At 41.0% G+C, this 69,987-nt stretch overlaps 2 protein-coding genes, 1 long non-coding RNA gene and 1 pseudogene across 3 annotated transcripts; 2 read left to right on the forward strand and 2 right to left on the reverse strand.

Annotated features, from left to right (window-relative positions):
- Positions 1-19,725: 19,725 nt before the first annotated feature.
- On the reverse strand, positions 19,726-27,171 carry LOC131817710 (vomeronasal type-1 receptor 4-like; annotated as a pseudogene).
- A 7,647-nt stretch (positions 27,172-34,818) lies between these two features.
- LOC131817392 (vomeronasal type-1 receptor 4-like) lies at positions 34,819-35,760 on the reverse strand. Its single transcript, XM_059150675.1, has one exon. The coding sequence runs from the start codon at positions 35,758-35,760 to the stop codon at positions 34,819-34,821; it is 942 nt and encodes a 313-aa protein (XP_059006658.1).
- Positions 35,761-55,643: 19,883 nt separating this feature from the next.
- Positions 55,644-56,597, forward strand: LOC131817391 (vomeronasal type-1 receptor 4-like). The gene has a single exon (XM_059150674.1). It carries the CDS (start codon positions 55,644-55,646, stop codon positions 56,595-56,597), a length of 954 nt encoding a protein of 317 aa, XP_059006657.1.
- Positions 56,598-63,821: 7,224 nt separating this feature from the next.
- LOC131817411 (uncharacterized) lies at positions 63,822-64,921 on the forward strand. Its single transcript, XR_009348504.1, has 2 exons — positions 63,822-63,912; positions 64,820-64,921. It is a non-coding gene; the product is annotated as an uncharacterized LOC131817411 (long non-coding RNA).
- The last annotated feature ends 5,066 nt before the right edge of the window (positions 64,922-69,987 follow it).

Here is a 69,987-nt window from a genome sequence, read left to right on the forward strand (position 1 = left end):
CAACTCCTTGCCTTCCAGATTGTATCTCTCAGATAGAAAGATACAGAAAACCCACCAACTTCTTCCTGCTGCCCAACTGGAGGGCTCAGGGTGATGGTCAGAGCAGGCAGTACAGGTGGAGGAGGGGCAGCTGGGCCCTGAGATGGGTTTTTATGACTCTGGGAGCTCCCCTCCCTTCACAACTGCAATTATCATTTCACTTGAAGCAGCATTGGCACTGACAGGCTTGGGAGCTGAGGTTATTTTTAAAAACCTTTCTCCCAGGTGCCAAGTGTGAAGAACAACTACAAGTTTCTAGCTAGCAACTCTCATGATACTGCTGGCATGTGGGAAAAGGACACAGAGCCTGGGGGAAATAAGAAGCATGGGTAGAAAACGGGCACTAGGCCAGAGAACGCTGGAAAGGAGAGTGGGTATGAGGGAGCCAAAGAGCCCAGGGGAAAGGGGCAGAGTGACAGCGTGGAGAGACAGAAGTAAAGGTTTCCAAGTTATGAACACATGGTCTCTCAGGAGGAAGGAAGGAAACAGCATCTCAGCTGGAACTCATTACTGGTCTGAGAAAGACCTTTTCTCTTTGCTCCCCAATTTCCAGGCTTCTTTCTCATTATCTGGAAAAAACACATTTGTAATGATGCCCTTTTCTATGGCATCAACTTACTCCATCTATAATGGGTTGCAATGAGTCTCATCAAAATTAATATGCTGAAGTCTTAACTCCCAGTACCTCAGAATATGCCCTTCTTAGGAATTAGGGTCACTGCAGATGGATTCTGTTAACATGAGGTCAGGTGGAATAGATTGGCCACTAGTGCATCATGACTGGTGTCCTTACACAAAGGGGAAATCTGGAGGAAGACAAATTTGATTGGCCACAAGCAAAGGACAGAGAGCTGGGAGAGAGGCCTGGAGAGATATACTGACAATGAGGGACATTCTGCAAAACAAAGACAGCATTCCTCAATACTGTCACTATCACTGAGGACAAAGACAAAGCAAGAGTGGTACCTGATCTTGATTAAAGACTAAAGAACAAAGCCAATAAAATAAATCCCTGACATGACTGGATCCAAGATTTCTGAGAACAAACAAAAATGACATCATTGTATCACTGCAGGAAATCTGTATATGGACAGTCAGGGAAATGAAGGCATGATACTAGTATTGCTCATACATGTATGATAATTTTCTTGTGTTGGGAGAATGACCTTGGGGCCCCTGGCTGGCTCTGGTGGTGGCAGGTTCGATGCTTGATCTTGGGGTTGTGACTTCCAGCCCCATGTTACTTCACAGTTTACTTTTTTCCCCATTTATTTATCTGTGTACAGTTAGCCAACAAATAGTACATCATTAGTTTTTGACATAGTGTTCAAGGATTCATCAGTTGTGTGTAACACTGAAGTGCTCATCACAAAACATGCCCTCCTTCACATCCAACTCCTGGTTACCTCATCCCTCTCCTCTCTCCCTTCTGTAACCCTCAGTTTCTTTCCCAGAGGCCGGAGTCTTTAATGGTTTGTCACCCTGTCCTAGTTTACTTTTAAACAAATCTCACAAAAAAAAAAAAAAAGAAAGAAAGAAAAAAGAAAGGAGAATACCTTTGACATAAGAAGGTAAATATCCAGAGATTATGGTGAAAGTGTCCAGATGTTGGAAAAGTATTGTCACATGTAACAGTAAAAGCATATAAACAGATAAAAAGGAATTTGTGATAAAACAGCAATGCTTGGTGAATCTGGATAAAGAGGATGCTTGGCTGTAGGTTTATATTTTTTTCCTTTACATTATCTGTTAATTTTTTCAACATGCAAAGTGACCATTGAATGACAGGCAGAGACTGGTGGGTACGCAGAAGCTGGGATATGACATAGTACAGACATTCGCAAGGACAAGTTCAGAAGTGTAGAGCCATGGTAAGAACAAGCATTAATTGTGGTAAACTGATCCCATATCCAGAACCACCGAGACAATCGACATTGGCAATAAGCACCTTGACCAATTCTCTACACCCCTGAGGCATGAGACATCCAATATTCAACTCTATCTTTATTTTTTTTAATTTCTTTTCAGCGTAACACTATTTATTGTTTTTGCACCACACCCAGTGCTCCATGCAATCCGTGCCCTCTCCAATACCCACCACCTGGTTCTCCCAACCTCCCACCCTCTGCCCCTCAAAACCCTCAGATTGTTTTTCAGAGTCCATAGTCTCTCACGGTTCACCTCCCCTTCCAATTTCCCTCAACTCCCTTCTCCTCTCCATCTCCCCTTGTCCTCCATGCTATTTGTTATGCTCCACAAATAAGTGAAACCATATGATAATTGACTCTCTCTGCTTGACTTATTTCACTCAGCATAATCTCTTCCAGTCCCGTCCATGTTGCTACAAAAGTTGAGTATTCATCCTTTCTGATGGAGGCATAATACTCCATAGTGCATATGGACCACATCTTCCTTATCCATTCATCTGTTGAAGGGCATCTTGGTTCTTTCCACAGTTTGGCGACTGTGGCCATTGCTGCTATAAACATTGGGGTACAGATGGCCCTTCTTTTCACTACATCTGTATCTTTGGGGTAAATACCCAGGAGTGCAATTGCAGGGTCATAGGGAAGCTCTATTTTTAATTTCTTGAAGAATCTCCACACTGTTCTCCACAGAGGCTGCACCAACTTGCATTCCCACCAACAGTGGAAGAGGGTTCCCCTTTCTCCACATCCTCTCCAACACACGTTGTTTCCTGTCTTGCTAATTTTGGCCATTCTAAGTAGTGTAAGGTGGTATCTCAATGTGGTTTTAATTTGAATCTCCCTGATGGCTAGTGATGATGAACATTTTTTCATGTGTCTGATTGCCATTTGTATGTCTTCATTGGAGAAGTGTCTGTTCATATCTTCTGCCCATTTTTTAATATAATTGTCTGTTTGTGTGTGTTGCGTTTGAGGAGATCTTTATAGATCCTGCATACCAACCTTTTGTCTGTACTGTCATTTGCAAATATCTTCTCCCATTTCATGGGTTGCCTCTTTGTTTTGTTGACTGTTTCCTTTGCTGTGCAGAGGCTGTTGATCTTGATGAAGTCCCAAAAGTTCATCTTTGCTTTTGTTTCCTTTGCCTTTGGAGACATATCGTGAAAGAAGTTGCTGTGGCTGATATTGAAAAGGTTACTGCCTATGTTCTCCTCTAGGATTCTGATGGATTCCTGTCTCACATTGAGGTCTTTTATCTATTTTGAGTTTATCTTTGTGTATGGTATAAGAGAATGGTCAAGTTCCATTCTTCTACATATAGCTGTCCAGTTTTCCCAGCATCATTTATCTTTAAAAATTTGGAAATACCATTATTTTTTCCTAATACTACAGGAATATTGAATGTTATTGCCCCCCAATATAGAGAAACTTAAAGCTCTTATGATCTTACCCAGAAAACCAATATTAAGATTACTGTTTTCGGGTGCCTGGGTGGCTCAGTGGGTTAAGCCTCTGCCTTCGGCTCAGGTCATGATCTCAAGGTCCTGGGATCGAGTCCCACATCGGGCTCTCTGCTCAGCGGGGAGCCTGCTTCCTCCTCTCTCTCTCTCTCTCTCTCTGCCTGCCTCTCTGCCTACTTGGGATCTCTCTGTCAAATAAATAAATAAAATATTTTTAAAAAAAAGATTACTGTTTTCATTCAGCTCCTTAAATGTATAAACAAGGAGTGTTTAGATAAACATCACTCAGTAATCAGTTGTGTTTCAGGAAATAAAGTATGTGTATTTCTACTGGCACAATGATCTCTCCTAGACCACTGATTGAGGAAAGCCACTTGAAAGAAAAGGAAGTTTACCATGGCAATATTTTTGTAAAAATTGTACCAAACCATATATATGAGAGGTGTGTATATGTATTTCATTTTATGCCATTTCAGATATAATATCAGATACAGTCTGACCATGTATAAAAAGGGAGAATACACAGAAATTGGAAGAAAATTATTACAGGTGGAGATCAAATGGCATCATGTGTGGGATAATATATGGGAATTTTACTTCTTTTGTTGTTTATCATTAACTGTGTTTCTACATATACAGCCAAGTCTCAGACATATTGCAGAACTATTCCAGACCACCTCGGTAAAGCACATCTTACAATAAAGCAAGTCAAATGAATTTTTTTGGTTTCCCAGTGCACAGGACATTTATAGTCACACCATGCTACAGTCTGTTAAGTGTGTTCTAGCATTGTGTCTATGAAAACAATGTGCATAAAAACAAAAAATACTTTATTGCACATAAATGCTAACCATTATGTGAGCTTTTAGTTAGTCACAACCTTTTACTAGTGGAGGGTCTTGGCTCTGTAAGGATGGCTGTTGACTGGTCCAAGTGGTCATTGCTGAAGAATGGGTTGGATGTGGCAGTTTCCAAAATAAGATAGTAGGTATCCCTGAAGCTCGCACCTCCTTGATGGCCAGCAATAGCACACTGAATCTCCCTCTTCTTTCCAGTCTCTTCCTCTTCTGTTGCATCTAATTGACTTCTTCTGCTTTCAAGGTCTTAGGATTTCACCTGTCCACTCAGACAAAAGAGGATAACCTCCCTATTTTATTCTCTATGTAAACTTAATTGCGTGGCAAAGTCCCTTTTGCACTGTAAGGCAATACATCCAAGAGATAATAACATGAAACTGCTACCACTGTAGAACAAAAATTAAAATATTCTTAATTATGATCATATTCACAATGCTGGTTTCACACAAGGAACCAACATTACCTACAACTTTAAAATTCTGTATTATGTTTCATTCTTATATAAAGCATGTATTACATTTCAGAAATATTTCACAAGAGAACAACAATTTCATCAAATCACTTTTGGACAGTAAAAGTTCTTGAAGATCAAAGTATTGGGAAGGGTCAGGTCTGTAGCCTATTGCCAATACTGGGTGCCTGGTACCAAAGACCAGACTATCCTGCCAGTTCCAACCCAGGCACACCCTCCACCTGATATTCACATAGGAGTGGGATAGGGATGGGGTGCTGATCACTCAACCTTCTACCAGGGTACCTATTGTATGTTAAAAAAATTTCTGGGGGCAATTTACACAAATAAGAGTTTGCTTCATGGACTCAAAGCAAAAATTATCCATGAGTAATGTGGGAATGCAAGATAAATGACAACATTAAAGAGTGGAAACGACATCATTTAACCCCAATAAGCCCCATACCTCCATCCTCTGAGTCTCCATACTGGTCCCCTCTGTACCTCTATTGCCATTGAGACCATCATCCTATGAATCCTTAGGTCTTTTCCATCACTAAGACCCTGCCCCATCACCTTCCAACTCCTTAATTTGCATTTGACCCTCCCACTTCCACCAGACCCTTCTACTGCCATACCCTACCTACTTCCCTCACCCAACTGGGATTGCTTCCATCTGTCAACTCTGGCCCCATGCATTATGGAGACTGCAGCCAAACACTCATGGCACCCACTACCTCTCCCTTCCCTTGGACTGATATCTGCCCTATTCCACAGACCTCTGTCCAATTCCATACATTCCTCTCTCTTCCATCAAAGTCCCAGCCTTCACTTCCTTGTATCCCCCATTCACCAACCTACATCTGCTGTTTTCCTCTGGGATCCTTAGTCTACTCAAACCCACAAAGCTCTCCCACTGATTTCATCACCCAAAGTCATCTTTCTCCACCATCCCATGATCCCCTTGTAAGCCTCTTACTCCTTTTGCCACTTCTGGCTCTATCCTGGGTATTAACATTACTGGTGGCCAGGACTGATTCTTTTCAGCTGGCTGCCTAGGCCAATGTTCCCTTCCTCCCTCCTCACTCCATGTGTGTCCTCCCAAAGCTGTACACTTGTCAAAAGAGAATGACCTTCCTTGATATGGGAGCATTTTTCTTTGCTCTAGAGTATGCAAGTAGCTCTGTTCCCCTCCTGGGACCTCAAGACAAGCTCTCATGGCCCATTTGTAGGAAAATGCAAGGGGGTCAAGGTTCTTGAACACCAGAAATGTCCAACTGAGGTGCTGCTTGTGCAATCTGCATTTCCTATGAAACGAAATGAAACAAAAAATAAAATAATATAAAATAAAGCGAAATAAAATAAAATCAAGAAAAGAATCTTTCATCTTGTAAAAGATATATAGCTCACACCACAGTGATCCTTAACCTACTGTGGACATGGACTCTCCTATGCTTCTTTATTTTTCTTTTTTAATTTTTTATTTCTTTTCAACATAACAGTATTCATCTTCCTTATCCATTCGTCCGTTGAAGGACATCTTGGTTCTTTCCACAGTTTGGCGACTGTGGCCATTGCTGCTATAAACATTGGGGTGCAGATGGCCCTTCTTTTCACTACATCTGTATCTTTGGGGTAAATACCCAGGAGTGCAATGGCAGGGTCATAGGGAAGCCCTATTTTTAATTTCTTGAGGAATCTCCACACTGTTCTCCAAAGAGGCTGCACCAAATTGCATTCCCACCAACAGTGGAAGAGGGTTCCCCTTTCTCCACATCCTCTCCAACACATGTTGTTTCTTGTCTTGCTAATTTTGGCCATTCTCACTGATGTAAGGTGATATCTCAATGTAGTTTTAATTTGAATCTCCCTGACGGCTAGTGATGGCAAACATTTTTTCATGTGTCTGATAGCCATTTGTATGTCTTCATTGGAGAAGTGTCTGTTCATATCTTCTGCCCATTTTTTTTATATGATTGTCTGTTTTGTGTGTGTTGAGTTTGAGGAATTCTTTATAGATCCTGGATATCAATCTTTTTTTCTGTACTGTCATTTGCAAATATCTTCTCCCATTCCATGGGTTGCCTCTTTGTTTTGTTGACTATTTCCTTTGCTGTGCAGAAGATTTTGATCTTGATGAAATCTCCCATGCTTCTTAACAGCCCTGTCCCTCACTCACATGGCCACACTCTCTCCTCTCCATTTTACCTTTTGTTTCCATGACCTCTTTATCCCTTCTCTCCAGAGAGTCTGGGATGTGGCATACCCTCAATTTCCAAGCCCATGCTGTACTCTTGTGCCATGAAGCCCCATGGTGTGCTTAAAACATTCTACACACTATAACCCAGGTGTATTTTACCCAATGACTCTCTTATACCTACACTGCTTGTTCTCTGCACCCCCACCTCCTTTGCCTCCTTTCCCTGTGGTCTCACCCAACTCGGGCCCTGCACACCCAAAGTTTCTCACCAGATCCACTCTTCAAGAGGCAATGCTCAGAGCATGTCTTCAATGTTACACACTTAATATTTGCATTGTGGGCTCTGGTAGGTGAGAAAGAGTCTAAAGGTCAATTAGGATCCTCCTATCTTGCCTCATAAGTTTGGAGATATGTATGAAACCTCCATTGACAAACTCGTTAGTGAGAGACATATCCACCTGGTGACTGTGTGAGTGACCGTGGGAAAGTCAATGGGATGGCACCATCCGTGGGGGAATGTGCACCATGAGTGTGCCAGAATGGGGATGTCTGCACGTGGTGAGCATGCATCTGAGTTTGAGCATGACTTACATCCTTATGTGGCTTTGAATGTCTGAGTTTCACATAGGTCTAAGTAACCAAATGTGTGCATTTGTGTGGTTAGAGAATGGGTTGACAGCCATATGGGCTCTCTTGCTTGATGAGGCAACTATCGTGGGGGCAGAGAAGAATTCACCTCTTCCAAACATCACTCAGTAGGTCAAGATGGAAAATAAGCAATTTAGTACCAAACTATAAAAAAGTACATAGTGACTTGAGAAGACAGATTAGCTGTTTTCATAGTAGTACCTCTATCCCACACTGCTTCCTCCAATGGTAAAAGTACTCCAAATTATACTACCCCAGATCATGATGTCAACATGTTACCATAGGTAGATTCACAGACAAACATACACATTTTTCTGTGAGTCAGTCTGGGGCAGAGTCCGGGAGCTGACCATTGTAGAGAAGAATTAGACTCCCCCAGAGGGAGATCTGGACTTTGCCCTCTGATATTGGGAGGAGACCTCCAGACACCTGAATCCAATATCTTTGTTTGCTTGGAGGCTTGCCCACCAGACTATCTAGCCATGTAGTTGACAATGGACCTTGGGGCCCAAGTTCTCCTGTCAGTATCTGGATGGCTGAAGACCAAATTTATCAACTCACCCTGGGGACAGTATGAAGACTGTTGATCATCTGCAAGGTAAGTCATATAACTCTAGTAAAAATTCTGGGTACTGAGGCTTGGATGAGCCTCTGTCACTGGTAATACTCCATGATTGTTATCCCATATCAACTCCAGAAAGTAACCCTTTATATGACTTTGCAGAAAGAGCACACAAGAAGATCCACAGTGACTACTTTTCCTGGACTCTGCCCCGTACATCTTGTCCCTGTCAGTTGGTCATCTGTTCATTTTCCTGTAATAATCTACAATAAGGACACAGCTCTCAGTGAGCTCTGTGACCCTAGCTCTGTGACTCTAGTTTCTGTGATTCTGTGACATAGATCTATAGAGATCTATGGATACTGAGTATCATTTTGGGGACCTACAAACTTGCAATTGGTGTCATCAGTGAGTGTGGTCTTCTGTGGACTGTCATCCCTCAAAGTTCTCAGCTGGAATAAAACTCTCACAGTGGGAAGGGTTGGTATACATAGACCAAATGGTGAATTTTGCTGGTGGAAAATCCAAGGAAGTCATTTTAGCTCTTAAAATTTCTGTATCTTCTTTTATTTTAATTTCCAATTTTCTTATTTTACTTTTATGTTTCAATTTGACTTAGTTTTTTCAGTGGTGGCATCTGACCACCACAGATTTTGTTAGGCTGCATCTAGCCTGGGTCATGGTTGACAGTTTGGACTCTGTTCATTCACTCAACCATCCCTCAACAGAATGACTAGGAGGAGGAACTCCCAACAAAGAAAAAAATCAGAGACAATATCCTCTGCCACAGATGTAATGGATATGAGGATAAGCAAGATGTCAGAGATAGAGCCCAGGATAGCAATCATGAAGTCAATAGCCAGGTGTGATAAAGGCATTAGCGCAACGGAGAATCTCTAAGGGCAGAAGTGAGATCGAATCAGGCTGAACTTAAAAATGCTATCCATGAGATTCAACCTAAACTGGATACTCCAACAGAGAAGCAGAAGAGAGACTCAGTAGCCTAAACCATAAGCTGATAGAAAGGATGGAAGATGAGGAAAATAGGGATATGCAGCTAATGTCCCATGATAATAGATAGAGAAAGATCAACGATGCCATGAACTATTCCAATGTCAGAATTATTGGGACCCCCTAATGGGGTTTTTTGAGATAGAGGACAAAAGGTATATTTTAGCAAATCATAGATGAGAACTTCCCTAATCTGGGGAAGGAAACAAGCATTTGAGCACAAGAGGCACAGAGGACCTCTAGTGAAGTCAATAAAAATAGATAGTCACCCTAACATGTCATAGTGAAGCTTGCAAATCTTAGAGACTTAATGCTATACGGAGTGCAGCTGGGGGGAAGAGTTTTTTTTTATTTTTATTTTATTTTTTATAAACATATAATATGTTTTTATCCCGGGGTACAGGTCTGTGAATCGCCAGGTTTACACACTTCACAGCACTCACCATAGAACATACCCTCTCCAATGTCCATAACCCCAGCCCCTTCTCCCAACCCCCCTCCCCCCAGCAACCCTCAGTTTGTTTTGTGAGATTAAGAGTCACTTATGGGGGTGCCTGGGTGGCTCAGTGGGTTAAGCCGCTGCCTTCAGCTCAGATCATGATCTCAGGGTCCTGGGATGGAGCCCCGCATCCGGGCTTTCTGCTCAGCAGGGAGCCTGCTTCCTCCTCTCTCTGCCTGCCTCTCTGTCTACTTGTGATCTCTGTCTGTCAAATAAATAAATAAAATCTTTTTTTTTTTAAAGAGTCACTTATGGTTTGTCTCCCTCCCAATCCCATCTTTTTTTTTTTTTTAAGATTTTACCTATTTATTTATTTGACAGAGAGAGAGATCACAATCAGGCAGAGCAGCAGGCAGAGAGAGAAGGGGAATCAGGCTCCCTGCTGAGCAGAGAACTCAATGCGGGGCTCGATCCCAGGACCCTGAGATCACGACCTGAGCCGAAAGCAGAGGCCCAACCTGCTGAGCCACCCAGGCGCCTCTCCCAATGCCATCTTGTTTCATTTATTCTTCTCCTACCCCCTTAACCCCCCATGTTGCGTCTCCACTTCCTCATATCAGGGAGATCATATGATAGTTGTCTTTCTCCGATTGACTTATTTCCCTAAGCATGATACCCTCTAGTTCCATCCACATCATCGCAAATGGCAAGATTTCATTTTTTATGGCTGCATAGTATTCCATTGTGTATATATACCACATCTTCTTTATCCATCTGTTGATGGACATCTAGGTTCTTTCCATAGTTTGGCTATTGTAGACATTGTTGCTATAAACATTTGGGTGCACGTGCCCCTTCGGATCACTACGTTTGTATCTTTAGGGTAAATACCCAGTAATGCAACTGCTGGGTCATAGGGTAGTTCTATTTTCAACATTTTGAGGAACCTCCATACCGTTTTCCAGAGTGGTTGCGCCAGCTTGCATTCCCACCAACAGCGTAGGAGGGTTCCCCTTTCTCCGCATGCTCACCAGCATCTGTCATTTCCTGACTTGTTAATTTTAGCCATTCTGACTGGTGTGAGGTGATATCTCATTGTGGCTTTGATTTGTATTTCCCTGATGCCGAGTGATATGGAGCACTTTTTCATGTGTATTTTGGCCATCTGGATGTCTTCTTTGCAGAAATGTCTGTTCATGTCCTCTGCCCATTTCTTGATTGGATTATTTGTTCTTTGGGTGTTGAGTTTGCTAAGTTCTTTATAGATTCTGGACACTAGTCCTTTATCTGAGATGACGTTTGCAAATATCTTCTCCCATTCTGTCAGTTGTCTTTGGGTTTTGTTAACTGTTTCCTTTGCTGTGCAAAAGCTTTTGATCTTGATGAAATCCCAGTAGTTCATTTTTGCCCTTGCTTCCCTTGCCTTTGGCGATGTTCCTAGGAAGATGTTGCTGTGGCTGAGGTCGAAGAGGTTGCTGCCTGTGTTCTCCTCAAGGATTTTGATGGATTCCTTTTGCACATTGAGGTCCTTCATCCATTTTGAGTCTATTTTCATGTATGGTGTAAGGAAATGGTCCAATTTCATTTTTCTGCATGTGGCTGTCCAATTTTCCCAACACCATTTATTGAAGAGGCTGTCTTTTTTCCATTGGACATTCTTTCCTGCTTTGTCAAAGATTAGTTGACCATAGAGTTGAGGATCTATTTCTGGGCTCTCTATTCTGTTCCATTGATCTATGGGTCTGTTTTTGTGCCAGTACCATGCTGTCTTGATGATGACAGCTTTGTAATAGAGCTTGAAGTCCGGAATTGTGATGCCACCAACGTTGGCTTTCTTTTTCAATATCCCTTTGGCTATTCGAGGTCTTTTCTGGTTCCATATAAATTTTAGAATTATTTGTTCCATTTCTTTGAAAAAGATGGATGGTACTTTGATAGGAATTGCATTAAATGTGTAGATTGCTTTAGGTAGCATAGACATTTTCACAATATTTATTCTTCCAATCCAGGAGCATGGAACATTTTTCCATTTCTTTGTGTCTTCCTCAATTTCTTTCATGAGTACTTTATAGTTTTCTGAGTATAGATTCTGTGCCTCTTTGGTTAGGTTTATTCCTAGGTATCTTATGGTTTTGGGTGCAATTGTAAATGGGATGGACTCCTTAATTTCTCTTTCTTCTGTCTTGTTGTTGGTGTAGAGAAATGCAACTGATTTGTGTGCATTGATTTTATATCCTGACACTTTACTGAATTCCTGTACAAGTTCTAGCAGTTTTGGAGTGGAGTCTTTTGGGTTTTCCACATATAGTATCATATCATCTGCAAAGAGTGATAATTTGACTTCTTCTTTGCCAATTTGGATGCCTTTAATTTCCTTTTGTTGTCTGATTGCTGAGGCTAGGACTTCTAGTACTATGTTGAATAGCAGTGGTGATAATGGACATCACAGTCGTGTTCCTGACCTTAGCAGAAAAGCTTTCAGTTTTTCTTCATTGAGAAAGATATTTGCAGTGGGTTTTTCATAGATGGCTTTGATGATGTTGAGGTATGTGCCCTCTATCCCTGCACTTTGGAGAGTTTTGATCAGGAAGGAATGCTGTACTTTGTCAAATGCTTTTTCAGCATCTATTGAGAGTATCATATGGTTTTTGTTCTTTCTTTTATTGATGTGTTGTATCACATTGATTGATTTGCGGATGTTGAACCAACCTTGCAGCCCTGGAATAAATCCCACTTGGTCATGGTGAATAATCCTTTTAATGTACTGTTGAATCCTATTGGCTAGTATTTTGATGAGAATTTTCTCATCTGTGTTCATCAAGGATATTGGTCTGTAGTTCTCTTTTTTGATGGGATCCTTGTCTCGTTTTGGGATCAAGGTGATGCTGGCCTCATAAAATGAGTTTGGACGTTTTCCTTCTATTTATATTTTTTGGAATAGTTTCAGGAGAATAGGAATTAGTTCTTCTTTAAATGTTTGGTAGAATTCCCCCAGGAAGCCATCTGGCCCTGGGCTTTTGTTTGTTTGGAGATTTTTGATGACTGTTTCAATCTCCTTACTGGTTATGGGTCTGTTCAGGCTTTCTATTTCTTCCTGGTTCAGTTGTGGTAGTTTATATGTCTCTGGGAATGCATCCATTTCTTCCAGATTGTCAAATTTGTTGGCATAGAGTTACTCATAGTATGTTCTTATAATTGTCTGTATTTCTTTGGTGTTAGTTGTGATCTCTCCTCTTTCATTCATGATTTTATTTATTTGGGTCCTTTCTCTTTTCTTTTTGATAAGTCTGGCCAGGGGCTTATCAATCTTATTCATTCTTTCAAAGAACCAGGTCCTAGTTTCGTTGATTTGTTCTATTGTTTTTTTGGTTTCCATTTCATTGATTTCTGCTCTGATCTTTATGATTTCTCTTCTCCTGCTGGGTTTAGGGTTTCTTTCTTGTTCTTTCTCCAGCTCCTTTAGGTGTAGGATTAGGTTGTGTACCTGAGACCTTTCTTGTTTCTTGAGAAAGGCTTGAACCGCTATATATTTTCCTCTCAGGACTGCCTTTGTTGTGTCCCACAGATTTTGAACTGTTGTGTTTTCATTATCATTTGTTTCCATGAATTTTTTCAATTCTTCTTTAATTTCCTGGTTGACCCATTCATTCTTTAGAAGGATACTGTTTAGTCTCCATGTATTTTGGTTCTTTCCAAATTTCTTCTTCTGATTGAGTTCTAGCTTCAGAGCATTGTGGTCTGAAAATATGTAGGGAATGATCCCAATCTTTTGATACCAGTTGAGGCCTGATTTAGGACCGAGGATGTGATCTATTCTGGAGAATGTTCCATGTGCACTAGAGAAGAATATGTATTCTGTTGCTTTGGGATGAAATGTTCTGAATATATCTGTGACGTCCATCTGGTCCAGTGTGTCATTTAGGGCCTTTATTTCCTTGTTGATCTTTTGCTTGGATGATCTGTCCATTTCAGTAAGGGGAGTGTTAAAGTCCCCTACTATTATTGTATTATTGTTGATGTGTTTCTTTGATTTTGTTATTAATTGGTTTATATAGTTGGCTGCTCCCACGTTAGGGGCATAGATATTTAAAATTGTTAGATCTTCTTGTTGGACAGATCCTTTGAGTATGATATAGTATCCTTCCTCATCTCTTATTATAGTCTTTGGCTTAAAATTTAATTGATCTGCTATAAGGATTGCTGCTCCTGCTTTCTTCTGATGTTTATTAGCATGATAAATTCTTTTCCACCCCCTCACTTTAAATCTGGAGGTGTCTTCAGGTTTAAAATGAGTTTCTTGTAGGCAACATATAGATGGGTTTTGTTTTTTATCCATTCTAATACCCTGTGTCTTTTCATTGGGGCATTTAGCCCATTTACATTCAGGGTAACTATTGAGAGATATGAACTTAGTGCCATTGTATTGCCTGTAAGGTGACTGTTACTGTATATTGTCTCTATTCCTTTCTGATCTACTACTTTCAGGCTCTCTCTTTGCTTAGAGCACCCCTTTCAATATTTCCTATAGAGCTGGGTTGGTGTTTGCAAATTCTTTCATTTTTTGTTTGTCCTGGAAGCTTTTAATCTCTCCTTCTATTTTCAATGATAGCCTAGCTGGGTTTAGTATTCTTGGCTGCATGTTTTTCTCATTTAGTGCTCTGAAAATATCATAACAGCTCTTTCTGGCCTGCCAGGTCTCTGTGGATAGGTCTGCTGCCAATCTAATATTTTTAACATTGTATGTTACAGACTTCTTTTCCCAGGTTGCTTTCAGGATTTTCTCTTTGTCACTAAGACTTGTAAATTTTACTATTAGGTGATGGGGTGTGGGCCTATTCTTATTGATTTTGAGGGGGGTTCTCTGCACCTCCTGGATTTTGATGCTTGTTCCCTTTGCCATATTGGGGAAATTCTCTCCAATAATTCTCTCCAATATACCTTCTGCTCCCCTTTCTCTTTCTTCTTCTTCTGGAATCCCAATTATTCTAATGTTGTTTCATCTTATGGTGTCACTTATCTCTCAAATTCTCCCCTCGTGGTCCAGTAGCTGTTTGTCCCTCTTTTGCTCAGCATCTTTATTCTCTGTCATTTGGTCTTCTATATTGCTAATTCTTTCTTCTGCCTCATTTATCCTAGCAGTGAGAGCCTCCATTTTTGATTGCACCTCATTAATAGCTTTTTTAAAAATTTCAACTTGGTTAGATTTTAGTTCTTTTATTTCTCCAGAAAGGGCTTTTATATCTCCAGAGAGTGTTTCCCTAATATCTTCCATGCCTTTTTCGAGCCTGGCTAGAACCTGAGAATCATCATTCTGAACTCTAGATCTGACTTATTACCAATGTCTGTGTTTATTAGGTCCCTAGCGTTTGGTACTGCCTTTTGTTCTTTTTTTTTTTTTTTTTTTTTTTTTTGTGGTGAATTTTTCCGTCTTGTCATTTTGTCCAGATAAGAGTATATGAAGGAGCAAGTAAAATACTAAAAGGGTGGCAACAACCCCAGGAAAATATGCTTTAACCAACTCAGAAGAGATCCCAAATCGTGAGGGGGGAGAAAGTGGATAAAAAGAGGTTCAGAAAGCAAAAAAGAAAGAAAGAAAAGAAACAATTAAAAAAAGAAAAGGAATAAAGAAAAAATATAACAAAAATATATATATATATATTAGATAAACTAGTTTTAAAAAGTTAAAAAAGAAAAGGGTAAAAGTTAAAAAAAATTTAGCAGAAGAAGAGAAAAAAAATTGAAAAAGAAGAAAAAATTAAATTAACTGCAAGGCTAAAGAATCATGGGGAGAAAGCCATGAGTTCCGTGCTTTGCTTTCTCCTCCTCTGGAATTCCGCTGCTCTCCTTGGTATTGAAACTGCACTCCTTGGTAGGTGACCTTGGTCCTGGGTGGATTTCTTGTTGATCTTCTGGGGGAGGGGCCTGTTGTAGTGATTTGCAAGTGTCTTTGCCCCAGGCGGAATTGCATTGCCCTTACCAGCAAAACGCTTGGGTTTGCTTTCGGGAGCTTTTGTCCACTGAGCGCTTTCCATAGAGTTCCAGAGGACAGGAATGAAAATGGTGGCCTCCTAGTCTCCGGCCTGGAGGAGCCGAGAGCCCGGGGCCCAACTCCTCAGTGCACCCTCAGAGAACAGCGTCTAATTACTCCCGTCTTCCTGGCCTCCAGCCACGCTCCAAGCTCACCAAGCCTGCAACTGGTTCTAGGTAACCCCGAGCTGAGAGCTCACTCCTCGGCTCTGTCTCTGTAGCTGGCATCCCCGTTATAATACCTGTAAGCTCTGCGACACTCAGACAACCCTGATCCTTCTGTGACCCTGCGGGACCTGAGACCACGCTGACCCCACATGGGCTTCACCCCGGTTTAGCCTCTGGGGTGATGTCCCTCAGCGGAAGAGACTTTTAAAAGTCCTGATTTTGTGCTCCATTGCTCCGCTGCTTACCAGGAGCCAGCCCCTCCCCCGCCGTCTATCTTCCCGTTGCTTTGGATTCACTTCTCCGCCAGTCCTACCTTACAGAAAGTGGTTGATTTTCTGTTTCTAGAATTGCTGTTCTTCTTCTCTTCGATCTCCTGTTGGATTTGTAGGTGTTTGCAATCTTTAGATAAGCTATCTAGCTGATCTCCTGCTAGCTTAATTAGTCTCAGCCTGCTACTTCTCCGCCATCCTGACTCTTCCCCGGGGGAAGAGATTTTTATGTAGGGAGGGAGGAACATCAGAATAACATCAGACCTATCAACAGACACCTGGCAAGCCAGAAAGGGTGGGCAAGACACACTCCAGGTAATAAATGAAAAGAACATGCAGTCAAGAATATTTCAACCAGCAAGGCTGTCATTCAGAACTGATGGAGATGTAAAGAAGTTTTAGGATAGGAAGAAATGAAAGAATTATGTGACCACCAATGCAGCCTTGCAGGAAGTATTAAGGGGGATTCTATAATCAAAGAGAAACCCAAGAGTCACAAGACCAGGAGGAAACAGAAAATGTATAGAAAGAACTTTACAGGCAATACAATAGCAACAAATTCATATCTTTCAATAGTTACTCTCAATGTAAATAGGCTGAATACTCCCATCAAGAGACACGTTTTAGATTGGATAAAAAAGCAGGACCCATCCAAAGGCTGCCTACAAGAACACATTTTGAACCTAAAGATGCCTCCTGATTCAAAGGGAGGTGATGGAGAACCATTTGCCACATCAACGGAGCTCAAATGAAAGCTGGGGTAGCAATTCTCATATCCGACAAATTGGACTTTAAACCAAAGACAGTAGTAAGAGATGTAGAGGGACATTATATCATACTTAAAGGGTCCATCCAACAAGAAGATCTAAGAATTGTAAATATCTAGGCCTCCAACATGGGAGCAGCAGATTATATAAACCAATTCATAACCAAAATAAAGAAACACATTGATAGTCATATATTAATAGTAGGAGACCTCAATGCTTCACTGACAAGCTTATCTAAGCAGAAGATCAACAAAGAAACAAGAGCTTTGTATGACACACTGGACCAGGACATCATAGATACATACAGAACACTCCATTCTAACCAACAGAATACTCATTCTTCTTGAGTGAACATGGAAATCTCTCCAGAGTAGCCATATCCTGGTCAGAAATCAGGTCTCAACTGATACCAAAAGATTGAGAATATACCTGCATATTTTCAGACCACAATATTATGAAACTGGAACACAACAACAAGAAGAAATTTGGAAGGAAGTCAAACACTTGGAATTTAAAGAGCATCCTGCTAAATAATGACTGGGTCAACCAGGAAATTAAAGAAGAACTTAAACAATTCATGGAAACTAATGAGAATGAACACACATCAGTCTTAAACCTATGGTATACTGCAAAGTTGGTCCTAAACAACAACAAAAACAAAAACTACATGCCAACAAATTAAGCAACCTGGAAGAAATGGATGCCTTCCTGGAAACCTAAAAAAACTACCACTCTGAAACAAGAAGAAACTGGCCACATGAACAGACCAATAACTGGTAAAGATACTGATGTAGGGAACAAAAACCTCCCTTAAATCCCTCCTAATATTGTTGGTGGGAATGCAAGTTGGTGCAGCCACTTTGGAAAATAATGTGGAGGTTTCTCAAAACATTCAAAATACAGCTACCTTGTGACCCAGCAATTGCACTACTGGATATTTACCCCAAAGACAAAGATGTAGTAAAAACAAGGGCCATATGTAGCCCAATGTTCATAGCATCCATGTCCATGATTGCCAAACTATGGAAAGAGCCGAGATGCCCTTCAACAAGACAAACGGATAAAGAAGATGTGGTTCATATATACAATGGGATATCACTCAGTCACCAGGAAAGATGAACACTAAAATTTTGCATCCACATGGATGGGAGTAGAGGAGATTATGCTAAGTGAAATAACAACAGAAACTCAGTTATCATATGGTTTCACTTATTGTGAAACATAATGAATAACATAGAGGACATTAGGAGAAAGAAGGGAAAATTAAGGTGGAGGAAAATGGAGGGGGAGATGAACCATGAGAGACCTTGGATCCTGAAAAACAAACAGGATTTGGGAGCGGTGAAAGTATGGGATAGCCCATTAATCGGATTAAGGGGGGCACATATTGCAGGGAACATTGGGTGTTATACGCAAACAATGAATTATGGAAAACAACACCAAAAACTAATGAGGTAGTGTATGGTAAGTAACAATAAGAAATTTTCTTTTTTTAATTTTTTTAAGATTATATATATTTATTTGAGAGAGAGAGAGAGCATGAGAAGAGAGAGGAGAACAGTAGAAGTAGGCTCCCTGCTGAGTAGGGAGCTCGATGTGGGACTCAGTCCCAGGACCCCAGGATCATGACCTGAGCCAAAGGCAGTTGCTTAACCAACTGAGCCACCCAGGAGCCCCCCCCAATTTTTAAAATAAAAAATAATAATAAATAGAACTAAGAAATAAGGATACAACTCAGAAAAGGGGTCAATTAGTACATGGAATTATAACATGAAAATTATGTTTTCAATTAATGAAAATTATGTTTAAAAATTAAGAGTTTACATATATAAAAGGAGGAAATAAACCCTCTTATATGTAAATATATGAATTATTATAGTAAATGTAAATGGAGTTATTACTTCCTTTATTGTTTTTTGACCCCAAAATGCAAATTTGTTATTTTTAGATGTGTCTTTCAAAATAAGAGCAGGAAAATAACACTGAGCTACTGAGAAGTCCTGGAGCTTAGTCTCTGAGGAACGAGTTGAGGGGATTTGTGTCACCCTGGGAGCAGATCATCCCAAGGCTCTCTCTGCTACTATAAAGGGTGGCACAGCACATATGGGGAGTATGAGACTCTGATCCTTTTTGAAGCCCACACTACTACTTACTACTTGGTCCACACAAGATGCTCTGGCCAGGAATATCAAAGAGAACTGGAGAGCAGCATGAAATTGCTTCTGAGAAGGGCTCGGAGGGGGCAGCCTTGCCCCTCCCAATCTGGAGGGTAGAACAGTCTCTTGTGATAGCAGAGGGCTTGCTTTGGAAATGGACGCCAGGCACCTGGGAGCTCAATCAGTTAAGCATCTGCCTTCTGCTCAGTTCATGATCCCAAGGTCCTGGGACTGAGTGTTCCCTGCCCAGTGAGAGTCTTCTTCTCCCTCAGCCCCTCTCACCTGCTCCTGCATGCACTCTCTGTCTGTCTGTCTGTCTCTCTCTCTCTCTGTGTCTCTCAAATATAAATAAATAGAATCCTAAAAAATATAGTAGTGGATGTCCACTGTCTTGGGCTCAGTGTATTACCCAAATGTCTGTGCTGACAAAAAGCTGTGACCATTCCCAGGACAAACTCTCCCACCAAGTCTCACTGTTGTGGCCAAAGCCCATGATGGCTCCTGGCTGAAATCTTTGTACTTGAAATCCTTTCCATAATGGAGAAAACAGCCAGAGTGAGAACCTCAAGCAGCAGCTTGAGGACAAGAGCAAGGTGCTGTTCATGATGACATCCTGGCAAAAGCACGGAAGTCTGCAGTAGCAGGCAGTAGGAGGACAGCATGGCAGATGGGAAGGTCAAGTCCATCCTAATACCAAGTGCCATCTTTCAATGGCAAAGATTTCCCTTTGCACCAAGAAAGACTCACACTCCTTCAATTCCAAGGCTCAGTAGAGGTATCACCACATCCACTGCTAGATCAGCTATTGGAGATGGTAGCAGGACAGCTTCATACAGAAATATGAAGAGTTCCAGCAGGAATAGGTAGCATATGACCACCCACTCAGAAAGAACAGATTTTCCATGGGGTGGACAGCCCTTTTCCTCTGGACAACCACCGGGCAGTGCCATCTTTACTCTAATTACTCCATTTAAAATAAAACATACACTTTTCTTCTGTTCACAGGATGTTATTTCAAGAGATATGGCAAAACAATAGAGTTAAAATAGGGAAATGAAAAGTGCGTTTCATGGATCTTTAACAATCAAACAATCAGCATGGCAATATACACATCAGATCACATAGGCCTTGATTTGGGCATTATTATAACTAATACTATTGAAATTTCTCCCTAAAGGACAAAGCTCCAGTACATTGATTGGTGGATAACAAACATGACTAACTCTACATCTGTATTGTATATTGGCAAAGAGATCATACAAATAGATCCATACATGCACAGCTATAGGTATGAGTGTGTCAATATCTATTTTTTCTTCTTGTGTTGTGATCAAATTTCTGGAAACAATTTAAGTGTTCCATGTGAGCTACAAATATGGGTTCCACTTTTTGTAACAAAGTTGTATACACAGTCTAAATAACATCCATATCTAGGGGCACCTGGGTGGCTCAGTCGGTTGCAGCGTCTGCCTTCAGATTGGGTCATGGTCCCAGGGTCCTGGGATCGAGCCCACATTGGGCTCTCTGCTCAGTGGAGAGCCTGCTTCCCCCACTCTCTCTGCCTGCCTCTCTGCCTGCTTGTGATCTCTGTCAAATGGATAAATAAAGCTTAAAAAAAGAACATACATATCTATATCTAGGTATAGATAGATACACATGTAGATATCAACTACATAAAAATCATTCTGGGCAAGGGGGGGCATCTGTGTGGAATAGTCCACTGAGTGTTTGACTCGGCTTCAGCTCAAGCGATGATCTGGCAGTTGTGCAATGAAACCCGCAGTCAGGTCCATGCATAGTGAAGAGTCGCCCTCAGACTCCTACTTCCTCCCGTCTCCCTCCCCTCTACCTCTCCATGGGGCCCACCCTCTCTCACTCTCTCGCTTAAGTAAATAAATTTAAAAAAAATAAAATAAAAAATAAATAAATAAAATCTTTTAAAAAAAGAACCTCTCTCCTTACATTTAGGAAAATTTAAAATCAAGGAGCCACAACCTCCACATAAACAGAAAGGATTTATGTCTCTACCTTTCAAACGGCTCTCCCTTCAGCTCTCCAAACTCAGTGAAAGTCTCCACCATAAACTTCTCTCATCACTTCAGGGATATGAATTATCACCACCAAACCCCTTTCTTGCCAACAGGCCCAAATCCCCTTCACAAAGGAGAGAAAGATCTGCCTTCCACAGACACGGATTCTATGGAATTCATGTCATTTAAAAGTGTTACAATCACCTGATGTTACGAATTAGGTAAAATGTAATTCTATGCTCTCCACTACCCATTCCAGTTCAGCCTGTCCATTTCTTTTTTTTTTTTTTTAATATAATTTTTTATTTTTTATAAACATATATTTTTATCCCCAGGGGTACAGGTCTGTGAATCACCAGGTTTACACACTTCACAGCACTCACCAAAGCACATACCCTCCCCAATGTCCATAATACCACCCCCTTCTCCCAACCCCCCTCCCCCCAGCAACCCTCAGTTTGTTTTGTGAGATTAAGAGTCACTTATGGTTTGTCTCCCTCCCAATCCCATCTTCTTTCATTTATTCTTCTCGTACCCACTTAAGCCCCCATGTTGCAACACCACTTCCTCATATCAGGGAGATCATATGATAGTTGTCTTTCTCCGCCTGACTTATTTCGCTAAGCATGATACGCTCTAGTTCCATCCATGTTGTCGCAAATCAGCCTGTCCATTTCTACCTAAAAATGTTTACAGTGCTCATCTCCCAAGCTCCCATGGCATCATACTTCACATGATTAACTCTTGCCCCTCTAGTAGGAAAACTACAAAATGACCACTGACCCCTAAACCTGTACTCACTGACTGAATTTCCCTCTGGTACATTTCTCTTCAGTTTCACCAATGACCTGACACAAGCTGATCCATTCTCATGCTCCTTCCCCTACACTTCAGTGCCTACTTCACTTCTGGGAAATGTAGGTGACAAATTTACCTGACACACACAAAGACTTCTCAAAAATATTCAGATTGTTTCAGGAGCTGGTGTTTATAATTGCATACTTTCTATGCTCCTCCACTGACCAATAGGGAAACTTCAAACAAATGAGTATTTATAAGATAATAATATAGTATCACATTGCAATTATACAAGTATGACTTATTGTTAACTTTGAAGGAGATGACCAAGATGTTCTGGTAGCTTCTCATCATTGTACTCGGGACCCTGAGGGGATGAGTGAATTACCAACATTAGGAACATTAAGGAAATTCCTACAATTAACATGTTTCTCATAACATGAGGGGATTTTATATTCCTGATCCATGCAAAGCAGACCATGGATATCCTGGGGTCATGGCTCATGAGCAGAAAGGGGCTGAGGGTTGGGAACCACAGAGTGATCACCAAACTGGTGTTCAAAAGGTACCAGCTGAGGGGCGCCTGGGTGGCTCAGTGGGTTAAAGCCTCTGCCTTCGGCTCGGGTCGTGATCTCGGGGTCCTGGGATCGAGCCCGGCGTCGGGCTCTCTGCTTAGCGGGGAGCCTGCCTCCTCCTCTCTCTGCCTGCCTCTCTGCCTATTTGTGATTTCTGTCTGTCAAATAAATAAATTTAAAAAAAAAAAGGTACTAGCTGAGATGATCAAGAATACCCAAAAGACTACGAAGGACAGAGGAGAGCGTGATAAAGTAGACAAAGGTGCTCAATAGAAGAAGGACGGTTTTGGTGGCTGTAGACTCAGGCGATGATGAGATGGTGGTCCTAAGAATATGTTGGACCCTCTGCTTGTGCCTGTATAGGTGGAAGACCATGAAGCTGCTGGCCCAGAGCATGAGCCCCAAAAATACCACATCAGGGAATGACAACAATGCTACATTCAGTAACTCCCTGCTTTTCTCTAAACGAATACTTGAACAGCACCCCAAACTTTTTCTATTTGTGATATTTTTGTTGTTCAAAGTGACGGTCATAAGCAAAGGAGACAGGATATTTACCAATATCTGCAAGACCCAGCCAACTGAAGGGACAACTGAAGGGACCATGCACTTGGGAGCTGTCCCTTTAAGTGCTGCCCACCTGGAGTTCCTGGGGCTGATGATGATAGCTTGGAAGACACTCAGGAGGCAAGTGGTGCCAATGGACACCCCTCTGCCCACCCCACGCACATAGAGGAAAAATTTGCATCCAAAATCACTGACGATGTGATACCACCCAAAGGATGACATTGTATTGTATATACCAATAGAGAACAGGACCAAAATGTTGCCTACAGTCAGGTTTTTGACAATCAAATCTGTGGGCCTTGGCTTACACCCAGTAAAATCAAGGAGGAGATAAAGGTAAAGAAGAGAGAAGTTCCCCAGAATTCCAACCAAAGTCTGTATTAAGAAGATTGCTCCTGGGGCGCCTGGGTGACTCAGTGGTTAAGCCGCTGCCTTCGGCTCAGGTCATGATCTCAGGGTCCTGGGATGGAGCCCCGCATCAGGCTCTCTGCTCAGTAGGGAGCCTGCTTCCTCCAATCTCTCTGCGTGCCTCTCTACCTGCTTGTGATCTCTCTCTGTCAAATAAATAAATAAAATCTTAAAAAAAAAAAAAAAAGAAGAAGATCGCTCCTATTGTCAGACCCCCTGTGGCCATCCTGTCAGTTCTCAGTCAAATATCAGTGACTGATCTCTGTTTTCTGGGCTAGAGGATCCTGCATGGGAATATCACCTGTGCGCCACACAAATTGTGTCGATTGAAATCTGATATTCTTCACATTTCTACACTCCCTACTTTGAAATACCAAAGTTCTTCTGTCATTTTGGGCCTTCCAAGAGTTATATACACAGCCATTGCCAAACACTTGCAAGTGTGAATTGCTGGTTTAATGGCCACCCATGGGGGTCACTTCTTATTTCTCACAGATTCAGGAGGCATTCCTTACTGCATTCCTCATAAAGATGAGGATAACACAGTTACACAGAGGTGAACTGCTTTGTCTCAATTGACTCACCAATCCAGGGTGGGGACTGGAACCGGGCTGGGCTGGTCACAAAGCTGGTACTCTGAATCCATACTATATAAAAAAAAAAAAAATAGTCAGCTGTGGTTCTTTAAATAAATCAGATCTCAGTGTAGTCTTATGTTTGTACCTTGTCATCTGAATTGAGATTGCTGCCATATTTGAACTTTTCTTAATGATGAGTTTTCACTTATTTAGGAAGACTGTTCTATAATCAAATATGAATGTAAATAAAGCTTTAGAGTTAATAATAAACTATAGATGCACTGACTAGAGTATTCCAAAGGTGCAGGACCCTGCCCCATGACAAGCTGGACTAAATGAATGCAGGAATGACTTAAAATTAGTACATCAACAGAAAGAATCATTTGCTTTCATTCCAGGAGAAAATGTACAAGGCATAGACTCTGCACAAGAAGCACCACTGGCAGATTACATTGTGTAAAGTAGAAACAAAATAACGACTACATTCAGATCATATATGTATTATGTATGTAATTATGAATACCTGATGAAATAAAATTAGTAGCTGTAAAGCAAGATCTGTGCAAGATATTGAAATACCAGACATGCAAAATGCAATATACAGTAAAAATCTTGTATCTTGTATAAGTGACATAGTTTTTGGGTTTGTATTCTAATATTTAATAGAAGCATACACAACACAAGATACATTATAGTGTAAAAATCATATCTGAAAAGCATTAATTTCTACTTTTCTTAAATGATGCTTCCCTAATTTAATGGGAAAAGTCCCTCAATAACCATTTGATACACAAGTATTTAATCCATTAAGCACTTCATAGACTCAGAGTTAGAGAAACATGTCCACTCTAACGACTGTGCTCTGACACACTGTGTCTGCTCATGATCACATGATTTCTATACATACATCCAACATTTATTACAAACATAGAGGTGCTATGTGTGCACATGTCGAGATCTGCAAATTATGCTATGGCTCCAGTAACACAGACTCAACAGCAGAATCACTCCAGAACAACAGTCCTTAGGCATATTAAAATTAGAGATCTTTGGAGAAAGTGTTGAACTACTATATTGTACATGTAAAAAAAATGTGACTCTGATGGTTTAGGTAAGTGGAATTAAAATTAACCCTTCAAAAAGTCATTTTTGATGACCCCTCTGGTCATCAACACAACAGTCACTGTCAAAGAGGATTCTACTCTGTGACCTCAGCAGCCATCAGGGGTGGGTGCTAATCTAGGTCCACATCTCTCTTTACTGACTCAGCTCCTGCCTCAGGATGGATTCCACCTCCATACCCGGCTTCAGCACTGGGCCACATTCATACATAGAAATCCCCCTTTGTCCACTATGCTCCCTTACCTGGACTCCTGAGACAACTCCTTGCCTTCCAGATTGTACCTCTCAGGTAGAAAGATGCAGAGAACCCACCAAATTCTTCCTGCTGCCCAACTGGAGAGCTCAGGGTGATGGTCAGAGCTGGCAGTACAGGTGCAAGAGGGCTTCTGGGCAGTGAGATGTGTTTTTATGACTCTGGGAGCTCCCCTCCCTTCACAACTGCAATTATCATTTCACCTGAAGCAGCATTGGCACTGACAGGCTTGGGAGCTGAGAATATTTTTGAAAACCTTTCTCCCAGGTGCCAATTATGAAGAACAACTACAAGTTTCTCGCTAGCAACTGTTTTTTTTTAAAAAGATTTTATTTATTTATTTGCTAGACAGACATCACAAGTAGGCAGAGAGGCAGGCAGAGAAAGGGAGAAGGAAGCAGTCTCCCTACAGAGCAGAGAGCCCAATGCAGCTCACCTTTTCCCTTTGCTCCCCAGTTTTCTAGGCCTCTTTCTCATTATGTGGAAAAAAACACACACTTTAAAGGTGTCCTTTACATACATAACAAATCTTGGAACACTGCAAAAGAAACTAATGGTGTATTTTTCTTAAAAATCTTTTATTTATTTATTTTAATTTATTTTCAGCATAACAGTATTCATTGTTTTTGCACCATACCCAGTGCTCTATGCAATTCGTGCCCTCTCCAATACCCACCACCTGGTTCCCCCAACCTCCCACCCCCACCCCTTCAAAACCCTCAAATTGTTTTTCAGAGTCCATAGTCTCTCAGGGTTCACCTTCCCTTCCAATTTCCCTCAACTCCCTTCTCCTCTCCATCTCCCCTTGTCCTCCATGTTATTTGCTATGCTCCACAAATAAGTGAAACCATATGATAATTGACTCTCTCTGCTTGACTTATTTCACTCAGCATAATCTCTTCCAGTCCCGTCCATGTTGCTACAAAAGTTGGATATTTGTCCTTTATGATGGAGGCATAATTATTTTTATTAGACAGAGAGAAAGATCACAGGTAGGCAGAGAGGCAGAGAGGTAGGCAGAGAGGCGGGGGAAGGAGGGGACAGGCTGCCTGCTGAACAGAGAGCCTGATGCAGGACTCAGTCCCAGTACCCTCAGATAATGACCTGAGCTGAAAGCAGAGGCTTAATACACTGAGCCACACACGTGCCCCACTAATGCTGTATTTTATGGTGACTAACATAACACAATAAAAGAATTTTTTATATAAAAGAAGTGGGGAAATGTTCCCTCAACTTTTGTTTTCTGAAAAAAATAAATAAATAAGTAAAAAGTTTCCCTTTTCAAAAGGACCAACATACCCCTTGTACTATGGGTTGCACTGAGTCTCATCAAAATTAATATGCTGAAGTCTTAACTCCCCGTCCCTCAAAATATGCCCTTCATAGGAAATAGGGTCATTCAAGATAGAATCTAGTAAGATGTGGTCAGGTGGAGTTGGGTGGCAGCTAGCCACCATCATGACTGGTATCCTTACGAAAGAGGAAATCTGGGGGAACACAAATTTGTTTGGCCACAAGCAACGAACAGAGTGCTGGGATAGAGCCTTTGAGAAATGCTCCATCATGACCTTCAGAGGGAACATGGACTGGAGGACACCTTAATCTTGGACTGTTTGCCTCCAGAACTGCCAGAAAATAAATTTCCATTGCTTTAGACCCCAGCTCATGGTCTCTCTTATGACAACACCAGCAAACTGATACATCTTCCCTTGTCACCTGCCTCCCCCCAAGGAGAAGTTCCCTGAAATGCAGAAAAACCTGCTGTTGCATATCCTTTACCGCAGGAGGGATTCAAAGACACACAGCTCTGATCTGAAGGTCATGACATGAGTTTTTCCTCACCTGTCGGCAGGAACATTGCCCTCCTAGAAACATCCCAAATCCTGCAACAGCACTGGGGATGGGACTATACAAATGCTTCTAGAGAACTGATGCAGAGGGTGCCTGGGTGGCTCAGTGGGTTAAGCCTCTGTCTTTGGCTCAGGTTGTGTTCTCAGGATCTTGGGATCCAGGCCTGCATCAGGCTATCTGCTTAGCAGGGAGTCTGCTTCCCCCCCTCTCTGCCTGCCTCTCTGTCTACATGGGATCTCTCTCTCTCACTCTGTCAAGTAAATAAATAAAATCTAAAAAAAACAAAACACCCCATGCAGAGCAGTCCCCCATTGGGTCCCCATGGGCCAGAGCTTCGGCTCCGTTCTTAGAAATGTGTCCTACAGAGTCAAAGACTGACAGAATGAAAATGGGAGGTGAGTAGAGCACAAGTGATGGTGTTTGTGAATCTCCCCAAGTGATCCTAACTGGGAACCCAGTACTGAGGTCCATTTAGCTCCACACTACTTCTCAAATTGAAATGAGCCTGGCAATCATCTGGGTATCTTCCTGAAAGAGCTTCTATGGGGTGTTCCACTCTAATAATAGGCTTCTGGTTATCCTGCATCTGAGAGATGACTGCACTCCTCCAGGAGCCTGAACATCTGTGGATATGCCCTCTCTCCCCAGCTCACCCTGACAATCAAACCACTTCTCCTGCTTCTCCCAGGAAGAAGTTCAACCACACATCTAGGACACCGACATTTCCTCATCACTTAGCCTCTGAGCTCAGGAACTCAGGAGGTCCCACCATCATCTGTGTCTATAAGTTGTTCTCCAAGGAGGGGCCTGAACTCAAAATGACAGACACAATCTGAAACAGCGACAATGAGGGACATTCTGCAAAACAAAGACAGCATTTCTCAATACTGTCACTATCACTGAGGACAAAGAAAAAGGAAGAGTGGTAACTGATCTTCAATACAGACTAAAGAATGAATACAATAAAATAAATCCCTGATATGACTGGACCCAAGATTTCTGAGAACAGACAAATATGTCATCATTGTGTCACTGCAGGGAATCTGTATATGGACAGGGAGTGAAATGAAGGCATAACACAAGTGTTTCTTACATATGTGGGATAGTTTTATTGTGTTAGAAAGGAGAATGACCTTGGAGCACCTGCCTGGCTCTGGTGGTGGAGAGTGTGACTTGATCTCAAGGTGCACATTTCACTTTTTTCTCATATTTTATTATTATTATTATCATTATTATTATTATTGATTTTATTTTTTAGTTAGCCAACATATAGTACATCGTTAGTGTTTGTTGTAGTGTTCAGCAATTCATCAGTTTTGTGTAACACCCAGTACTCATCACAACACGTGACTTCCTTAATATTGGACACCTAGTTACCTCATTGCCCAATCTCCCTCCTTTCTGGAACCCTCAGTTTGTTTCCTGGAGTCCAGAGTCTCTCAGGATTTGTCACCCTCTCTCTGGTGATTTTTTTAAGAAAAATCTTACAAAGCTGGGGGCATCACATTGCCTGATTTCAAGCTATATTACAAAGCTTGGAACACCAAGACAGCATGGTTCTAGCACAAAAACAGACACATAGGCCAATGGAACAGAACAGAGAGCCCAGATATGGACCCTCAACTCAATGGTCAAATAATTTTGACCAAGCAGGAATAAAAGACCCATTGGAAAAAAAGACAGTCTCCTCCATAAATGATGCTGGGAAAATTGGACAGCTACATAGAGAAGAATGAACCTGGACTATTCTCTTACACCATATGGAAAGATCAACTTTAAATGGATGAAAGACCTCAATGTGAGACAGGAATCCATCATAATCCTAGAGGATGATATAGACAATAACCTCATCGACACTGGTTGCAGCAACTTCTTTCAAGATATGTCTCTAAAGGCAAGGGAAAGAAAAGCACAAATGAACTATTGGGACTTCAACAAGACAAAACACTTCTGCACAGCATAGGAAACAGTCAACAAAACAAAGAGGCAACCCACAGAATGGGAGAAGATATTTGCAAATGACACTACAGATAAAGGGCTGATATTCAAGATCTATAAAGAACTTCTCAAACTCAGGCACCTGGGTGACTCAGCAGTTGAGCAACCCTCTTTGGCTCAGGTCATGATCCTGGAGTCCTCAGATTGAGTCCCATATTGGGCTCCTAGCTCTGCAGGGATTCTGCTTCTTCCTCTGATCCTCACCCCTGTCATGTGTTTGTTCTCTCTCTCTCTCTCTCAAATATATAAAATTATTTTTAAAAAAAGAACTTCTGAAACTCAACACCCAAAAAACAGATAACCAAGTCAAAAAAAGGGCAGAAGACATGAGCAGACACTTCTCCGAAGAAGACATACAAATGGCTAGCAGGCACATGAAAAAGTGTTCATCCTCATCAGCCATCAGGGAAATTCTAACAATGAATCATGGAATACTACATCAAAAACTAACATTGGGTGAGTGCTGTGAAGTGTGTAAACCTGGTGATTCACAGACCTGTACCCCTGGGGATAAAAATATATGTTTATAAAAAATAAAAAATTAATGAAAAGAAAAGAAAAGAAAACTAACAATGTACTGCATGGTGACTAACATAACACAACAACAACAAAAAAACCACATTGAGGTATCACTTTACACCAGTTAGAATGACCAAGAGAAATTTGTATGTATGCCATCAAAGTGAAATCTAAATTTACATACCGGCAGAATTTCTAATACTCCCAAACTGAAGACCACCCCTACGCTCATTCGCAGTGGAATGACCAAATAAATTCCTTTATATATACACAATGGAAGCATATACAGCAACGTCAATGGATGACCAATAACAGCATGCAGCAATAAATTCACAAACAACAGGAGGAAGGGCAAAAGCAAAATACAAATGCATCCAAGCTCTCGTACTTCCTTTACATCAAATGCAGAACAGGCTAAAGTAATCTATGCTGTTTCAGGTCAGAGCAGTGATGATCCTGAGGAGTAGTGCCTGGTAAGGAGCACAAGGGGCTTCTTGGGTGGGGGGTGTCTGACAATATTCTGTTTTGCGTAGTTGGTACCAATTACACAAAGGTGATCACTGTGTAAACTTCCATTGAGCTACACACTTGTAACTGCTGAGTGTGCCTTTAAATTTTTAAAATACATCTCACCAATCAAACGGATGGGTAATGGTAAATGGATTAATATTGTGCTTAAATTACAAAGGTGGGGTTTCATACACATAATGAAATGACACTGTGATTAGCATTTAAATATATGTTGAAATATCTGGGTAAAACTAAGAAATAAGGCTACCCAACTCAAAACAAGGGGTCAATTATTATATAAAATAATAATGTAAAACAACATGTAAAAAAGAAGTTTACCTATATAGAGGAAATAAATCCAAGTGATATGTAAATGCATGAATTATTATATTAAATGTAAATTGCATAATCACTCCTTTAATTTTTATTTTTTTACAAAAAATACACATTTATTATTTTTAAATGTTTCTTTCATGGTAAGATTAGGAAAATAACACTATGAGCTACTAACAAAGTCCTGGAATTCAGCCTCTAAGGAACGAGATGAGAGGATTTTGAATCACGCTGGGAGGCAACCATCCTGAGGTTCTCTGCACTCATTTGAAGGGGTGCCACAGCACCTATGGGGAGTATGTGGTTCCAGACCTTTTGGAAGCCCAAGGAGCCTACACAGTCCACACAAGATGCCCTGGCCAGAACGATCAAAAAGAACTGGAGGGCAGCAGGAAATGCTTCTGAGAAGGACCAGGATGGGACAGCCTTGCCCCTCCCAACAATGGAGTACAAACAAGTCTCTTAGACTCTTGGTCTAACTTTAGAAGAGGATGCCCGGTGGCCTCGTGTTCAGTGTGTTACACAAATGACTGTGCCGAGGAAAAGCTATGACCTTTCCCAGGACAACGTGACCCACCAAGTTTCACTGGTGTGGCCAAAGACCAGAAGTATCTGTGGCCTCAGCCCATGACGGCTGGTGGGTGAAATCTTTGTACTTGAAATTCTGTCCATACTGGAGAAAATAGCCAGGGTGAGCACCTCAAGCGGCAGCAGCTCCGAACCACAGAAGCGCAAGATGCTGTCCACGATGACTTCCCAGCGGAGCACAAAGGTCTGCAGCAGGGGGCAGTAGGACAACAGCATGGCAGACAGGAAGGTCAATTCCATACTAATATCAAGTGGCATCTTTCAATGGCAGAAGATTCCTCTCGTTCCAATAAAGAGTCACACTCCTTCAATTCCGAAGCTCAGGAGAGGTATAACCAAATCCGCTACTAGGCTGGGCGTTGGAGATAGTAGCAGGAGAGATTTGTACAGAAATATGAAGAAAATGAAGAGTAGGAATAGGTAGCATAATACCACCCACTTAGAAAGAACAGGATTTCCAGGGAGTGGAGGACAGCCCTTTTCCTCTGGACTGTCACCTGGCAATGCCATCTTCACACTAATTAGCTCATTAAAATCAAATATATTTCCTCTGTACACTGGGTATTATTTCAAGAGATATGGCAAAATAAGAGAGTTAAGGTAGGAAAATGAAAAGTCACTTATTTGTGGAGCATAACAAATAGCATGGAGGACAAGGAGAGATGGAGAGGAGAAGGGAGTTGAAGGAAATTGGAAGGGGAAGTGAACCATGAGAGACTATGGACTCTGAGAAACAATCTGGGAGTTTTGAAGGGGCAGGGGGTGGGAGGTTGGGGGAACCAGGTGGTGGGTATTGGAGAGGGCATGGACTGCATGGAGCACTGGGTGTGGTGCAAAAACAATGAATACAGTTACGCTGGGAAAAGAAATAAAAAAATTTTTTTAAAAGTGCATTTCATGGATCTTTAACAATCAAAGAGTTAGTATGGATATATACGCGTCAGATCACATAGGCATTGACTTGGTCATTACAACAGCTGATACTATTGAAATTTTCCCCCCAAAAACAAAGCTCCATTATATTGATTGGTGGATAACAAACATGATTAACTCTGCATCTATATTGCATATTGGCACAGAGATCATACAATAGATCCTTACATGCACAACTGTAGGTATGAGTGTGTCAATATCTACCATTTCTTCTTCTTGTGTTGTGATCTAATTTGAAGAAAATATTTAAGTGTTTCATGTGAGCTCCAATATGTTTCACTCCGTTGTACAAACTTCTACATATAATCTATAATTATCTCTATCTATACCTATAAACTATATAAAATATAGATACATATATAGATATAGATATAAATATATTTGTAAATATATATACATACACATGGGTATATTAGCTACAAAAATCTACATGTTGGGGTAAATTGGAAGGGGAGGTGAATCATGAGAGACTATAGACTCTGAAAAACAATCTGAGGGGTTTGAAGTGACGGGGGGGTGGGAGGTTGGGGTACCAGGTGGTGGGTATTATAGAGGGCACGGATTGCATGGAGCACTGGGTGTGGTGAAAAAAATAATGAATACTGTTTTTTTCTGAAAATAAATTAATTAATTTTAAAAAAATTTTTAAATCTACATGTAGATGCAGATAGATATCTCTATATAGATGTAGATACGTACATAAACTATATAAAAATCTCTCCTAGGCGTACTGGGTGGTTCAGTCCATTGAGGGTCATACTCTTGGCATCAGCCCAAGTTATGATCTGGTGGTTGCAGGATGGAGCCCCTAAGTCAGGCCCCAAGCTCAGTTGGCTTCAGTTTGCGTCTCCTTCCCCCTCTCCCTCTCCTCTGTCCCTCCACGGTCACACACACACAAGCTCTCTCTCTCTCTCTCGCTCGCTTTCTCTAAGCTAAAAAAAATTAAAAGTTTTTAAAAAAAACTCCCCTAAAATTGAGGAAAATTGAAAACCAAGGAACTACAAGCTGGAACATAAACAGAAAAGATTTAGGTCTCTGCCTTTCAAATGACTCTCCCTTCACAGCTCCAAATTCACTGGAAAGCCCCACCATAAACTCCTCTCATCACATCAGGAACATGAGTGTTCAACACCAAACCTCTTTCTTGCCAACAAGCCCAAGTCACATCCACAAAGGAGAGAAAGATCTGTCTTCCACAGATGCCAATTCTATGGAATTCATGTCATTTACAATTATTACAATCACCTGATGTTGTTTAAGAGTTAGGTAAAATGTAATTCTATGCTCACCACTACCCATTTCAGTTCAATCTGTCCATTTCTACCTGAAAATGTTTACAATGCTCATCTCCCAAGCTCCCATGACATCATACTTCACATGACTGAGTATTGCCCCTCTCGTAAGAAAACAACAAAATAATAACTGGCCCCCCAAAGCTGTACTCACTGATTGAATTTCCCCTCCAGTACAATTCTCTGCAGTTTGACCTAACTTGAAACATGCTGATCCACTTTCATGGTCCTTTTCCTATACTTCCCTGACAATTTCACTTCTGGGAAATTTAGCCTAATAAATTTACCTGACACACTCAAAGCCTTCTCTATAATATCTAGATCACTTCAGGACCTGGAGTTTATAATTGTATAGTTTCTGTGTTCCTCCACTGGCTATTAGCAAAACTTTAATCACATGAGTATTTATAAGATAATTATAAAATATCATATTATAATTACAATTATGACTTATTGTTAACTTTGAAGGAGATGATCAAGATGTTCCGTTAGATTCAAAACCACAATGAGATACCACCTCACACCAGTCAGAATGGCTAAAATTAACAAGTCAGGAAATGACAGATGCTGGCGAGGATGTGGAGAAATGGGAACCCTCCTACACTGTTGGTGGGAATGCAAGCTCATGCAACCACTCTGGAAAACAGCATGGAGGTTCCTCAAAATGTTGAAAATAGAGCTACCTTACGACCCAGCAATTGCACTACTGGGTATTTACTCTAAAGATACAAATGTAGTGCTCTAAAGGGGCACGTGCACCTGAATGTTTATAGCAGCAATGTCCACAATAGCCAAACTATGGAAAGAACCTAGATGTCCATCAACAGATGAATGGATAAAGAAGATGTGATATATATATATATATATAGATAGATAGATAGATAGATATAGATATAGATATATATAGATATATAGATATATATCTATATATATATAACGGAATCCTATGCAGCCATCAAAAGAAATAAAATCCTGCCATTTGCAATGGTGTGGATGGAACTGGAGGGTATTATGCTTAGTGAAATAAGTCAACCAGAGAAAGACAACTATTATATGATCTCCCTGATATGAGGAAGTGGAGATGCAACATGGGGGGTTTTGGGGGTAGGAAAAGAATAAATGAAACAAGATGGGATCGGGAGGGAAACAAACCATAAGAGACTCTGAATCTCACAAAACAAACTGAGGGTTCCTGGGGAGAGGGGGGCCAGGAGAGGGTGGTGGGGTTATGGACATTAGGGAGGGTATGTGCCAGGGTGAATGCTGTGAAGTGTGTAAACCTGGCGATTCACAGACATGTACTGCTGGGGCTAATAATATATATCATTTTTATTAAAAAAAAAAAAAAAAACAAAATAAAACACCATACTGTGAGTGAAGGAAAAAAAAAGATGTTCTGTTAGCTTCTCATCATTGTACTGGGAATCCTGAGAGGATGACTGAATTACCAACATTAGAAACATTAAGGGAATTCCTACAATTTACATGTTTCTCATAACATGAGGGGATTTTATATTCCTTATCCAGGCAAAGCAGACCATGGATATCCTGGGGTCACGGCTCATGAGCAGAAAGGGGCTGAGGACTGGAAAACACAGAGTAAGCACCAAACTGGTGTTCAAAAGGTACCAGCTGAGATCATCAAAAAGACCCAAAATAGTATGAAAGATAGAGGAGAGGGTGTTAAAGTAGACAAAGGTGCTCACCAGGAGAAGGATGGTTTTGGTGGCTGTAGACTCAGGGGTCAATGTGGAGATGTTGGTTCTACGAACATGTTGGACCCGCTGCTTGTGCCTGTACAGGTAGAAGACCATGGAGCTGCTGGCCCAGAGCATGAGCCCCAAAAATAGCACATCAGGGAATGACAACAATGCTGTATACAGCAAGTCTCTGCTTTTCTCATGACGAATAATTGAACAGTATCCAAAACTTTTCCTATTTGTGATGTTTTCATTGTTCAAAGTGATAGTCATAAACAAAGGAGACAGGACATTTACCAATATCTGCAAGACCCAGCACAAGACAATTGAAGCGACAATGCACTTGGGATGAGATTTTCCTTTAAGTGCTGCCCATCTGGAGTTCCTGGGCCTGACAGTGATGGCCTGGAAGACACTCAGGAGGCAGGTGGTGCCAATGGACACCCCCCTGCCCACCCTACGAACATAGGGGAAAATTTTGCATCCAAAATCACTGCGGATGTGATACCACCCAAAGGATAACATTGTATTGTGTATTCCAACAGAGAACAGGACCAAAATGTTGCCTACAATCAGGTTTTTGACAATCAAATCTGTGGGCCTTGGCTTATACCCAGTAAAATCAAGGAGGAGATAATGGTAAAGAAGAGAGAAGTTCCCCAGAATTCCAACCAGAGTCTTTATTAAGAAGATCACTCCTATTGTCAGATCCCTTGTGGCCATCCTGTCAGGTCTCAGTCAAATATCAGTGACTGATCTTTGTTTTCTAGGCCAGAGGATCCTGCATGGGAATATCACATGTGGACCACATGAATTGTGTCAATTGAAATCTGATATTCTTCACATTTCTACACTCCCTACTTTGAAATACTAAACTTCTTCTGTCATTTAGGGCCTTCCAAGAGTTACATACACAACCATTACCGAACACTTGCAAGTGTGAATTGCTGGTTTAATGGCCACCCATGGGGGTCACTTCTTATTTCTCACAGATTCAGGAGGCATTCCTCACTGCATTCCTCATAAAGATGAAGACAACAAAGTTACACAGAGGTGAACTGCTTTGTCTCAATTCACTTACCAATCCAGGGTGGGGACTGGAACTGGGCTGGGCTGGTCACAAGGCTAGTGCCTGAATCCATAATATACAAAAATAATAGTTAGTTGTGGTTCTTTAAATAAACCAGATCTCAACTTAGTCTTATGTTTGCACCTTGTCATCTGAATTGAGATTGCTACCATACTTAAACTGATCTTAATGATGAGTTTTCACTTATTTAGGAAGACTGTTCCATAACCTAATATAAACTTAAATAAAGCTTTTCAATTAGTAATAAACTATAGATGCACTGATTACAGTACTACAAAGATGCAGGACCCTGTCCCATGACAAGCAGGACTAAATGAATGTAAGAATGACTTAAAATTAGCACATCAACAGAAAGAATCATTTGCTTTCATTCCAGGAACAAGCATAAAAGGCATAGATTCTGTACAAGAAGCACCATTGCCAGATTACATTGTGTAAAGTAGAAACAAAATAATGACTACATTCAGATCATATATGTATGTAATTATGAATACCTGATGAAATAAAATTAGTAGCTGTAAAGCAAGATCTGTGCAAGATACTGAAATACCAGAAATGCAAAATTTAATGTACAGCAAAAACCTTGTATCTTGTATATGTGACATAGTTTTTGGATTTGTATTCTAATATTTAATAGAAGCATATACAACACAAGATACATTAGAGTCTAAAAGTCATGTCTGAAATATATTAAGTTCTATTTTTCTTAAATGATGCTTCCCTACTTTAATGGGAAAAGTCTCTCCATAACCAATTGATACAAAAGTATTTAATCCATTAAGCACTTCATAGACCCAGAGTTATAGAAAACATGTCCACTCCAGCAACTGTGCTCTGACACACTGTGTCTGCTCATGATCACATGATTTCTATACATACATCCAACATTTATTACAAACATAGAGGTGCTATGCATGCACATGTTGAGATCTGCAAATTATGCTATGGCTTCAGTCACACAAACTTGACAGCAGACTCACTCCAGAACAACAGTCCTTAGGCATATTAAAATTAGAGATCTTTGGAGAAAGTGTTGAACTACTATATTGTACATGTAAAAAAAAAAATGTGACTCTGATGGTTTAGGTAAGTGGAATTAAAATTAACCCTTCAAAAAGTCATTTTTGATGACCCCTCTGATAAAAACACAACAGTCACTGTCAAAGAGGATTCTACTCTGTGGCCTCAGCAGCCATCAGGGGTGGGTGCTAATCTAGGTCCACATCTCTCTTTACTGACTCAGCTCCTGCCTCAGGATGGATTCCACCTCCATACCCAGCTTCAGCACTGGGCCACATTCATACATAGAAATCCCCCTTTGTCCACTATGCTCCCTTACCTGGACTCCTGAGACAACTCCTTGCCTTCCAGATTGTACCTCTCAGGTAGAAAGATGCAGAGAACCCACCAAATTCTTCCTGCTGCCCAACTGGAGAGCTCAGGGTGATGGTCAGAGCTGGCAGTACAGGTGCAAGAGGGCTTCTGGGCAGTGAGATGTGTTTTTATGACTCTGGGAGCTCCCCTCCCTTCACAACTGCAATTATCATTTCACCTGAAGCAGCATTGGCACTGACAGGCTTGGGAGCTGAGAATATTTTTGAAAACCTTTCTCCCAGGTGCCAAGTGTGAAGAACAACTACAAGTTTCTAGCTAGGAACTCTTTTTTTTTTTTTAAGATTTTATTTATTTATTTGCTAGACAGAGATCACAAGTAGGCAGAGAGGCAGGCAGACAGAGAGAGGAGGAAGCAGGCTCCCTACGGAGCTGGGACCTCCATGCGGGGCTCGATCCCAGGACCCTGGGGCCATGACCTGAGCCGAAGGCAGAGGCTTTAACCCACTGAGCCCCCCAGGCGCCCCTAGCTAGCAACTCTTATGAAAGTGCTGGCATGTGGGAAAAGGACACAGAGCCTGGGGGAAATAAGAAGCATGGGTAGAAAACACAGGCACAAAACAGAGAACGCTGGAGAGAAGAGTGGGTATGAGGGAGCCACAGACCCCAGGGGAAAGGGGAGGGGGACAAAATTCATAGACAGAAGTTAAAGTTTCCAAGTTATGAACACATGGCCTCTCAGGAGGAAGGAAAGACACAGTGTCTCACCTGGAACTGATTTCTGAGAAAGACCTTTTCCCTTTGCTCCCCAATCTTCCAGGCCTCTTTCTCATTATCTGGAAAAAAAAAAAACACACATTTTAAAAATGCCGTTTATATATATAATGAATCTTGGAATACTGCGGAAAAAAAAACCTAATGGTGTATTTTTTAAAATCTTTTATTTATTTATTTATTTATTTATTTATTTAGACAGAGAGAGAGATCACAGGTAGTGAGAGAGGTGGGGGAGGGAGGGAACAGGCTTAGCAGAGACCCTGATGCGGGGCTCAGTACCAGGACCCTAAGATTATGACCTGAGCTGAAGGAAGAGGCTTAATACACTGAGCCACCCATGTGCCCCACTAATGTTGTATTCTATGGTGAGTAACACAACACAATAAAAAAATTCTTTTTAGAAAAGAAGTGGGGAAATGTTCCTTCAACTTTTGTTTTCTGGAAAAATAAATAAGTAAAAGTTTCCCTTTTCGAAAGCATCAACGTACCTCATGTATTATGGGTTGCACTGAGTCTCATCAAAGTTAATATGCTGAAGTTAATATGCTGAAGTCTTAATTCCCATATTCTGAGGTATATGCCCTTCATAGGAAATAAGGTCATTCAAGATAGAATCCAGTAAGATGAGGTCAGTTGGAGTTGGGTGGTGGCTAGTCCATCATGACTGGTATTCTTACAGAAAGAGGAAATCTGGGGGAACACAAATTTGTATGGCCACAAGCAACGAACAGAGTGCTGGGATAGAGCCTTTGAGAGATGCTCCATCATGACTTTCAGAGGGCCTATACCAAATCCTTCTAGAAAACCGATGCAGAGGGTGCCTGGGTGACTCAGTAGGTTATGATATCAGGGTCCTGGGATTCAGTCCTGCATCAGGCTCTCTGCTCAGCAGGGAGCCTGCTTCCCGCTCTCTCTGCCTGCTTCTCTGTCTACATGGGATCTCTCTCTCTCACTCTGTCAAGTGAATAAATAAAATCTAAAAACAACAACAACAACAATAAACCACCCCATGCAGAGCAGACCCTGTTGGGTCCCTGTGGGCCAGAGCTTTGGGTCTGCTCTTACAAATGTGTCCAAGAGACTCAAAGACTGACAGAATGAAAATGGGAGGTGAGTAGAGCATAAGTGATGGTGTTTGTGAAACTCCCCAAGTGATCCTAACTGGGAACCCAGTACTGAGGTCCATTTAGCTCCACACTACTTCTCAAATTGAAATGAGCCTGGCAATCATCTGGGTATCTTCCTGAAAGAGCTTCTATGGGGTGTTCCACTCTAATAAAAGCTTCTGGTCATCCTGCATCTGAGAGCAGACTGCACTCCTCCAGGAGCCTGAACATCTGTGGATACACCCTCTCTCCCCAGCTCACCCTGACAATCAAACCACGTCTCCTGCTTCTCCCAGGAAGAAGCTCGACCACACATCTAGGACACCGACATTTCCTCATCACTTAGCCTCTGAGCTCAGGAACTCAGGAGGTCCCACCATCATCTGTGTCTAGAAGTTGTTCTCCAAGGAGGGGCCTGAACTCAGGATGACAGACACAATCTGAGACAATGGAAATGAGGGACATTCTGCAAAACAAAGACAGCATTTCTCAATACTGTCACTATCACTGAGGACAAAGAAAAAGGAAGAGTGGTAACTGATCTTCAATACAGACTAAAGAATGAATACAATATTGTGGAGCATACCAAATAGCATGGAGGACAAGGGGAGATGGAAAGGAGAAGGGAGTTGAGGGAAATTGCAAGAGGAGGTGAACCATGAGAGACTATGGACTCTGAAAAACAATCTGAGGGTTTTGAAGGGGTGGGGGGGTGGGAGGTTGGGGGAACAAGGTGGTGGGTATTGGAGAGGGCACGGATTGCTTGGAGCACTGGGTATGTGCAAAAACAATGAATACTGTTACGCTGAAAAGAAATTATTAAAAAAATGACATCATTGTGTCACTGCACGAAATCTGTATATGATTCACAGGGAGTGAAATGAAGATATAACACAAGTGTTTCTTACATCTGTGGGATAGTTTTATTGTCCTGGGAATGACCATGAGGCACCTGCATGGCTTTGGTGGTGGAGAGTGTGATTCAATCTCAGGGTGCACATTTCACTTTTTTTCCTCATTTGTTTACTATTATTATTGAGTGATTGATCGGTTTTGTTATTCAGTTAGCAAACATATAGAACATCATTAATGTTTGTTGTAGTGTTCAACAATTCATCAGTTGTGTGTAACTCCCTGTGCTCATCACAACATGTGCCCTCCTTAATATCTGACACCTGGTTACCTCATTGTCCCACCTCCCTCCCTTCTGGAACTCTCAGTTTTTTCCTGGAGTCCAGAGTCTCTCAAGATTTGTCACCCTTTATGTGTTAACTTCCAGAAAAATTTTACAAAGCTGGAGGCATCACATTGCCTGACTTTAAGCTATATTACAGAGCTTGGATCACCAAGACAGCATGGTTCTAGCACAAAAACAGATGCATAGGCCAATGGAACAGAACAGAGAGCCGAGATATGGACCCTCAACTCAATGGTCTAATAATGTTTGACCAAGCAGGAATAACATATCCATTGGAAAAAAGACAGTCCCTTCCATAAATGGTGCTGGAAAATTGGATAGCTATATAGAGCATAATGAACCTGATCTATTCTCTTATGCCATATGGAAAGATCAACTCTAAATGGATGAAAGACCTCAATGTGAGACAGGAATCCATCATAATCCTAGAGAAGAACATAGACTGTAACCTCATTGACATTGGCCACAGCAACTTCTTTCAAGACATGTCTCTAAAGGCAAGGGAAAGAAAAGCACAAATGAACTACTGAAACTTCAGCAAGACAAAATGTTTCTGTACAGCAAAGGAAACAGTCAACAAAACAAACAGGCAACCCACAGAATGGGAGAAGATATTTGCAAATGACAGTACAGATAAAGGACTGATATGCAAGATCTATAAAGAACTTCTCAAACTCAGGCACCTGGGTGCCCCAGGTGATTGAGCACCACCTTTGGCTCAGGCCATGATCCTGGAGTCCTCGAATTAAGTCCCATTTTGAGCTTCTAGCTCTGCAGGGATTCTGCTTCTCCCTCTGATCCTCTATCCCTGTGCTTTCTCTCTCTCTCTCTCTCTCTCTCTCTCTCTCTCTCAAATAAATAAATAAATAAATCATTTTTTTAAAAAAAGATCTTCTCAAACTCAACACCCAAAAAACAGATAACCATGTCAAAACATGGGCAGAACTGTGCTGTCTTGGTGATCACAGATTTGTAGGAAAGCTTGAAATCAGGCAACATGATGCCCCCAGTTTTGTGGGGTTTTTTCAGCATTTCCTTAACACTTTGGTGTCTCTTCTGATTCCATACAAATTTTAGGATTGTTTGCTCCAGCTCATTGAAAAATGCTGGTGGTATAGAAGAATGAAACTCGACCATTCTCTTACACCACAAACAGAGATAAACTCAAAATGGATAAAAGACCTCAACGTGAGACAGGAATCCATCAGAATCCTAGAGGAGAACATAGGCAGTAACCTCTTCGACATCGGCCTCAACAACTTCTTTCAAGATATGTCTCCAAAGGCAAAGGAAACAAAAGCAAAAATAAACTTTAGGGACTTCATCAAAATCAAATGCTTCTGCACAGCTAAGGAAACAGTCAATAAAACCAAGAGGGAATGCACAGAATGGGAGAAGATAATCACAAATTATACTACAAAAGGCTGATATCCAGGATCTATGAAGAACTCCTCAAACTCAATACATACAAAACAGATAATCATGCCAAAAATATAGGCAGAAGACATGAACAGACACTTCTCCAATGAAGACATACAAATCAGACACATGAAAAAATGTTCATCATCACTAGTCATGAGGGAGATTCAAATCAAAACCACATTGAGATATTACCTTACACCAGTTAGAATGGCCAAAATTAACAAGACAGTGAACAACGTGTGCTGGAGAGGATGTGGAGAAAGGGGAACCCTCTTACACTGTTGGTGGGAATGCAAGTTGGTGCAGCCACATTGGAAAACAGTGTGGAGATTCCTTAAGAAATTAAAAGTAGAGCTTCTTATGACCCTACAATTGCACTATTGAGTATTTACCCCAAAGATACGGATGTAGTGAAAAGAAGGGCCATTTGTACCCCAATGTTCACAGCAGCAATGGCCATGGTTGCCAAACTGTGGAAAGAACCCAGATGCCCTTCAACGGATTAATGGATAAGGAAGATGTGGCCCATATATACTATGCAATATTATGCCTCTATCAGAAAGGATGAATACCTAACTCTTGTATCAACATGGACGGGAGTAGAAGAGATTATGCTGAGTGAAATAAGTCAAGCAGAGAGCATCAATTTTCGTATCGTTTTGCTTATTTGTGGAGCATAAGAAATAACACGGAGGACATAGGGAGATGGCGAGAAGGGAGTTGGGGGCAATTGAGGGAGAGATGAACCATGAGAGACTGTGGACTCTGAAAAGCAATCTGAGGGTTTGGAGGGGTGGGGAGTGGAGGTTGGGTGAGCCTGGTGGTGGCTATTATGGAGGGCACGTATTGCACGGAGCACTGGGTATGGTGTATAAACAATGAATTCTGGAACAATGAAACAAAATTTTAAAAATAAATAAAAATTTTTAAAAAGAAAGAAAAAAATGGGCAGAAGACCTGGGCAGACACTTCTCCAAAGAAGACATACAAATGGTTAACAGACACATGAAAAAGTGTTCATCATCATCATTAGTCATCAGGGAATTTATAACAATGAATCATGGAACATTACAGCAAAAACTAATGATGTACTGTATGGTGACTAACATAACACTATTTAAAAAATCACATTGAGGTATCACCTTACACCAGTTAGAGTGGCAAAAATTTACAAGGCAAGAAACAGAATTGTTGGAAAGGTTGTGACAAAAGCGGTACCCAGTTACACTGTTGGTGGGAATCCAAGTTGGTACAGCTACTTTGGAAAACAGTGTGCAGGTTCCTCAAAAACTTCAAAATACAGCTACTCAATGACCCAGGAATTGCACTACTGGGTATTTACCCCAAAGATACAGATGTAGTGAAAAGAAGGGCCATCTGCACCCCAATGTTCATAGCAGCAATGTCCACTATAGCCAAACTGTGGAAAGAGCCAAGATGCTCTTCAACAGATGAATAGATAAAGAAGATATGGTCCATATACACAATGGAATATCACTCAGTCACCAGAAAGGATGAATACACAGCTTTTGCCTCAATGTGGATGCAACTAGAGGAAGTTATGCTAAGCGGATTAAGTCAAGTGGAGACAGTTGTCAGATGGTTTCACTTACTTGTGGGACATAAGGAATATCATGGAGGACATTAGGAAAAGGAAGGGAAAATGAATGGGATGAAATCATGGTAAGACAAACCATGAGAGACCATGGACTCCAAGAAACAAACTGAGGCTTTTAAAGGAGAGGTGGGTGGGCGAATGGGATAGCCTAGTAATGGCTAAGAAGGAGGGCACATATTTTACGTAGTACTGGGTGTTATAGGTAAACACTGTAGCATGGAAAACTCCATCCGAAAGGAATGATGTACTGTATGGTGAGTAAATTAACATAGTAAAGAAATTTTTTTAATAAAAAAATAAAACTAAGTAATAAGGATACAACTCAAAAAAGGGGTCAATTGATAGTGGGGAGACAAGATGGCAGGGAAGTAGGAGGAGGTGCCCTTTCAACCTGTATCCTAAAATGAGCTGATTACCTACCAAAGAACTCCAATCACCCATGAAATCAGCCTGAGATCAGAATTATACATGTCTGGAGCTCTACAGGGGGAGCAGTTGCCAGTGGGCAGGTAAAGCAGAGTGGGAATGTCAGACTGATACCAGAAGATAAACAAAAGGGGGAGGGAGCCACCAGAGGTGACCCATTGGAAAGTAATACCCCAATACGAGAGTGCCCTGCATCTGGGGACCAGTATTAACTTGGAGTCTGGTTGAAAGCATTCAAAAAGAGCAAAGGATCACAGGAGGGGGGAATTGTGGGAATCGGGGTGGTTAGGGACAGGGGCTTAAGTCCCCGGACCCAGGACAGCCACCTCTGGCGCTGAGCCAGAGAGAGTTCGGCAGAGAAACCAGGTCTTGGTCCCTGAGCAGCCAGTGCACCTGAGAATGCCTGGGGTCCGGCTCCCCGGCTCCCCGGAGTGGCTGGGAGCCTCGCCAGCTGGTAGAAGCATAGCTTTTTGCACTCTCCATGTGAGCGCCACGCTGTGCTATCAGAGTCTGAGACGCGCACACCCCTTACCATCCCCTGAGATAGGTGCGCGAAGGTGCCAACCCAGCACTCTCGGACCCGGAAAGACCAGGCACTCCCAACCCGGGCCAGTGGGAAAATCTCAGTGTATGATCGCTGCTTGGAACCTCTCTGGTGGTCCAGAGCTGGCCAGAAGGCCGCCACTGTCCTGGTTTGTTTTGGGTACAAGCAGGAGTTCCTGTGTCCACAGGGACCGTGCCTCAGAACGTGCTCTACCAGCAGCCTAAAGGGAACTTATGTGTTCTGCAGCACCCAGGGAGGAACAGACTGAGGCTTCTGTCTGAGAGGGAGTTCGGGGTGCAGATCTTTCCTCTAAACCTCCAAAAGCCATCAAAAGCTGTCAAGGCAAGAGAAAACAAACGAACAAACATAAAAACCTCCAGACAACAAAAGCCTGAAAAACCGGTTTTCTCAGAGCCCACCCCCTTGAGGGGGGGTGGGAGGACTTAATTCAGGGAACACTACCTGAAAACCCATGTGGTAGGCCCCTCCCCCAGAAAACCACACAGGAAAAAAAAAGAAGAAAAAAAAGACCACAAGAGAACAACTACCACTACTTTATAGATACAACTTTTTAAAAAATGATTTCTTAAAAATTGTTATTTATTTTCAGCATAACAGTATTCATTATTTTTTCACCACACCCAGTGCTCCATGCAATCTGTGCCCTCTATAATATCCACCACCTGGTACCTCAACTTCCCACCCCCCCGCCACTTCAAACCCCTCAGATTGTTTTTCAGAGTCCATAGTCTCTCATGGTTCACCTCCCCTTCCAATTTACCCCAACTCCCTTTTCCTCTCTAACTCCCCATGTCCTCCTTGCTATTTGTTATGCTCCACAAATAAGTGAAACCATATGATAATTGACTCTGTCTGCTTGACTTATTTCACTCAGCATAATCTCTTCCAGTCCCGTCCATGTTGCTACGAAAGTTGGGTATTCATCCTTTCTGATGGAGGCATAATACTCCATAGTGTATATGGACCACATCTTCCTTATCCATTTGTCCATTGAAGGGCATCTTGGTTCTTTCCACAGTTTGGCGACAGTAGCCATTGCTGTATAAACATTGGGGTACAGATGGCCCTTCTTTTCACATCTGTATCTTTGGGGTAAATACCCAGGAGTGCAATTGCAGGGTCATAGGGAAGTTCTATTTTTAATTTCTTGAGGAATCTCCACACTGTTCTCCAAAGAGGCTGCACCAACTTGCATTCCCACCAACAGTGGAAGAGGGTTCCCCTTTCTCCACATCCTCTCCAACACATGTTGTTTCCTCTCTTGCTAATTTTGGCCATTCTCACTGGTGTAAGGTGATATCTCAATGTGGTTTTAAATTGAATCTCCCTGAGGGCTAGTGATGATGAACATTTTTTCATGTGTCTGATAGCCATTTGTATGTCTTTATTGGAGAAGTGTCTGTTCATATCTTCTGCCCATTTTTTGTTATGCTTGTCTGTTTGGTGTGTGTTGAGTTTGAGGAGTTCATTATAGATCCTGGATCTCAACCTTTTGTCTGTACTGTCATTTGCAAATATCTTCTCCCATTCCGTGGATTGCCTCTTTGTTTTCTTGACTGTTTCCTTTGCTGTGCAGAAGCTTTTGATTTTGATGAAGTCCCAAAAGTTTATTTTCACTTTTGTTTCCTTTGCCTTTGGAGACATAAATATAAACTCAAAATGGATAAAAGACCTCAACGTGAGACAGGAATCCATCAGAATCCTAGAGAAGAACACAGGCAGTAATATCTTTGATATCAGGCACAGCAACACTCTCAAGATATGTCTCCATAGATACAACTTTTATTTTTAATTTGCTCCCACTATTCTGGTTCATTTTTAAAATTTTATACAGATAATTTTTAGCCTATTTATCATCACAGTGAGATGTCCATTACATCAAATTCCATAATAATCTTTTAACCTGAACTTTTTGATACATATACCCATGTTTTTCTTTTGCTTTTTTATTTCTTCATTTTTAAAAAATTTTAGTTTACTTTAATTTAGTTTATTCTTTTTTTATTTTTATTTTTTAATATTCATATAGAGTTAAACTTCAAGGTAATCCCCTTTCCCCAAAAATGCTACGCCTATAGGTAAACCAATTTTTAATCCCCTTTTATCTTAGGAAATTTGAATCCTTAACAAAGATATCAAGATACATCCAGAAAGAATCAAAATAAACTTCCTCGCCCACACTGAGAATTTATAACCACTCTCCCATCTTTTTCTTCCACCAGTGCTTCTGTGTATTTGTGTTTCTCCTGATAATATATAAATCTTATACTTGGGGTTCTTTTGGACGACGTTCTTTTTTTTTTTTTTTGCATATATATATATTTTTCTCTTGTCATATACATTTATCAGTCTTTTTTTTTTTGTCTGTTTTTATTTGTATACTTCATAAATCTTACCTTGGGGCCCATTTGGTCTGAGCTTTCTCTTTTATCTTCCCTTTTTTTTCCTGTCTTCCTCTCTCACTCTCTTTTTTCTTTTTCTTTTCTTTTTCTCTCATTTGGGTGGGGAATCCTGATTGCTCAGAAGCGTTCCAGGGTGCACCTTGACTGCACCATGGTCGATACATCCAGCTACATCTGTTCAGCCATCTCTCACCAAAATGACTAGGAGGAGGAATGCCCAACAGAAGAAAAATTCAGAGAATGGGGCCTCTGCAACAGAGCTAATGGCTATCGACATAGACAATATGTCGGAAAGGGAATTCAGGCTAACAATTACCTAGGCAATAGCTAGGTTGGAGAAAGCCATGGATGACCAAACGGAATTGATTAGTGCAGGGCTAAAAGCCACAAAGCCACCAGTGATGATGTTCATAATGTTAGGGCAGAACTGAAAGCCACCAGGGATGATATTCACAATGCTCTCAATGAGTTCCAATCTAATCTAAATTCCCTTAAAGCTAGGGTAACTGAGACAGAAGATAGAATTAGTGATCTGGAGGACAAACAGATAGAAAGAAAGGATCAGGAGGAAGACTGGAACAAACAGCTTAGAAGCCACAAAAACAGAATCAGGGAAATAAATGATGCCATGAAACGTTCCAACATCAGAATTATTGGAATCCCAGAAGGGGAGGAGAAAGAAAGAAGTCTAGAAGATATAGTGGAACAAGTTCTCCGTGAAAATTTTCCCAATATCGTGAATTGAACTAGCGCTCATGTACTAGAGGCAGAATGATTCCCCCCCAAGATTATAGATTCTCAAAAGTCCTTGAGACACCTAATAGTATGAATGAAGAATTATAATTGTAGGCAGGCCCTCTTGAAGGCAGCTAGGACAAAGAAGCTCCTTAAGTACAGAGGAAAGCCCATCAGAATAATGTCAGACCTGTTCACAGAAACCTGGCAAGCCAGAAAGGGTTGGCAAGATGTATTCAGGGCACTAAATGAGAAGAACATGCAGCCAAGAGTACTTTATCCAGCAAGACTGACCTTCAAAATGGATGGAGAGATAAAGAGTTTCCAAGACTGGCAAGACTAAAAAGAGTGTGCAACCACCAAGCAGACACTGCAGGAAATATTAAGGGGGGGTTCTATAAAAGAGGAAAAATACTAAGAATATCATTGAACAGAAATACAGAGACAATCTACAGAAAGAAAGACTTCAAAGGTAACATGATGTCAATAAAAACGTATCTATCAATCACTCTCAATGTGAATGGCCTAAATGCGCCCATAAAAAGACACAGGTTGCAGATTGGATAAAACAATACGACCCATCCATATGTTGTCTACAAGAGACCCATTTGGAACCTAAGTATACACCCAGACTGAAAGTGAAGGGATGGAGAAGCATCTTTCATGCCAATGGGCCTCAAAAGAAGGCTGGGGTAGTGATTCTCAAATTAGATAAATTAGATTTCAAACTAAAGACTGTAGTTATAGATACAGAAGGACACTACATCATTCTTAAAGGGACTATCCACCAAGATGATCTAACAATTATAAATACCTATATGCCCAATATGGGAGCAGCCAATTACATAAGAAAACTGTTAATCAAGATAAAGAGTCATATTGATATGAATACACTAATCATAGGAGATCTTAACATGCCTATCTCAGAAATAGATCATCGAAGCAGAAAATCAATAAAGAAACAAGAGCATTGAATGACACATTGGACCAGATGGACCTCATAGATATATACAGAACATTCCACCCTAAAACAACAGAATATTCATTCTTCTCAAGTGCACATGGAACCTTCTCCAGAATAGACTACATATTGGGTCACAAATCAGGACTCAACTGATACCAAAAGACTGAAATTATTCCCTGCATATTCTCAGATCACAATGCTTTGAAACTGAAGCTCAATCATGAGGAAAAGCTCCGAAGGAAATAAAACACCTGGAAGCTAAAGTCCACCTTGCTTAAGAATGCTGGGATCAACAAGGAGATCAAAGAAGAACTGAAACAATTCATGGAAACCAATGAGAATGAAGACACTTTGGTCAAAAACCTATGGGATACAGCAAAGGCGCTCCTAAGGGGGAAATACATAGCCATCTAAGCCTCCCTCAAAAGAATTGAAAAATCCAGAACACACCAGCTGTCTCTACACCTTAAAGAACTAGAGAATCAACAACAAATCAAACCAACTCCACACATAAGAAGGGAAATAATCAAGATTGGAGCTGAGATCAATGAGGTTGAAACCAGAGATACAGTAGAACATATCAATGTGATAACCAAGACAGCATGGTACTGGCATAAAAACAGATACATAGAACAGTGGAACAGAGTAGATAGTCCAGATATGGACCGTCAACTCTATGGTCAAATAATCTTCGACAAAACAGAAAAAAATATACAGTGGAAAAAAGACAGTCTTTTCAATAAATGGTGCTGGGGAAACTGGGCAGCTATATGTAGAAGACTGAAACTCGACCATTCTCTTACACCATACACAAAGATAAACTCAAAATGGATAAAAGACCTCAACGTGAGACAGGAATCCATCAGAATCCTAGAGGAGAACATAGGCAGTAATCTCTTCCATATCAGCCACAGCTACTTCTTTCAAGATATGTCTCCAAAGGCAAAGGAAACAAAAGTGAAGATGAACTTTTGGGATGTCATCAAAATCAAAAGCTTCTGCACAGCAAAGGAAACAGTCAAGAAAACAAAGAGGCAACCCACGGAATGGGAGAAGATATTTTCAAATGACAGTACAGACAAAAGGTTGATATCCAGGATCTATAATGAACTCCTCAAATAACACACACAAAACAGACAAGCATATCAAAAAATGGGCAGAAGATATGGACAGACACTTCTCCAATAAAGACATACAAATGGCTATCAGACACATGAAAAAATGTTCATCATCACTAGCCCTCAGGGAGATTCAATTTAAAAGTACATTGAGATATCACCTTACACCAGAGAGAATGGCCAAAATTAGCAAGAGAGGAAACAACATGTGTTGGAGAGGATGTGGAGAAAGGGGAACCCTCTTCCACTGTTGGTGGGAATGCAAGTTGGTGCAGCCTCTTTGGAGAACAGTGTGGAGATTCCTCAAGAAATTAAAAATAGAACTTCCCTATGACCCTGCCATTGCACTACTGGGTATTTACCCCAAAGATACAGATGTCATGAAAAGAAGGGCCATCTGCACCCCAATGATTATAGCAGCACTGGCCACGGTCGCCAAACTGTGAAAAGAACCAAGATGCCCTTCAACGGATGAATGGATAAGGAAGATGTAGTCCATATACACTATGGAGTATTATGCCTCCATCAGAAAGGATGAATACCCAACTTTTGTAGCAACATGGACGGGACTGGAAGAGATTATGCTGCATGAAATAAGTCAAACAGAGAGAGTCAATTATCATATGGTTTCACTTATTTGTGGAGCATAACAAATAGCATGGAGGACATGGGGAGTTAGAGAGGAGAAGGGAGTTGGGGGAAATTGGAAGTGGAGGTGAACCATGAGAGACTATGGACTCTGAAAAACAATCTGGGGGTTTTGAAGGGGCAGGGGGTGGGAAGTAGGGGTACCAGGTGGTGGATATTATAGAGGGCACGGATTGTATGGAGCACTGAGTGTGGTGCAAAAATAATGAATACTGTTATGCTGAAAAGAAATAAAAAATAAATTTAAAAAAAAAAAAAAAAGAAAGGCCAAAATTGACAAGTGCTCCATGCAATCCGTGCCCTCTCTAATATTCACCACACCACCTGGTTCCCCCAACCTCCCACCCCCCGCCACTTCAAAGCCCTCAGATTGTTTTTCAGAGTCCATAGTCTCTCATGGTTCACCTCCACTTCCAATTTCCCCCAACTCCCTTCTCCTCTCTATCTCCCCATGTCCTCCATGCTATTTGTTATGCTCCACAAATAAGGGAAACCATATGATAATTGACTCTGTCTGCTTGACTTATTTCACTCAGCATAATCTCTTCCAGTCCCATCCATGTTGCTACAAAAGTTGGGTATTCATCCTTTCTGATGGAGACATAATACTCCATAGTGTATATGGACCACATCTTCCTTATCCATTCGTCTGTTGAAGGGCATCTTGTTTCTTTCCACAGTTTGGCAACCGTGGCCATTGCTGCTATAAACATTGGGGTGCAGATGGCCCTTCTTTTCACGACATCTGTATCTTTGGGGTAAATACCCAGTAGTGCAATGGCAGGGTCATAGGGAAGTTCTATTTTTAATTTCTTGAGGAATCTCCACACTGTTCTCCACAGAGGCTGCACCAACTTGCATTCCCACCAACAGTGTAAGAGGGTTCCCCTTTTCCACATCCTCTCCAACACATGTTGTTTCCTCTCTTGCTGAGTTTCATTCTTCTACATAAAGCTGCCCTGTTTTCCCAGCACCATTTATTGAAGAGACTGTCTTTTTTCCACTGTATATTTTTTCCTGTTTTGTCGAAGATTATTTGACCATAGAGTTGACAGTCCATATCTGGGCTCTCTACTCTGTTCCACTGGTCTATGTGTCTGTTTTTATGCCAGTACCATGCTGTCTTGGTGATCACAGCTTTGGAGTAAAGCTTGAAATCAGGTAACGCGACGCTTCTCGTTTTATTTTTGTTTTTCAACATTTTCTTAGCAATTCGGGGTCTCTTCTGGTTCCATACAAATTTTAGAATTATTTGCTCCAGCTCTGGAGAATACCGGTGGAATTTTTATCGGAATAGCATTAAAAGTATATATTGCTCTAGGCAGTACAGTATAGACATTTTAACAATGTTTATTCTTCCGATCCAAGAGCATGGAATGGTCTTCCATCTTTTTGTGTCTTCTTCAATTTCTTTCATGAGTGTTCTGTAGTTCCTAGAATACAGATCCTTTACCTCTTTGGTTAGGTTTATTCCCAGGTATCTTATGGTCTTGGTGCTATAGTAAATGGAATCAATTCTCTAATTACCCTTTCTGTATTTTCATTGTTAATGTATAAGAAAGCCACTGATTTCTGTACATTGACTTTGTATCCTGCCACGTTGCTGAATTGCCATATGAGTTCTAGTAGTTTGGGTGTGGAGTCTTTTGGGTTTTCCATAGAAAGAATCATGTCATCTGCGAAGAGAGAGAGTTTGACTTCTTCATTGCCAATTTGGATACCTTTTATTTCTCTTTGTTGTCTGATTGCTGTTGCTAGGACTTCTAATACTATGTTGAACAAGAGTGGTGAGAGTGGGCATCCTTGTCTTGTTCCTGATCTCAACAGGAAGGCTGAAGCTTTTTCCCATTGAGGATCATATTTGTTGTGGGTCTTTCATAGATAGATTTTAGGAAGTTCAGCAATGTTCCTTCTATCCCTATATTTCGAAGCGTTTTAATCAGGAACGGATGCTGGATTTTGTCAAATGCTTTTTTCTGCATCAATTGAGAGGACCATGTGGTTCTTCTCTCTTATATTAATTTGTTCTATCACATTGATTGATTTGCGAATGTTGAACCATCCTTGTAGCCCAGGGATGAATCCCACCTGGTCATGGTGTTTTTTTGACTGTTTACTCTGCTGTGCAGAAGCTTTTGATCTTGATGAAGTTCCAAAAGTTTATTTTCACTTTTGTTTCCTTTGCCTTTGGAGACATATCTTGAAAGAAGTTGCTGTTGCTTATATCGAAGAGATTACTGCCTATGTTCTCGTCTAGGATTCTGATGGATTCCTGTCTCACGTTGAGGTGTTTTATCCATTTCGAGTTTATTTTTGTGTACGGTGTAAGAGAATGGTCGAGTTTCATTCTTCTACATATAGCTTCCCAGTTTTCCTAGCACCATTTATTGAAGAGACTGTCTTTTTTCCACTTATATTTTTTTCCTGCTTTGTCGAAGAGTATTTGCCCATAGAGTTGACAGTCCATATCTGGGCTCTGTACTCTGTTCCACTAGTCTATGTGTCTGTTTTTATGCCAGTACCATGCTGTCTTGGTGATCACAGCTTTGTAATAAAGCTTGACATCAGGTAATGTGATGCCCCCAGTTTTACTTTTGTTTTTCAACATTTCCTTAGCAATTCGGGGTCTCTTCTGATTCCATACAAATTTCTGGATTATTTGCTCCAGCTCCTTGAAGAATCTTTAAAAAAAAATATGATGTACTATATGTTGGTTAACTGATAATAATAATAATGGAGAGGAGAAGGGATTTGGGGGAAATCAGAGGGGGAGATGAACCATGAGAGACTGTGGACTCTGAGGAACTAAGTGAAGGTTTTGGAGGAGAGGTTGGGGGGAGGTTGGGTAAGCCTTGTGGTGGGTATTTTGGAGAGCACGTATTGCATGGAGCACTGGGCACGGTACATAAATGATGAATTCTGGAACACTGAAGAGAAATTTTAAAAATAAATATAAAAACTTTTAAAAGATTAGGAGAGAAAAGTTGTAATTGGATGTGGATATAAATAAAACAATGTTGGGGGAAAAAATTAAAAATAAATAAATAAATAAATATTTTGAGGTGAAAAGAAATCAATGTGCCATTCACAGTACCTTACTTGAACCATGGCCCACATTCACTGTATTATGAGAGGTGTGCTTATAATGCCTTCTTGATTGTAACTGAGAGTAGGATATAATTATCAGAATGACCTCACTTTGTGCAGAAACCAAGTATCTGAATTATTTCTAGAATAAGAAAGTGTGTTTTCAAAATCCACTTCTGGGTCTGTGATGCATTTAGGATAGTAATTGTGTCTCGATTGGAAATATCTGTAGTTTTAGTGCACCAATGTTTATGGTAAGATGCTCTCCTCCTTCAAGGTAGGGCGGGAGGAAGGCAAAGGTAAATCAGTTGTGAGGACATATGTTACTCTCTTTGTTTTAATAACATTCTAACCTCAATCACAGGGTCACTACACATTGCACTATGATTTCAACCTCTCATGTGCTTAAAATTTCACATTCTCCACATCCCATGTCATATAATCTCCTGTACTTTAATGCATTGCACAGATTTTACTCCATAGATAAGCGTTACACTTAACCCATACATTAATAGCCTGAGGAGTTTATGATGTGAAATTAGTAATTATCTGGTTTCTGTCCTACAGTATTTTATTACAGATTAGTGTTTCATGTATCAGGATTCAGGACAAAATGATATTGTTCAATAATGTCCACTGTATCTGTGTTCCAGCAGGACAACAAACAAGGCTTTCTGCTGCCAAGGTAATGTTGCGATAATCTTATGTTGATAAAATACAACTTCTGCAGAGGCAGGTGACTTTCAGATTACACTCTAAATAGTGTATCTGTATTTTATTCAGATCTCTAAAACTTCATTCGTATTTCATATTGACCTATATAGTAAATATTTAAATAGAAATGGAAACTTGTTATAAACCAAATTATAAAATAAACTACTTAAAATGTAAAATAAAATATCAAGGTCTAAGCACTAAACTAAATATAGATGTGAATTATTTGAAAGCACAGCTGACATGGTTTGTTAGTGGAGCACAGTGGTCAGAGAATGGTCTTTGCAAACAGCCTAGCCAGCTTCCGGTCCTCACTCTGCCCCAAACCAGCATGTGAATTTACACAGTTCTCTCAACTTCTTTGCAGCAAACTTCTTCTCTTTACAATGAAAATGATGCAATGCCAGTGCGTACCTCACGCAGTTACGAAGACCTATAAAAATACCAGAAGTACAGCTATAGCGCTGATTCATGCAGAGTAAGTGCTGTTTCAGTATTACGACTTCCACTCTGGGAAGCTTCTTAACAATAACTAACAACAACAACAACAAAAAAAAAAAAAACGTAATTATTTCTCAGTGAAAATACTGGATATGATACGATTAATATGGTTCTCACATGTGCTCAGGCAGGCCCCTCAGGTTCTCAAGATGATGATCAATCCCTGGGAACTGACAGAATGGGGCCAAAACATTTTGCAGTAGGAATGGTCTACTTATCACAGACCATCTAGGGATTCCAGGAGCTTTCTCTCTTCCTTACCATCCTCTCTTTCTTTTCCACCCTTATTACAGATTCAGGTCCACAGTGCTGATTCTTAAGCATCTGTTTTACACCCACTTCCTGATCATTCTCCTTAAAGGTATCCACAAGACAAAACCAGACTTAAGGTGCAACACATTTCCTCACGATTTGGAATGTAATTTTGTCTTCTATCCTCACAATGTTGGCAGGGTGTGTCCAATGGCACCTCCTGCCTCTTCTGCTTCTCTAACCATTTCTCTCAGCCCCAGGAATGACAGACTTCATAGTTTATCTGCAATGTTTAAATCAGTGACACATTCAGAACTGATCTGTCCCATGCTATAGGTAATGACTGAGGTTGTATGTTTTTTTTCCATTGTAGGTATCAATTTCAGTTTTCTGAAAATGTATGAAGCATTCTCTCCACTTGCTGTCACTTACCATTGCTTTGTCCAGGTGAAACCACCTCATCTTTAGTACTGACTTTTCCAAGGAAGATCCTGGTACTTCTCTCCACCCCCTCCTACCTCTCAAAGTCTTTGGCAACCCCGCAGAAACAAGCCATCAAAGTTACTCATCATATCCAAATCTTTAATAAGCCTTTTTGTTCATAGGGACGTGTGTTGCTATCATTTAGAGGAAAACGTGCTGAATGGCAGAATGGCTTCTAGGGACTTGGCAATAGCAACAATATATTTATCACAGACAACAGTTGGAATCCTGGGCAATTTCTCTCTTCCTTTCCATGATCTCTGCCATTACTACACTGAAGGTAGATTGAGACCCACAGGTTCGCTTCTCAAACACCTGATTATAGCCAACTCCTTGCTAATGCTATCAAAAGGAGTTCCCCAGACATCAGCAGCTTTGGGGTTGAAATATTTCTACCATGATTTGGGACTCAGACTTCTTTTGTACATCCATAGAATGGGCAGGGAAGTGTGCATCAGCAATATCTGCCTCCTGAGTATCTTCCAGAACATCATGATCAGCCCCATGAATTCCTGCTGGAAGGATTTTAAAGTCAAAGCCCCAGAGTATGTCAGCTTCTCCATTTCTCTCTGCTGGATCATGCACATAATGGTAAATTTTATCATGCCTATGTATGTGCTTTATATATCAGGGAAACAGAGCAGCAGAAAAGTCACAAAGAAAAAGGACTTTGGAGTCTGTTCTACTTCCAGTTATGAGACAACTGCAGGGTTAATTTTTATAGCACTGGTAGTATTCCCTGAAGCTTCATTCTGTGTGCTCACAATCTGGGCCAGTGGCTCCATGGTCTTCTTCCTGCACAGGCACAGGCAGCGGGTCCAGCACATTCACAGGCCTAATAACGTCTCCCCTAGATTCTCTGCTGAGTCCAGAACCACCCAGAGCACCCTTGCCCTGGTGACCACCTTTGTGTCTTTTTCCTTCCTCTTTTCCATCTTTCAAGTTGGTGCTGTTTTTATTTATAATCCCAATTGGTGGTTAGTGAAGACCTCTGACCTCAGTTCTATGTGTTTTCCAGTGGCCAGGCCCTTTTTGCTCAGGAGCCGAGACTCTACAGTAACTAGGGTCTGCTTTGTGAGGACAAGAAACACAAAATCCCCTATTCTCACCAGAAAAATATAAATTGTATGATTTTGCACAATTTCCAGTTGTTTATTCTCATTAGACTCAAAAAGTCAACAGAGAATCTTAGAGAGAAGATCTGTATCTTTCTAAGGTAAAAACTACGGGTATTCAGGATTTCCTCAGATGCCTGAATGTCAGGACTATGTGGGCATAGCTGAGGTGAATAAATCAGGGTAGCCTCATCCAGATACATAGTATCTTACTGATAATGGTCTTTTTTTTTTTAAATTTCCTCATTTGAATTCAATTTAGTTAATACATAATGTATTAAAATTTCCAGGGTAAAATTTAGTGATTCATCAGTTGCATATAATATCCTATGCTCATTACATTAGTGCCCTCCTTAATGTCCATCACCCAATTACCCTTTCCCCCATCTCTCCTCCAATCTTAACCAAATATTGCTTGAGGTAAGCTGAATGGATGTGATCCTAGCCCTTTGTCAGATTAATTACAGCATTTGAACTGATGTTTTCATGGGAAACCGTGTGAGGAAATAATGCACTCCATAAATCAGTGTTGGATATTGTTGGAAGATGGTCTAATATGGGTTTTCATGTATGCTCATGCTCTGTGAAAAGAAGCATGAACAGCTTATATTCAAAGCTGTGTTTAGAAAAGAACCTTGGGGGGCACCTGAGTTGCGCGGTCAGCTAAGCATCCACCTTTTGGTTTTGGCTCAGGTCTTGATCTCAGGGTCATAAGATAAAGCTCCATGTTAGGCTCCATGCAAGGGAGGAGTCTACTTGAGATTTCCTTTCTCCCTCTCTCTCTGCCCCTCCCCCTGTCCTCATGCTTTCTCTCACCCTCTCTCTCTGTCTCTCTCTCAAATAAATAAATACATCTTTGGAAGAAAAGAAAACAAAAGGAAAGAAAATAAAACAAAAGGAAAGAAATGAAAAGAGCCTTGGAATAAATGAAACAAGATGGGATCAGGAGGGAGACAAACCATAAAAGACTCTTAATCTCACAAAACAAACTGAGGGTTGCTGGGGGTGGGTAGGGACAGGGTAGTTGGGTTATGGACATTGGGGAAGGTATGTGCTATGGTGAGTGCTATGAAGTGTAAACCTGGTGATTCACAGACCTGTACACCTGGGGCTAATATTATATTACATGTTAATTTAAAAATTTTAAAAAAGAAAAGAAAAGAGCTCTGGAACACTAGACTGACTTATCTACTATACAAGGAAATAAAGATAATGTCTTCCTCAGGAGCAGAGAGCAAAGCAGATGAGCTAGCAGTCCCCTTTAAAAGACTCCATTTTCCTGTACTCAGGCTTTCTCGAGTGTGATGAAAACCAAATGCATGTGTAGAATTAATCTGCAGCACCATGCTTGGAATAAGGTTGGAAAGCAAGGGGACCAAGGGAAACTGTTGCAATCAGGATATTCATGCTGCCTTCTGTGCCCTGCTCCCGCTTGCTCTCTCTAAATTAAATAAGTAAATCCTTAAAAAAAATAAAAACAAAACAGATTCAGAGATAGACACATAGATGACAGAAAACAGATGATAGATTAGATAGATGACAGATCTCTAAAAGTTGGATTATGTGATGAGCTCTGGGTGTTATACACAACTCATGAATCACTGAACAGTACATCAAAAACTAATGATGTACTATAGATTGAATAACTGAACTTAATAAAAAAAATAAAACTTGGTTTATTCTAAAGCAAAAGCTCACCTATTCTCTAAATCAAAATAAATTTAGATATTCAGATTAGGATGGAGACAGGCAAGGGCCAACGGATTTCTATCCAAGTGGAGAAGGAAGTTAAGTTGTTTGGGCAGTCTGGCTACATGGCAGACAGGACAGCAGGACCAGTAGGTGGGGGCATTGCATAGGAACAGGGTGACGATTCAAAAGTCCTCATAGGCAGAGCAGAAATGGAAAATGGAAGAAAAACAACTATTATAAGAGGATACCAAGTCTTTGCCCTAGAGTGCCCTGGTACCTTCTCTCTGTCATTCTTACAATGTCTTTTTTTTTTTATTTTTAATTTTTTATAAACATATATTTTTATCCCCAGGGGTACAGGTCTGTGAATCACCAGGTTACACACTTCACAGCACTCACCAAAGCACATACCCTCCCCAATGTCCATAATCCCACCCCCTTCTCCCAAACCCCCTCCCCCCAGCAACCCTCAGTTTGTTTTGTGAGATTAAGAGTCACTTATGGTTTGTCTCCCTCCCAATCCCATCTTGTTTCATTTATTCTTCTCCTACCCACTTAAGCCCCCATGTTGCAAACGACATATCAGATAAAGGACTAGTGTCCAGAATCTATAAAGAACTTAGCAAACTCAACACCCAAAGAACAAATAATCCAATCAAGAAATGGGCAGAGGACATGAACAGACATTTCTGCAAAGAAGACATCCAGATGGCCAACAGACACATGAAAAAGTGCTCCATATCACTTGGCATCAGGGAAATACAAATCAAAACCACAATGAGATATCACCTCACACCAGTCAGAATGGCTAAAATCAACAAGTCAGGAAATGACAGATGCTGGTGAGGATGCGGAGAAAGGGGAACCCTCCTACACTGTTGGTGGGATTACAATGTCTTTTTATTTATGTATTTTTTTACAATGTCTTTTGAAAATCCATATAGTTCATGGAGATTTTTATGTGTGAATGCAGTCTTTTGAGAATGTACTCTGGAGCCTCAGTTTGACATCTGTCCTTCCACGCAGCAATGTCTAATTTTATGGGGAAGACTGAGGTGAGAACATAGGAGTTCCTGATAGTGTAAACTCCCGGAAATAAGGACAAATTCCTGAGAAATCTTTAGCCATTCAAGGCCGTGGAACTAGTACAGTAAAAAAAGATCTCTGCTAGGATACAGATAGACCCCGCTGATATCTGGGTCATGTGTACAACCAACAGAGTGACCCTAAAGATAATGTTTATATGATGAGATAAAGGAAGTAAAATAAATGGGTGTCCAGGGGAGCAGAGAGATCAAATTGGTGCTGCAAGGTTGGAATTGGATAGGTTGAACAGTGGGGACACAGGTAAAATTCTTGGTGTGCTGTCCTGACCCAGTTGAGAGGTCGTGGTTGGAGGCAAGTCATTCCTCCCCTGCTGAGCTGCTGATTAAGTCCATATGTCAAACCACAGTGAGCCTTGTTCCATTGTAACCTGTCTCAATCCCATTCCGATCTCTTCAGCTCCACAGTAGCCTTGAAAACCAACCACCCTGCAACTACAGTAACAGTGAAAATCAGCAGCCTAGCAGCCACAGGAGGGGGCAAGAATGCTACTGGAACTCCCCAAAACTCAACCCCAGGGAACTTTCACTTTTTAACCTATCTGCCAGCTTACTGAAAATATATTCTCGTGGCTTTTCTCTCTTTGATCTGACTCTGAGCTTGCTCTGTGCATTTGGGCATTCACTAGAAACAATCAGTGGCCATTGTTTAACACTGCAGCCTTTGGAAGGTGACAGTGTGTGGGTATGTGATCCAGCAGTATAAGAAAAGGGCACACAGAAAGTGAGAGAACAGGATAAGAGGAGGTGATGGGAGGACCCAGAGGTTTGGGATATAGGGAGTGCAGATAAAGAGACAATGCAGGGGGATAAAAGGCAAAAGTTTAAATGTTGCTTAGGAGTTAAACTGCAAGGCCAGGCTTAGGATTACAAGGGGACAAAATGTGCAGGGAAAGTAAGGGCAAGGGAGTTATTAGGATCTGGGTGGAAAAGGTATACAGGATGGAATGGGAAAAGGGAATAATGGCAATGGAGAGATGGTGGGCAAGCATGATATAAATGTAAGAACTATATCTATGAACCATCTTGATGACCTTGGATTTGATCATGGTTCCTTAGACATAACAACAAAAGCACAATCAACAGGTGAAAAAATATATAAATCGGACTTCATTATAACTAAAACATTAGTACATCAAAAAACACTATCAGGAGAGTGACAGACACCATACAGGAGAAAACACTTGCCAATCATATACCTGCTAAGATGGTAGTGTCTATAATATAAAGAACTCTTATATCTCAACAAGACAGAAACAGAATTTGAAAATGGATAAAGGATTAAAGAGATATTTCTCTGAAGAAAATATGCAGATGGCAAGAAGCACATGAAAAGATGCTCAGTGCCATTAGTCATCTGGGAAATGCAAATCAAAACCGCAATGAGTCACACCCATTAGAATGGCTTCTATAAAAACAAAAAATTTTTGTGAGAGCGTAGAGAAATTGCAACACTTGAGCATTTCTGGTGGAGATGTAAAATTGTGCATCTGCTATAGAAAATAGTACGGCAGCCCTTCACAAAATTAAACATAAAATTACTGTATGATCCAGCAATTTCATTTCTGGGTATACCAGAAGTGGTAAGGAAAGGGGAAAGAATTCCTCTTGCAGAAGAATGGGAAGCAGTAATTCAAAAAGGTATGAATGAGATGCACTCGAAACGGACAGCAGGGAGCACTGGGTGTTATAGGCAAACACTGAATCATGGAACACTACATCAAAAACTAATGATGGGGGCACCTGGGTGGCTCAGTGGGTTAAAGCCTCTGCCTTCGGCTCGGGTCATGATCCCAGGGTCCTGGGATGGAGCCCCACGTCAGGCTCTCTGCTCAGCAGGGAGCCTGCTTCCTCCTCTCTCTCTCTCTCTCTCTCTGCCTGCCTCTCTGCCTACTTGTAATCTCTGCCTGTCAAATAAATAAATAAATAATCTTAAAAAAAAAAAAAAACTAATGATGTACGGTATGGTGACTAACATAACAAAAGAAATAAAAATAAAATAAAATAAGCTGGATACTCTTAACAGCCAGAGTAAATGAGGCAGAAAAAACGAATTAGTGATCTAGAAAATAAGCTGATATGGGATAGGCAGCCAGAAGCACATGAGAACATGAGCATTTGGCCCTAACTCTGTTTTTCTAGGCCATGGTGCCCTACATTCTCAGAGAGTAGACCTCAACTACAAAACATCCTCTTTGCTAGCCTAACCACAACCCACATCCTAGATGAGCCCTGGACAGAGCCCTGTAAAAAACCTGCTGTCTCCTGCTATAGCGGGCCAAGAATTGACTTCTCCTCCTCTGGTATCCCCCCATGGGGATACCAGCTGCAACCCTCTCACATCCTTAAAAACCCCAGCCTGACAGAAGCTCAGGGCCAACATTCTTCTAGACATCTGGCTCCTCTCCTCCCTTGCGGAGTGAATAAACTCTCTCCTGCTCATCACAGCGCTTGCGCAGCTCTTTGCCTTTAGTGTCACTGGCCATCCTAAAGCAGTATTTCTTACCTGGATGAATTCCCCAATGTCTGATGAGACATGACTTCCGGGCAAAGGTTTTCCTACATCCGCCCCATTCATAGTGCTTCTCCCCAAGATGAGTTCTCTGATAGATAATTAGGTACATTCTTGAGTAAAGCATCTTCCACAGTCTCTGAGTTCACAGGATTTCTCACCTGATGTGAGCACATGAAACTCACACACAGCCACCATGTGCAGAATGTTTAGTGAGGTAGCTTGCTGAAGAGAGCTTTCCTACACTTGCTGCACATGAAGAGTTTCACCACAAAGTGACTACTCTGAGGTACAATGAGATATGACTTCTGAGAGAAGACTTCCCCACACTGATCAAACATAATGTGGTATGCCAGATGGAATCCTAGAAAAGAAAAAGGACAGTAGGTGAAACAGTAATATAGACTTTAGTTAATGATAATGTAACAATATTAGCTCATTCATTGAAACAAGTGTAACACATTAATGTTAGATGTTAACTGGATGTAACAAATATACCACATTAAAGTCAAATGTTAACTGGAAACTGGATGTGGGATATATGGGAACTCTTTGTATCATCTATGCACATTTTTCTTTCTGTAAATCTAAAACTGGCCTGAAAAATATAGTTTAGAGGAGAAAAAAATTAACCATAGCCAGGCTACAGAACAGCTAGTATACAAGGGGAAGGAATACGGTACCTGGGTTACTCAGTCGGTTAATGTTCAACTCTTGATTTCAGCACAGGTCATGATCTCAGGGTCGTGGGATCAAGCACCACATTGGGCTCCACATGCAGCACATAGTGTCTGCTTGAGATTCTCTCTCTCCCTTTCCTTCTGCGCCTCCCCAGGCTTGTGTGCTCTCTCTGAATAAATATTTTTTAATTTTTTTAAATAAAAAGGAAGGACATAAGGAATTATTGGGGTATGAAGATAGTTTCCATTTCTGATCTGTATAATGAAAGAAGAGCAGCACAGGGGAGGTATTCTGGAGGCAAGCAAATATGGGCCTACAGGCCAAATGTGACGATTGTCAACTTGGGAAACACCAGCATAGAACCGATACCATCAGCCCTCAGAGGGAAGAAATTACTGAGGGAGTTACAATAAAAGTAAAGAACAGAAAATGGAGAACAGAAAAGCCAAGAACAGAAAGTGGGAAACTGTTAGAATATGAAGACCTAGGACTAGTTCATTTTTTGCTGCTCTTCTGATACAGGCAAGCAACTTCTGCAGCTGTTCTTTCCAGTGACAATTCTTCTGTGTCCAAATCTGCAGTATTTGGTCTCCAGTCAAGAGCATCTTCAGAAAAGATGAATTCCTAGTCCCATGACACCTCTCCTCCTCACTTCATTTATCATTAATGGGAAGCTGGGAACTATGGATTCAGGAGAAAATTCACTTTAGTAATTTGGTCACAGTAATGATGGTCACTTCTGAGTGCTCAACCAAAATGGCATGTCCGTAGGCTCTAACCAGTGCTGCTAGGCCAAAAGCTGAATGGAGCAGGCAGGAGGATCTTGGTGGCTTCTGAGCACATATATACCAAGAGCTCCACCAAGATGCTGAGAAAACCTGAAAACACAATGACCACTTCTGAGATACTCTCAATATTTCCTCTAAAAGCATGTTCTGGGGTTACCTGAGGGTAGATCAACTTGCTAGTCATTATGAGTTTTACCCAAGGAGTACACTGGAAAGCACATAAGATTTGAGGGGAAATATGCCTGGTTTTAGTCCCAGTTAGTCTATACACTTGCTTAGGGCCTTCTTAGCAATAATTAAGTGAGTCACAAAAACCACTACTTCTCTGACACACAGCCTTTGTAATAGTTAAAACATGGATAAAGATACAGAACTCGGGGGGAGGAGTCAAGATGGCGGAGAAGTAGCAAGCTGAGACTGCTTCAGCTAGCCGTAGATCAGCTAGATAGCTTATCTAAAGATTGCAAACACCTGAAAATCCATCGGCAGATCGAAGAGAAGAAGAACAGCAATTCTGGAAACAGAAAAACAACCACTTTCTGAAAGGTAGGACCGGCGGAGAAGTGAATCCAAAGCGACGGGAAGATAGACCCCGGGGGGAGGGGCCGGCTCCCGGCAAGCAGCGGAGCAACCGTGCACAAAATCAGGACTTTTAAAAGTCTGTTCCGCTGAGGGACATCGCTCCAGAGGCTAAACCGGGGCGAAGAAGGATCGGGGTCATAGAAGGATCATAGAAGGATCGGGGGTCATAGAAGGATCGGGGGTGTCTGAGTGTCGCAGAGCTTGCGGGTATTGGAACGGGAAAGCCGGCTACAGAGACAGAGCCGACAGTAAGCTCGCAGCTCCGTGTTACCTTGAACCGGTCGCAGGCTCGGTGAGCTCGGAGCGCGGCCGGAGGTCAGGCAGACGGGAGTAACTGGGCGCTGTTCTCTGAGGGCGCACTGAGGAGTGGGGCCCTGGGCTCTCGGCTCCTCCGGGCCAGAGACCAGGAGGCCGCCATTTGTATTCCCGTCCTCCGGAACTCTACGGAAAGCGCTCAGGTAACAGAAGCTCCTGAAAGCAAACCCGAGCGGATTACTCACCCCGGCCCCGGGTAAGGGCGGTGTAATTCCGCCTGGGGCAAAGACACTTGAGAATCACTACACCAGGCCCCTCCCCCAGAAGATCAACAAGAAATCCAGCCGAGACCAAGTTCACCTACCAAGGAGTGCGGTTTCAATACCAAGGAGAGCAGCAGAATTCCAGAGGAGGAGAAAGCCAAACACGGAACTCATGGCTTTTTTCCTGTGATTTTTTTTAGTCTTGCAGTTAATTTAATTTTTTCTTTTTCATTTTTTTTTTTTCTCGCCTTCGGGTAAAATTTTTTTTTTTTAACTGTTACCTTTTTCTTTTTTAACGATTTTTTACTAGTTTATCTAATATATATATTTTTTCTTTTTTACATTTTTCTTAGGTGTTTTCTTTTTTTAAAAATTCTTTTCTTTTCTTTTTTTTTTCTTTTCTTTTTTTTTTTTTTTTTTCTTTCTTCCTTTTTGAACCTCTTTTTATCCCCTTTCTCCCCACTCACGATTTTGGATCTCTTCTAATTTGGTTAAAGCATATTTTCCTGGGGTTGTTGCCACCCTTTTAGTATTTTACTTGCCCCTTCATTTACACTTATCTGGACAAAATGACAAGACATAAAAATTCAACACAAAAAAAAGAACAAGAGGCAGTACCGAAGGCTAGGGACCTAATCAATACAGACATCGGTAATATGTCAGATCTAGAGTTCAGAATGACAATTCTCAAGGTTCTAGCCGGGCTCGAAAAAGGCATGGAAGATATTAGAGAAACCCTCTCGAGAGATATAAAAGCCCTTTCTGGAGAAATAAAAGAACTAAAATCTAACCAAGGTGAAATCAAAAAAGCTATTAATGAGGTGCAATCAAAAATGGAGGCTCTAACTGCTAGGATAAATGAGGCAGAAGAAAGAATTAGTGATATAGAAGACCAAATGACAGAGAATAAAGAAGCTGAGCAAAAGAGGGACAAACAGCTACTGGACCATGAGGGGAGAATTCGAGAGATAAGTGACACCATAAGACGAAACAACATTAGAATAATTGGGATTCCAGAAGAAGAAGAAAGAGAGAGGGGAGCAGAAGGTATACTGGAGAGAATTATTGGGGAGAATTTCCCCAATATGGCAAAGGGAACGAGCATCAAAATTCAGGAGGTTCAGAGAACGCCCCTCAAAATCAGTAAGAATAGGCCCACACCCCGTCACCTAATAGTAAAATTTACAAGTCTCAATGACAAAGAGAAAATCCTGAAAGCAGCCCGGGAAAAGAAGTCTGTAACATACAATGGTAAAAATATTAGATTGGCAGCTGACTTATCCACAGAGACCTGGCAGGCCAGAAAGAGCTGGCATGATATTTTCAGAGCACTAAACGAGAAAAACATGCAGCCAAGAATACTATATCCAGCTAGGCTATCATTGAAAATAGAAGGAGAGATTAAAAGCTTCCAGGACAAACAACAACTGAAAGAATTTGCAAATACCAAACCAGCTCTACAGGAAATATTGAAAGGGGTCCTCTAAGCAAAGAGAGAGCCTACAAGTGGTAGATCAGAAAGGAACAGAGACCATATACAGTAACAGTCACCTTACAGGCAATACAATGGCACTAAATTCATATCTCTCAATACTTACCCTGAATGTGAATGGGCTAAATGCCCCTGTCAAAAGACACAGGGTATCAGAATGGATAAAAAAACAAAACCCATCTATATGTTGCCTCCAAGAAACACATTTTAAGCCCGAAGACACCTCCAGATTTAAAGTGAGGGGGTGGAAAAGAATTTACCATGCTAATGGACATCAGAAGAAAGCAGGAGTGGCAATCCTTATATCAGATCAATTAGATTTTAAGCCAAAGACTATAATAAGAGATGAGGAAGGACACTATATCATACTCAAAGGGTCTGTCCAACAAGAAGATTTAACAATTTTAAATATCTATGCCCCTAATGTGGGAGCAGCCAACTATATAAACCAATTAATAACAAAATCAAAGAAACACATCAACAATAATACAATAATAGTAGGGGACTTTAACACTCCCCTCACTGAAATGGACAGGTCATCCAAGCTAAAGATCAGCAAGGAAATAAAGGCCTTAAACGACACACTGGACCAGATGGACATCACAGATATATTCAGAGCATTTCATCCCAAAGCAACAGAATACACATTCTTCTCTAGTGCACATGGAACATTCTCCAGAATAGATCACATCCTCGGTCCTAAATCAGGACTCAACCGGTATCAAAAGATTGGGATCATTCCCTGCATATTTTCAGACCACAATGCTCTAAAGCTAGAACTCAACCACAAAAGGAAGTTTGGAAAGAACCCAAATACATGGAGACTAAACAGTATCCTTCTAAAGAATGAATGGGTCAACCAGGAAATTAAAGAAGAATTGAAAAAAATCATGGAAACAAATGATAATGAAAATACAACGGTTCAAAATCTGTGGGACACAACAAAGGCAGTCCTGAGAGGAAAATATATAGCGGTACAAGCCTTTCTCAAGAAACAAGAAAGGTCTCAGGTACACAACCTATCCCTACACCTAAAGGAGCTGGAGAAAGAACAAGAAAGAAACCCTAAGCCCAGCAGGAGAAGAGAAATCATAAAGATCAGAGCAGAAATCAATGAAATAGAAACCAAAAAAATAATAGAACAAATCAACGAAACTAGGAGCTGGTTCTTTGAAAGAATTAATAAAATTGATAAACCCCTGGCCCGACTTATCAAAAAGAAAAGAGAAAGGACCCAAATAAATAAAATCATGAATGAAAGAGGAGAGATCACAACTAACACCAAAGAAATACAAACTATTATAAGAACATACTATGAGCAACTCTATGGCAATAAATTTGACAATCTGGAAGAAATGGATGCATTCCTAGAAACATATAAACTACCACAACTGAACCAGGAAGAAATAGAAAGCCTGAACAGACCCATAACCAGTAAGGAGATTGAAACAGTCATTAAAAATCTCCAAACAAACAAAAGCCCAGGGCCAGATGGCTTCCCGGGGGAATTCTACCAAACATTTAAAGAAGAACTAATTCCTATTCTCCTGAAACTGTTCCAAAAAATAGAAATGGAAGGAAAACTTCCAAACTCATTTTATGAAGCCAGCATCACCTTGATCCCAAAACCAGACAAGGATCCCACCAAAAAAGAGAGCTATAGACCGATATCCTTGATGAACACAGATGCGAAAATACTCAACAAAATACTAGCCAATAGGATTCAACAGTACATTAAAAAGATTATTCACCACGACCAAGTGGGATTTATTCCAGGGCTGCAAGGTTGGTTCAACATCCGCAAATCAGTCAATGTGATACAACACATCAATAAAAGAAAGAACAAGAACCATATGATACTCTCAATAGATGCTGAAAAAGCATTTGACAAAGTACAACATCCTTTCCTGATCAAAACTCTTCAAAGTGTAGGGATAGAGGGCACATACCTCAATATCATCAAAGCCATCTATGAAAAACCCACCGCAAATATCATTCTCAATGGAGAAAAACTGAAAGCTTTTCCGCTAAGGTCAGGAACACGGCAGGGATGTCCATTATCACCACTGCTATTCAACATCGTACTAGAGGTCCTAGCCTCAGCAATCAGACAACAAAAGGAAATTAAAGGCATCCAAATCGGCAAAGAAGAAGTCAAATTATCACTCTTCGCAGATGATATGATACTCTATGTGGAAAACCCAAAAGACTCCACTCCAAAACTGCTAGAACTTATACAGGAATTCAGTAAAGTGTCAGGATATAAAATCAATGCACAGAAATCAGTTGCATTTCTCTACACCAACAGCAAGACAGAAGAAAGAGATATTAAGGAGTCCATCCCATTTACAATTGCATCCAAAACCATAAGATACCTAGGAATAAACCTAACCAAAGAGACACAGAATCTATACTCAGAAAACTATAAAGTACTCATGAAAGAAATTGAGGAAGACACAAAGAAATGGAAAAATGTTCCATGCTCCTGGATTGGAAGAATAAATATTGTGAAAATGTCTATGCTACCTAAAGCAATCTACACATTTAATGCAATTCCTATCAAAGTACCATCCATCTTTTTCAAAGAAATGGAACAAATAATGCTAAAATTTATATGGAACCAGAAAAGACCTCGAATACCCAAAGGGATATTGAAAAAGAAAGCCAACGTTGGTGGCATCACAATTCCGGACTTCAAGCTCTATTACAAAGCTGTCATCATCAAGACAGCATGGTACTGGCACAAAAACAGACCCATAGATCAATGGAACAAAATAGAGAGCCCAGAAATAGACCCTCAAATCTATGGTCAACTAATCTTCGACAAAACAGGAAAGAATGTCCAATGGAAAAAAGACAGCCTTTTCAATAAATGGTGCTGGGAAAATTGGACAGCCACATGCAGAAAAATGAAATTGGACCATTTCCTTACACCACACACAAAAATAGACTCAAAATGGATGAAGGACCTCAATGTACGAAAGGAATCCATCAAAATCCTTGAGGAGAACACGGGCAGCAACCTCTTCGACCTCTGCCGCAGCAACATCTTCCTAGGAACAACGCAAAAGGCAAGGGAAGCAAGGGAAAAAATGAACTACTGGGATTTCATCAAGATCAAAAGCTTTTGCACAGCAAAGGAAACAGTTAACAAAATCAAAAGACAACTGACAGAATGGGAGAAGATATTTGCAAACGACATATCAGATAAAGGACTAGTGTCCAGAATCTATAAAGAACTTAGCAAACTCAACACCCAAAGAACAAATAATCCAATCAAGAAATGGGCAGAGGACATGAACAGACATTTCTGCAAAGAAGACATCCAGATGGCCAACAGACACATGAAAAAGTGCTCCATATCACTCGGCATCAGGGAAATACAAATCAAAACCACAATGAGATATCACCTCACACCAGTCAGAATGGCTAAAATCAACAAGTCAGGAAATGACAGATGCTGGCGAGGATGCGGAGAAAGGGGAACCCTCCTCCACTGTTGGTGGGAATGCAAGCTGGTGCAGCCACTCTGGAAAACAGCATGGAGGTTCCTCAAAATGTTGAAAATAGAACTGCCCTATGACCCAGCAATTGCACTATTGGGTATTTACCCTAAAGATACAAATGTAGTGATCCAAAGGGGCACGTGCACCCGAATGTTTATAGCAGCAATGTCCTCAATAGCCAAACTATGGAAAGAACCTAGATGTCCATCAACAGATGAATGGATCAAGAAGATGTGGTATATATACACAATGGAATACTATGCAGCCATCAAAAGAAATGAAATCTTGCCATTTGCAACAACATGGATGGAACTAGAGCGTATCATGCTTAGCGAAATAAGTCAAGCAGAGAAAGACAACTATCATATGATCTCCCTGATATGAGGAAGTGGTGATACAACATGGAGGCTTAAGTGGGTAGAAGAAGAATAAATGAAACAAGATGGGATTGGGAGGGAGACAAACCATAAGTGACTCTTAATCTCACAAAACAAACTGAGGGTTGCCGGGGGGAGGGGGTTTG

The sequence above is a fragment of the Mustela lutreola genome, chromosome 16, assembly GCF_030435805.1.
Source record: "Mustela lutreola isolate mMusLut2 chromosome 16, mMusLut2.pri, whole genome shotgun sequence".
In the NCBI taxonomy this organism is placed as follows: domain Eukaryota; kingdom Metazoa; phylum Chordata; class Mammalia; order Carnivora; family Mustelidae; genus Mustela; species Mustela lutreola.

What these genes read in the sequence shown, in the direction of transcription:
- LOC131817391 (XM_059150674.1), top strand. Translation starts at nt 55,644, where the DNA reads ATGGCTTCTAGGGACTTGGCAATAGCAACAATATATTTATCACAGACA.
- LOC131817392 (XM_059150675.1), bottom strand. Translation starts at nt 35,760, where the DNA reads ATGGCCACAAGGGATCTGACAATAGGAGTGATCTTCTTAATAAAGACT.